General features: G+C 37.7%; 2 protein-coding genes across 3 annotated transcripts; both read right to left on the reverse strand.

The window, feature by feature from the left end:
* Positions 1 to 485: 485 nt before the first annotated feature.
* On the reverse strand, positions 486 to 6,460 carry LOC127126822 (uncharacterized). Its single transcript, XM_051055824.1, has 9 exons — positions 6,192 to 6,460; positions 5,950 to 6,057; positions 5,793 to 5,847; positions 5,641 to 5,685; positions 5,412 to 5,546; positions 1,952 to 2,044; positions 1,740 to 1,871; positions 1,569 to 1,658; positions 486 to 1,495 (listed from the first exon to the last, which is right to left on the reverse strand). The coding sequence occupies exons 1-9, from the start codon at positions 6,230 to 6,232 to the stop codon at positions 578 to 580; spliced, it is 1,617 nt and encodes a 538-aa protein (XP_050911781.1). The 5' UTR covers positions 6,233 to 6,460; the 3' UTR covers positions 486 to 577.
* A 13,761-nt stretch (positions 6,461 to 20,221) lies between these two features.
* LOC127126823 (protein DETOXIFICATION 14) lies at positions 20,222 to 27,715 on the reverse strand. Of its 2 annotated transcripts, none has more exons than XM_051055825.1 (7): positions 27,445 to 27,715; positions 21,895 to 22,439; positions 21,626 to 21,712; positions 21,437 to 21,493; positions 21,093 to 21,331; positions 20,641 to 20,846; positions 20,222 to 20,520 (listed from the first exon to the last, which is right to left on the reverse strand). In XM_051055825.1, exons 1-7 carry the CDS (start codon positions 27,679 to 27,681, stop codon positions 20,479 to 20,481), a joined length of 1,413 nt encoding a protein of 470 aa, XP_050911782.1. In that variant the 5' UTR covers positions 27,682 to 27,715; the 3' UTR covers positions 20,222 to 20,478. The 2 variants fall into 2 exon arrangements, with proteins under 2 accessions (XP_050911782.1, XP_050911783.1); XM_051055826.1 differs by lacking the exon at positions 27,445 to 27,715 and adding an exon at positions 22,623 to 23,184.
* Positions 27,716 to 72,089: the final 44,374 nt, after the last annotated feature.

The following is a 72,089-nucleotide window of genomic DNA, read 5'->3' on the forward strand; positions in this document are numbered from 1 at the left end:
CTTTTTCTACAACTGTTTCATTTCTATTACTGGTTCATTAGAATCCGAAAATACATCTCCGTACGGTACTCATATGTATTTCCATATTAAATTTAATTATAAAATTGAGACGTAACTCAAAAACGAAAGAATTGTGTATGAATGAGGTACGTCCAAAGATATATTTTTGAATTTGATGGATTGTTTTGGTTTTTCTTTAGAGTGGAAAAGCAATGCTTAAAGCACATTAAGCAATCTCCAATATTATTTGTTAGAAAACTAATTTAAGGACCCGTGAAGAAAATAAAAAGCTTGGAAGAACGAAATAAAGAATAAAGCACTAGAAAGGAGAAGAAAGCCATGAAAAACCCAGTTTGAAGTGAGAAAAAATGATTTGAGATTGGTCCTATTTATTGATTGGGTATGAGAAGAACTTATGAAGTACTAATTTTGGTCAGTTTTAACTACTTTGAGGTATGAGCCAAGCCCCCAATAAACGCCAGCAGTAATTAAAGCACCAATCAAGGAAAACTCAAATGAACATTGTATAAAACCTATCCAATCGTGGACTATACAAAATGGAAAATAAATACACCTTTCAAGTACACCAGGGGGAACTAGATTGGTTAATCTCTGACAACAAGTCCTCAAGGTCTTTCTTAGTCGACATTGCTGTCTCATAGTCGGACCGAAGATTCTTTAGAGTTGTTGCCGTCTGATTCACCTCAGTGCGAAGGGCATTAATGTTGTGGACACGCTTCTTCTCCAACTCCATGGAGTCACTGATACCAGTGTAAGCTTCAGCTAGTTCCACCTCAGCCAAGGCTAATTGCTTCTTGAGTATCTCAACTTTCTCTTCAGCCTTGACCTTAACTGCCTCTTGCTGCTTTCTATCAGCTGCAATCTTGTCTTTTTCTTCTCTGAGAGAAAGGAGCTTCTTCACCAAGTCTTCTTTGGTCTTCACCGCTTGCTCGTAAACAGGAAGGATAAATCTTAAGAGAGCATTCTTGGAGGCGTGAAGGGAAAGAAAGTTGTTGATCTGCTCAAGAGTAATTTGGCTTGAGAGAGGTAGTAGTTGCTTGAGAGGGCTGAGTTCTTCAACTAGCCTCCTCATTTGGTTGCATGCAGAGATGTCAACAGAAGCGACATCCAAAGGCTTTGACATCAATCCCTTCAGTTCTTTGAAAAGTTCCATGGCCTTGGAGTCACTAGAATCATGCTCAGCAACAGGGGAGAACATACCAGATGCCATAGAAACTACTCGACTTGGGTTGGTCAGCAAAGAAAGCAAGTCATTTGCAGGGTCAGCGTCATCAGTGTCGCTGTTACAGTCTTTCTCAGCCTGGTGAAGTAGGTCATCCGTTGGATCTTGATGAGGGTCGACTTCGTGGAAAACATGTTTCAAGGTGGCTGTTTCTTTGGAAAAGACTGTATCTTCCTTCATGACTACATCTTCAGATTGAAAATTGTTTGGTTGTGGGTCTGCCCTCACAGTGTCAAAACCTGACGGAACTTTCTGATGGACATAAACAAACTGTTAGAGATGTCGGTAAGTCATGATAAGAAAAGAAGATAACGCAACACATTACCTCACCAATAACTGTTTGAACGTCTTCATCATCACTGGCATAGTTGTCATCATCGCTGGCATAGTTTTCAGGTAAAATCATGGCAATGGGCTATGAACAAAAGAAATGTTGTCAGCACAAATTCACATTAAATCTTTTAAAACTTATAAGGAAAACAAGTAAAAAAATTACCTGGCATGAGTCAAAAGATTGAGTCGGAGTCGCATGTGAACCGGAAGGCTTTGACTGAACCCCTTGGATTTCGGCCGACGACGAAGACTCGTCAGCGGAGGAAGTTGAGGGGAAGGAAGACATTTCCAACATCTAGAAGAAAAAAACAAATTCACAGTTAGCCCCCGTTATGGAATTCAAGTAGTTATATTGGGGGGGAAAGAAAGTTATACCTTTAAGGACCGACCTTGGGTGGAAGTGTCGGCCATTAGTTTTATCTTATTGGTCGTTGATGCAGGACTAAAAACAGTACCATAGTCACCAGGCTGCAGATAACATAGAGGTTATGTAATAATGTTGAGAAGAAAGTGAGTTAAATGAAAGGAATAACAAGAGGCCAACAAATCTAGAAACATCGACATTGAACTAAAGTTGGAGGAGCCCAGTTGGACCACCAACATTGTTGCAAGTCTTTTCTTATTATACTGTCAACCAAGTCATACATGGTATAAAAGAAGTCAACAAGAATGTACTGACTCAAGGCCAACTTTTTGCCATTAGGAAAAAGTGTGGCCATGGAAATAAGAGCTTCAGTGACGGCCACAAATTTATTGCAAAAATTATGGCCCGACAACCAAAGAAGAAAAAAGGCAACATGTTCTCGGTCGTTGACAACACCATATTTTTGGTAGTGAACAACAATGAATGTGGAAAAAGAAGTATTATTATAAATATCCACGTGAGCCTCTTAATGAAAGGATTGATGACGACGCAATCAGAAAGAAGACCAATGAAGATCGACACATCAATGATGGAATTTGTTATAGTATGATTTCAAAATTAAAAAACTCTTACGACCTATGAAGCACGAACACCCCGAACACGAGACCGACACTGACATGGTGACACCGGTAATAATTTGAAATTTAAATAATTTAAACATAATCAAAGGTGTCGGTTTTGGTGTCCGACACGGACACACCTTTTTTCAGAGGTGTTGGTGCTACATAGGTTACGACCAACAATATTCCCACCTGCACATGATTACGAGAAAGTTTAGTGAAACAAAAAATGTCTGTTTCTTTCCATGAACAGCTTGAACGCAATCAAGCCATTCAACATACCGACAAATAAAATTGGATTGAGGCATTCTCACAATACAAGCCTTTATGTTGAAAATGGTTGTGTGATAAGTGGAAAGAGAAGCAAGAAGTTCACCTTGAGCACAAGGGAAGTTGGATTCATATTTAGAAGGAACGCCTTTGAGGGGAAATGAGGCCCTAAGAAGGCAAATTTTGTAGAAAGAGAAGCAGAAGGGATATGATTAATTACCCGACTTCACCATAAAATCTTCACATGTCAGCATAGCATCATCGTAGAGAGCCATGGGTGACAAGGATCCAACTGTATTCGAAGCAAATTTCTTAGAAGCAATTGAAAGGTTGTGAAGACAAAGAAATGCTCGAAGAAGTATAATAATAGAAGAGGCAGGAGAGATTTGAGAATGAGGAAATTTGGACTTCAACTATGAAATATTTAAATGCAAAAAATGATCCGGAAAGTCTAAATTTCCCAAAAGGTAGGCAATGACCGACATTATTTAAGCACATGGTTTAAAGGAGGCGAGAGTTGAATTGAAGTGGCTGTTGACAAGATGGATGACTACCAAGCAACAATCACTATATTTGCACCTTACAATCGACGCGTCGGAAACAAATTTGGTCCTTTCATTGAAACGTAAGACACTCAATCGACAGTAGTTCATAATAGCTTGTTGTATAAATTAAAGAAAAAAATCAAGTAATGACGACAACTGAACAAGTGATAGCCAAATACAACAGAGTAATCACGGGTAAGATTCAAAGGGAAAATAGTTGACATCAAGTAGATGTAACCTACAAGGATCCACAAGCAGATGTAAGCGAATTCGAGAAGAGTGTTAGTCAACCATTAGCGCTTTAACAATGATATACAGCAACATAGTGAATAATTGCCACAACATAGTGAATAATGGGTAGTCATCCAATTTCCTTTCTACACAAATACTAGTTCAAAAAATGTAATCGATGTCTCACACTTACATTCATTCTGAAGCCTACTCATAAATTGAAAACTAACGAAAACTCCCATGATCTAGTTATGCCTTCTCTTAGAATGTGTGGATCGGGTCTAATTCACCCCTACAAAACCAGCTTGTAAGTGAGGATTGTGCCTACTTATAAACACTAACACAGGCCATATCTCTAAACAATATGGGACTAAATCCACCCCTTCAAACCAACACAATAAAGGTGTTAGAGGTTGCAATGAAGACAAGCAAAATGTAAGGCGACTAGGAGTGGACCACAATGAAGGCGGAAATTCCAACACACACTCTCACGCTCGGTACTCGATGAGGCCGAAGAGTGGACGATGTGGGAAACTTAACAAATGATCAAGGATAGGCTCTGAGATACCACCTCTTAGAATGTGTGGGTTGGGCCTAAATCATCCCTACAAAACCGGCATTTAAGGTGAGAATTGCCCCCACTTATAAACACAACACGGCCATATCTCTAAGCAATTTGGGACTAAATCCACCCCTTCAAACCAACACAATGAAGGTATTGGAGGCTTCAATGAAGGCAAGCAAAATGCCACAATTTACGCGACTAGAGGCGGATGGCAATGAAGGCGAAAATTCCAAGTTCTAACACCTTCCGGTGTCTTTAAATTCCTATAATATTCAGCAGTTTATATTTCCATGTCAGACAATTTATCTTCCGGCATTTTAAAACTTTTTACGTTTCATGTCAATTTAAATACAGCCATTTACTTCCTGACACACACCCTTGCACATGTAAGGTCGCCTAGTTACCAATTAACTTGTTCAAAATTACACGATCACACTGATTTAGTCATTCATTTGTGGTTGATTTGACACACCTTACCTTTAACCAAAAAACATTTCTACCATGACTAATGTATCAAAAATATGTAAGCCTTTAAATCCCAACAAAGTGAATCAGCATAACATACACTTCCACCTCTTCATTAATATTTGGCTTACACCAATGCAACACACAATTTGTCATTTCAGATTCTCCAACCCAGACATATATGTCTAGTTGATAATTCTCACAATAAATCCTAGATTTAAATTCTAACACAACACGGACATTTGACATGTTTCCTTCAACCCTCTCTCACAAACATTTTCCATGTATCATTCAACCTTCTTTTTTGCATTTACTTGCGAAAGAGGTTATCGAAGGATTAATAGCTAATGTATGTTTGTGTTGACATTTAAATTCGGATTTTAAAGTAAATGTTATTAATGGCCAACAAGGGCAAAAGAGATGGTTGAAAGATACATTGCAAATGGTGGAGATTGTGCAGTGAAGCACTAGCATAAACCAAAGATTAACAAAGAGGTTAGATCAATAGGACAAGTTATGACAGTATGCTCGATCAATCCAAACATAGTTAGACGGTCCACATAGCAGATAATAACACACATGCATATGGACTGTCTCCATCACTTTATCTCCTCTCTCAAGCTATTTCTTCCTCATCATCCTATCTAAAGAACCAACCCAACCATCAACAAGATGAATTATATATCATCTTCCTCCTCATCATTGAGGTAGACTTTAACTTGTAAGAACATCATTTGTCTTGACTTGTATAAAAAGATAAAATTAAAGTAATTACCAATCTAACATTGTAGGCTCGTATAATCTCCTCATAGTCCTCTTCCTTCTTTTCTGCGTTCGCATTATAGGCACGTTTAATCTTCTCATACTCCTCTCTCATCTTTCCCACCTTGGCAAAGTAAGGAGCCTTCTCCTGAAATACCCATAAACCACAAAACAATATTAAAATCAAACCCAAACTAACATTTTCAAAATTTTCTCCAGTGAAACAGAATCAAATCACTCACCGCATACGACATCGCTTTCCATTCCTCAGAACCAGCTTTACTAACCTGATCAAAATTCACTACAACTCACTTAAAAGATCTCGAAACCGTTTCAAAAAATTTCAAAAAACAATTCATAAAAGATGAAAGTAAAACTAGATCAAACAAGTCACCATAGATACGCCATTGACTCTGTTTGAATTTGAGAACTTCACTCTGAATTCAGACCTGCAACCATATAAAAAAAAACACAGCTACAATGAAGAACTAATCCACAATCACATTCACATTCACAGCAATATTCAAAAAATGTTGAGCAATGAAACATACATGAAAACAAAGAAAGCACTCGGAGGCCTCCTCGGCTTAAGTGGATCCATTGTAGTTTTCTTGGACCGCTTTCTCCCCATTGCAGCGACCTTGACCTTGAAATTCAACCTAACAAACAAAATTAAAACAAAATTAAAACAACGAGTCGAATAAGAATTCGATCTAATAAACGAATAGATGAAAAACAAAACATTGAATTGAATCTAATAATGCGAAATAAATAATTGAAAGAATAAACCGACCGATTATCGGCGGATTTGGGGTCGATACTGGATTTAGGCATGGCGAGAAACGGTGAGAGAGAATAGCGAGGGTTTGGGGAGAATGAGATTGCTTCGTTAGGAAGAAAGAAAAGAGTGGGGGCGTTTTACCACGTCATCAATCCGTGGCTAAAGGGTTCTGCCTCAGTTATTGATTATCGTTTGCATGCATTGAATGTGTGCGTTGCGTTGCCGGAAAGAAGTGAATGAGTAGGAAGCAGGTAATTAAAATCACACCGGTGGCAGATCACAGTATATATCCGTTTTAAGGTTTCCCCCTATATATTCTGCAATGACCGTTTTGACCTTTTGACTATTAAGTAAAAAGATTCAAGTATGTTTCATTTATTTGTGTATTTTATTAACATTTATAAAAATCAGGTTGCATTACAAATTTGTATAACATGATTTAATAAGATATAATCAACTTTTAAATACGACAATGATTAAAAAATATTAGAAATCGTTTCTTATTTTAGAATATAATTATTCATTATTCTAATAATAAATAGTCTTGACAGAATTTATATATATATATATATATATATATATATATATATATATATGAAAAAAAAGAATATGCACTCACAGTATAAAATATTTTTACACTGTCAACCAATCACAGATGTGTATCCCGCCAAATCACACGTTTAATTTTAAAATACTAAAATACTGATATGATATGACAGAATGTTATAATTCTATTGGATGATAGTGTAAAATTAGTTTATCCTGACAGTGCAATATATATATATATATATATATATATATATATATATATATATATATATATATATATATATATATATATATGAGAGAAAAGAATATGCACTCACGGTATAAAATATTTTTACACTGTCAATCAATCACAGACGTGTATCCCGTCAAGTCACACGTTTAATTTTAAAATACTGGTATGACATGACAGAATGTTATAATTCTATTGGATGATAGTGTAAAATTAGTTTACACTGATAGTGCACTATCTTTAATTTCATATATATATATATATATATATATATATATATATATATAATTTTAGAATATATTTTTAAATTGTCGCTCTCTCATTTTTCTTGGATTAGAGTGTTTGTGTTTATTGAAGCACTATATATTTTTATTGGAATATCACTCACTAGTAGAAAAGAGAATGTATTGACCATTTGATTTATTTTTTCACTTCTGTTTTATATGTTGAATTTTGTTTATGGATGTTCAAGATTCATGATCTGCCTGAATCAAATATCATTTATGATTCAATTCAATTTACAATGATCATTTCAATAAAAATACAGTTAGTTATTAAAATGGTTTTTTTGGAAGAAAATAAACTTTTGATTCCTCCAAACTACTATCAGTACAAAGCGATCGTTAGAATCCAATCCGAAAAAAAGATAAACTACCACAAAAAGAAATAACTAAAATATCATCAATCTAACTATATGTTTTCTAAGTTTCCCATTATACCACCATATATATACAATCATATCAATAATTTTCTCCTATAAATTGGTGTTTGCCACACTTTGAAAATGGATGCCCTTAATCCTTTACCTGTATCACAGTCCATAAGCCAATGCATTTCTTCATTCAAAACTTTAGGCACATGTGTAATTTGAATCCAATTAACAAATGATTGATAGTTTCCACATTATCACAAAAACAACATTTGGTGTTATCCACCAAGCCAAACTTTTGAAGCCTATCTTTAGTTGCTAATTTGCCATGACAGGCCAACCACATGGTCATGAGTGCTCTTGGGCGGACAACATTACCATACATCAAATGCTTTAATGCAACACTTTGTGTATCTTCTCGCAGCTTGTCATACATAGCCTTCATCCGAAATTTGGTCCTACCCATCATCTGATCCCACGACTGCTAAACTTGTGGGATAATGTCCCTTTATTGCAGAACCATTTTCATGATCCAAGAACTATTAGTCTTGATCTCAGCTTCCATCACATTAGTGTTTTTGAAATAATAGGTATGGACCCATCTGACCCATAAGCTATCCGATTCGCCACTAAGATTCTAGAGGAGTTTCAACATGGTTATCCTGTTCCAAGTATCAAAATCAATAATATTGAGGCCTCCTTGCTTTCTAGGTCTGTAAATATTTTTCTAAGCAATAGGACTTTTCCTACTGATGTCAGCCTGTCGCAACGGGTGCGAAAAAACAACCGGCGAAGAAAAGAAAACAGAAGAGTCGCCACCGTTCGTTATTTATCCCAAAGGAGGGAAAGGAAACGATCGAAGAAAACCTGAAGAGAAGGAAAAGACAAGGTCTCACAACCAAATATAGAGTTCGGGAGTCGATTATGCGAAGGGAAGGTATTAGCACCCTTACGCATCCGTAGTACTCTACGGGATCCACTCTTGTTATTCTTGTCTAAAGGGTGTATGTTTATCTAATTTACTATCTGCTAAAAGGAAGGTTAAAAGAAAATGACTCGCAAAGATGTCGCATCCACTGTCTACGTATCTCATATGAGTATGAGAATCAGAGTCTTCATAGCTCGGCTACCTATGGGTTAAAGAGAAGTGTGCTCGGTAAGACATCGCGTCTTATGCCTACGTATCTCATCTGGAATGAGAATCAGAGTAAAACGTAGTTCGGCTAACTACGGGAGCAAAGGGTCTCGATTGCAACTAGGGCAAGAGAAAGGGAAGGTCTCGATCGCAACGAGGGCGAGAGAAAAGAATCGCAACAAGGGCGAAAGCAAGCAAGGATTAGTTGTTAGTCGTCAGTCAAACTCGTCAAGACATCGCGTCTCGTGCCTACGTATCTCATCTGAACATGAGAATCATAGTTGTCGTAGTTCGACTAACTAGGGGTTAAGGATTGCCATCTGAACATGGACTTACAAAAGAGGACACCAGCTGTGTCAAAGGAAAGTGGGCAATGTGTTCACGTCCTAGCAGTAGGTGTCGCAACTCGCTGAATCGAGTCTTAGGCAGTTACCTCTTTGCAATAGAACGGACTGACACGCCACAAGATCGGAGACGCACAGAAGGTCTAAAAGTGGGGAAGCTCTGCCCTAGTGTTGTCATGTAATGTGAACCTATGTGTTAGGATTTACAGAGGGAAACCTCTACCTAAAGTTATCATGCAAAGAAATAAGGAAATTCTACCTATGTTATCATACAAAGGGTTCTACTTAATGGGTGCTACCTAAGCGGAACAAAAGTCGACGGATGGAGCAAGGAGAGGAGTCACGGATAAGGGTAGATGGCGATGCATGAAGCAATCGACTTACAGGTAGATGGCGATGCCTGAAGAAATCGACTTACAAGAGAAATGGTGATGCATGAAGCAATTGACTTACAAAAGGATGGATGAATACGTGCTGGTTCTGTTAAGTTTTGAAAATGATTACTCGACGTTGGATCGAGCTTTTGATCTTGTTTTAAAATGGTTACCGGATGTTCGTTTTAATTCTTGTATTAACAGATGAATAAAGAATAAAAGAATAAATATTACACACTTCATGGGAGAGGGGTACATTTGTTATGAATGGGGATTGTTCATGGCAAGTAAACAATAAGAATATATGCCTCATACATCATACAAGTAGGCAACATTTATCAAACAATAGATAAGTAAACAGGTGTGTGATCAAGTCCAAGAGTCAAAGAATGTAGTATTAAACAATGCATGGGAGTATGAACATGTTAAACAATCAAGCAATATAAAGCATGAATGATAGAAACAAATGTAACAAATGATAGGTGAATCAGACAGAAGCAAAGATGCACACAAGAGTTCACTGAATAATTTAATCAGGAAATGAGGTGAGGACAAAATAAAATCAATATGAAAGGCCTCTAGTACATGGCATATGAGATGAACAAGGGAGGATCAAAAGATCGCTTCAATTGCCATAAGCAATCCCTAAGTCAAACATCGATCATAAAGAAGTCAACTGAAAATTCAAGTCAACTTAAAAAATATGAAATAAATAGCAAATTAATCAATAAAATTATGAAAAATTAAAATAAGTAAGGTGGGGCCAGGACATCATCATCCCCCAAAAAGATTTTAAAAATAATGAAAATTAGTGTATGAATTAATTAAAATAAAACAGAGGTCAAAACAAAAGTCAACCAACCAAACTAGGTCAAAAATAAATCCAAAATAAATTGAAAATGGGAAATAAAATTCCAAGAAAAGGTCAGGTTGACCATGGGACATTGGTCAACCTTTATCCAAAAATCAAAAGCTAAAAAGAATTTTAAGTCATGAAAATAAAATCAAGAAGAAAATGTGTGTTAAAATGGACCATTTGGAATAAATAATTAGAATAAAATATTAATATTAAACAAATACGAAAATAAAAATTAAATAAAATTAAATAAGACATTAAGAAATGTGAAAAATATTTTTGGGTATTTTTATGAATAAAGAAAATATTTTAAATAATTAAAATCAAAACAGAAAAATAGATGTGAATTAAAAAAGAAAATAAAAGTGGACATGTGTTAGTGTTAATGGGCCAGGAAAGGGTAGTGTTGGAAGTAAAATGTGTTGGCCCAGTCCATAATTAAATAAGTCAGCATGTGACAAAGATGAAATAACATTTAATTAAAAGAAATCATGTAACCTCATGTCAATTGGACAACTTTCATTAAAATACTACAAGACAAAAAAACAATGGATGGCCAGGATTAAAAGATGAATGATAGATCCAATGGTCCATAAAGCAACACGTAATCATCTTCTTCCATAAAACTTGGAACCCTAATGCCATGCACAAAAACGTGAACCATGCAGTGATTTTTCTCAATCTTCCAATCGATAATACAGCCACTATAAGGCACCAAATGGGATGAAATAAAAACCAAAATTCAAGTAGAAAATGTGTAGATCATCATGGTATCTTGTTTTAGTAAAAATAATGGCTTAATCATGGAGAAAAGTTGACCACAAGAGGTCAACGTGGACACGGCATAATGGAAAAAAATTCAGCATGCATAAATTAATAACAAGAACACAAGCATGTGATTGACATGGTAAACATGATGAGCATGGTAAGCAAGCATAGATATATCAACACATGGCCATGGAAGAGATGATTACCTAGTGGAAAATAGAAGTGGAATGGTGCTTCCTTCTTGGTATTTCAAGGCTTCAACTTGTTGACTTGTGATGCTCTTGCCACGAAATTCCAATGCTCTCTTTAGGTTTAGGGTTTGCATCTCTTAAATAGGGTGAAACAAATGTTCCCATGGGCTTTGAAACAAATGATGTCCATAAGAATAAAAGTGCAAAGTGAGGTATAGAAAGAGTGGACACATGAGGGTTTGTTATTTTGGGCCAAACTTAAGTGAATGGATATACGATGCATGGCCAAAAACGTTGGCTGGTTGTAGCATGGCTTGGCAAGCAAGAAATTCATTCCAAAGTGATGACTTTATGGCCATGTAACTTGATGCTCAAGTCACCAATTGGAGAAATAATGCAAACAGTAGCAAGATATCATAGAGCTTAGCATCTTTCATGTTGAGCACAAGTTGAAATGAGGAATGGAACAAGGTGAAAAATGGCCCTCAAGTTCAGGTTTCACCATTGCAAAACTATTGGGCCAGTTTGGCCTAAAATCTGCCTAGAAAATCAAGTCATGATGCCCACTTTAGGTGAATGTATCTCTCAAACCATAGATCCAAATGAGATGATTCCAAAAGTATGTGAAAGAGGACATGGCAGGATACAATTGTTGTGAAGAAAACATTTTCAAATGATGCCTTGAAATGCAAGAAGACTAGCCAAGAAGTCTTGACAAACTTTGAAGATTTTGAGACTTAGAAATTTTTCCAAGTGTCCTAAAAATATGTCTCACTTTGACTAAGCATAACTTTCTCAATTTTAATCCAAATGGAGAAAAATTTATATCTATAGAAAGCTTGGAACAAGAGGAACAATTTTCATGTTGGAGAAATTTTCAAATGGAGCTTTTATCTGGATGGAAAATGGGCTTAAAGTGAGTGCAACAACCATGAAAACTTGCCCTAAATGGAAAGTCAACCATTTCCAAATTAAGTAACTTTTCCAATTCCTGATTAAATGATGAATCCATGATCCAACCTTGATCAAATTTCACATGTAGGCTCCCCTAGGCATGGATTTTGAGATTCCACTCTCAAAAAGTCAGGAGTTGACTTTTCTGGCCCTACAGTTGACTTTTCCCAAACTGTTTGATTCCCGATTCCATTGATCAATTGAAGCACCTCTGGCTCAAATAAAGAGCTGATTTTTTGTATGTAGACCCTTGTGGACATATGGAAGGCCATGGAAAAGAGTTTCACCCAAAGAATCAGAAATAAACTGATTTTATACCAAACCCTAATTTTAGGGCAAAAATGATCGGGAACTGATTGCACTGATTGCCAATGGATCTTTCTGAGATAATTGTGAGTCTTCCTAGGCCAAGATGCCTCTCTAATCATGACATGGATGAGCTCCTCTACTTCCAACCAAACATTGCCTGTTGCAGGTAGCAATGAAATCCTAATTTCTTGATTAAATCCAGATGAACACTCTGATAGCTCTGAATCCTTCACTGATGAACTAAGGGACAAAATAAGATACCTGGACCCCCCTGAGAACCTTGAGGCTTGTACACTTAGAAGAATGAAGTCCAATTCTCAATCTTGCTTTGTGTGGGCCCTTTCTATTAAGGAGTGATCAATCAAAACCTGATTTCCATGTCACTAATGCAGTATGCAATGAGTATGACCTAGTATGATGTCAATGAAATGTGAAATATAATCCCATGCTTTCAAGAAAAATGAAGGGTAAATTTTGGGGTATTACACAGCCCCACTTGTCCACAAAAAGGATATGCAAATGACATCAATTTTCTTCAGCATAAACTTTGGCAAAGGGAAACATTGCATCCAGTAATTTGCAATGGCAAAGGTTATGCTCTTGATCAATTTCACTCTTCATGCATAACTCAACAGCTTGTTACTCCAATGTTTCACTCTACCAACAATCATGTCAACAAGAATCATGTAATGGTGGCTGAAGAGCTTTTTACAGGTTAAGGGAACTCCCAAGTACTTGAAAGGGACAGTCCCTTCTTCATAAGAGGTTAGGCACTAAATGATCACCTTTGTGTCTTCACCAACACCTCCAAAGTTTTCTAGGATTAACCTTCAAACTAGTGGAAGAGGAAAAGCAATCAAAGACATTAAGCATTAACTTAATAGATCTACAATCACCTCTAGAAAAGAGCCGCAAGTCATCTGCAAAAGTCAAATATGTGATTTGGAGTTTCTCACATTTGGCATGATGATTAAAGTCAGAGATCTTTTGCATTTTGTGGAGGACTGTGTTCAAATACTCCATAGCAAGGACAAATATGAAATGCGAAGTAGGATCCCGTTGCCTAATTCCTCTCCTAGCTTTCATAGCCCTTGAGTATTCACCATTGATGTTGAATCTGTAAGAAACTGTGGTCACAATGAGCATAATCCAAGTGATGAACTGATGAGGCAAACCAAACTCCTGTAGGATATACTCTAGGGCTCTCCAATCAACTAAGTCATAAGGTTTTTTATTCAATTTAAAACCAATTTAGAGTTAGTTTGCATTTATAAACTAGTTTATAATAATTTTGGAATTATAAACCAAATTTATATTATGAAATCTTTTAAAATATTTTTTTTTAAAATTTCATAAAAAAAAAGTTAGAATTTGTTTTTCAAAAAAAGAAAATTCAGAAACAAATAATTTTTTTGTCTGAATAAAAAAATATACTTTTCCAATTTTTCTTTTTTGGAAAAAAATTATTTTTAAAAAAAGAATTAGAAAATTGTTTTTTTTGGAAAAAACATTTTTTTTTAATATTCATAATAAAAAATATTTTTTATTTTCAGAAAAATTATTATTTTGATTTTCAGAATAAAAAATATTTTTAATTTTTAGATTTTTTTTTGGTTTCAGAATCTATTTTTTTTATTTTTGGAATAATTTTTTTTTTCAGAAAAAAACAATTTTTTTTCGAAAAGAAATATTTTATTTTACTTTTCTAAATAAAAATTATTTTTTATTTTTAGAAAAAAAATTCTAAAGAAAGAAATTATTTTTAGAAAAAATGTTTTTTTTAATATATTTTTGAATAAAAAATATTTTTAAAGATTATAAATTTGTTTAAGTATTTAAATTCAAAAAATAATATTAATTTAAAGATAATAATATTTAGATTTAATTAGATCAATTGGATTAAAATCAAAACCTATTTATAAACCATAACTTTAAAAATGTGTTGGTTCACATTAATTGATTACCCATGCTCACCCTACCTACTCCTCTCCCTAAAAATTGATCTTGAGAGTATCCAATAATATTTGAGAGCTTTTAGAAGGTTACACCAATGAACCCCTTTATACAAAAAAAATGAAGTTTCGAGTTTACTTCCAACCAAACAACGAAGAATGGAATGAAGCGTTTAGTCTTCACAACAAACAACGAACATGGCTTCAAGCGGTTAGTCTCTAAGGCAAACCGAGATTTTGCATGAACTTATCTCAAACCAAGACAGAGTTTTGAATTGGTTATGGTTATATGTTGGGCTGACCACGAAGCAAACCGATATTTTTTATCTGGCTGATCTCGAACCGACTAAGCTTTTGTATAAGGTAAAGTTCAAAAATCGATGTGAAGATTTTTCACTGGTTATTCTTCACGAATCCAGAAGGAGAATTTTTTTCTCAAATGGCGAAGCTCACGAACCAAAACTCTTTCCCTCAAAAAGAGCTTTTAACAAGTTTAGCTCAAACCTAAACAATTTCTTCCTAAGGAAAAATAATTCTCTCAAGGGGGAAAATAACTTTTGGTGAATTTACAATAATTCCCTTCGTACGAGTTTACGAGTCTAGGAAGAAAAAATGATAGAATCACGCATACAATCATTTTTTGATAGACTCGGCTAGACTCATACAACCTCGTATAAACTCGCGAGTTTATGGCGAGTTCACGACTCTATATGTTTTTCTGTTTTTTTTTATATAAAAAAACAACTCAAAAAAGGTCAAAATTCCCCCCAAAAAATTATTTAAAAAAAACTAATTCTATTATTTTTATGACGATATATTTAGAATTAGAAACGTCTCTCTCCTAATCTCTTCATTCATCAACAACGAATCAATGATGCCTTGAAAGAGTCATCTCCCTCATCGACATTTCTTCCTCCTTTCATCGACGGTGTGGTCACGTTTGTCTCTTGATGTGTTCGATATCATCTCTCTTCCTTTAGTTTCGCGCTTTATTATCTATTTCTCATGCGTTCTCTTGCTATGTGTTTCACAAAGTTGCATGTTGTTGCTTTGTTCTATTCGTTTCTTGCTATGTGTGTTGTTCATTGTTGCTTATTCTGTTTATTTATGATTATTTGTGTTGTTACTTTGTTTGTTGTGTTCGTTATTGTAAATCAATCTTTCATTGTGTAAGTGTTATCTTGTATGTTTTTTCTCCAACCATATTTTTTGAAACAATGGGTCAAGTTTTCACTTGCAAGGATTTTGATTAAATATGAAAGCGATGCAACCAAATATTTTTTAATAAAAGAGTTGAAATGGTAGGATAATACTCTATTAGTAAACTTTAAATTCTTTTTATGTTGGTGACTTAAGAGGGAAATTTGTGTATTATGATAGAACTAGACAAAATAATTTCTCTTGTAGTTTCAGGAAGGTGATAGTCTTAGCACTCTACTTTCCATTTTTCTACAGAGTGTATGCATTGCAAGTTTGTGGAACTTCAAGTAATTCAACTTTGGTTAATGATGAATAAGGTGTTTTGATCAATCACAATTTTTGTTATAATCATCATCAATTAGACATCAACAATATATGATTTGTTTGTGGTTATGTCTTAATTTTAGTATGTTTTGAGTCAGTTCCAGTTAAGTCAACAGTTGTCGTCATTTGAGTGATTATTAGTAATTTTACGCGTTTTGGGTAGTGTTTCATGTGGTTTACAGGTGTGGAGAAAAAATGGAAAAACAAACAAAATGAAATGCGCATCAGAACCCATGATCAAATGAGAAAAGGAAAATTCTTCCCAAGTCACTTCCATACGCGTATGGCCAGATCTCATACGCATATGGCCCACATGATACCACCCAGGGCAATACGCGTACGTCCAGAGGAAAGGAAAAAATCAAGGTTTTGTCCATACGCATATGAGGCATGTGATACGCGTATGGGATCAACATTGCAGGCAGGCAAACTTTTACGTATATGAAACCAAGCCGATCATATTGGCTACCTGGGGCCATACGCATATGAGATGGGAAAAAATAAAGGCCATACGCGTATGGAAGGTGTTTATATGCATATGGAAGCCCAATTATGCAGAAAGCCCAAATTGAGTTTTTAAGTAGAAAAATATGAATTTGTAAGGGTAAACTGATTTTGGATGGCAAAAAGCACGATTTGAGAGCTGAAAAACGCAATAGATCAAGGTGGAGCATCATCTTCAAAGGATTTTTCACCATTGAATACTCTTCATCTTCCTCTTTCTGTAATGTTTGACAATATTCATATGTTTATTTTTATTATTATGAGTAACTAAACCCCCTAATGCTAAGGGGTGTCCATGTTCTTGAATTTATTGATTATTCTGAATTGAACCTTGTAATGACCTATATTATCTATTGATCTGATCTGATTTACTTTTATCTGAGTTTAATGCTTTCTCTTTTGGTCAAATTGAGACTTGATTTACAATTACTTGTTAGGAAGGACTTTCAACAATAACGCTTGATTCAAATATTTTATAGTAGATATCACATATGACTAGGGATACCCTATAGAAACCGATTTGTTCTTGATAATTAAATGCTTAATTTTATCTGTAATTCACTATGTATATAAGAATTAATTTGAATGATTAAAGATTTACTTACTAAGGACTTAGGAGCAAACATAATTGAGAACCAATAATCAGTATGGATAATTCAGGTTCAAACACCCCTCCTAGCATGATCGCACATATTACTGTCTACTTTATTATATTGCTCTAAATTACATGTTATTTACTCTTTTGAATTAAACACCTAAATGAAACCCCCAATTGCTTTTGTTTAACTGAATTAAAACTCAGACTTTATATCACCACGCATACGTTGAGATCGATACTTTGGGATTTCCCATTATTACTATTTCGGCATATTAGTACACTTTATACATTATTGTCAATCAAACGTAACAACACAAGGTATCAAATTCTTACCTGAAGGTGGAGGATATCACATTAACATTGCCAACAGAAGATATCATAGAATTGAATTCAAAATCAAGAGGTGTGGAAGCCTGATGAGTGTTGTGTTGTGAAGTGGTGTTGAAGAATATTAAGAAGTTGATGATATTGGTCTTTAACATTCCCATTGAAGGAGTTATTAGAACTAGAAACCAATTGATTATCGAAAGATGTCTCGGAAGATGTAGTATTAGTAGAAGGATGTTTGGGTCGTTGCTGGAAATCGGGAGTATAACCATGTTTGGAGAAGCAATGGTCAACTGTGTGATTGGTTCTACCACAATATGTGCAGACACGATGAGAGTCTTAATTGTTACCACAATCTGTGTTATTTTATTGTCGACCGCTGCCTCAGAAATAACACTGGTGAAAACCACGACCACCCTCTTTATAGGATTGATCTTGAGAGAATAATGGTTGATGGTACGTGGTGGATTTTGGAAGGGTAAGTTGTTTTTCTTGGCCAAGAATAAGAGAAAAGGTCTTTTCAAGGGTGGTTAAAGGTTCAAGTATCATGATTTAGAATTGAACATGGAAGTATTTCTCATTTAAGCCCTTTAAGAATTTCAAAACTTTGTCTTGTTTGTGAAATTTACGAAGGTCTGAGACGGTGCAACAAGTGAAAGGAATGATACATGTGCAATCTCAGGTTGGTCGATTGGTATCAATTTGCTCCCACAGAGATGTGAGTTGTGTAAAGTAATTGGATATATCAAGGGTACCTTGCTAAATAGGAAGCAAATAATTTTGAAGATCAGATATACAAAATATGTCACCCTCAGAGAAGAGATTGCAAAGATTTTCCCAAACAGTTCTAGCATTGTCGAACCACAAAATGGATTGAGCAATAGTGTTAGAAACTGATAGTTGGAGCCAGGAAAGAACAAGATTGTTGCAACGAACCCAAGAGTTGTGAAGAGTGCTAGTAGGTTGGGTTTTGGGAAGGTACCATAGACGAATTGCAATTTGTTTTTAGAAATCAGAGCAACATTTATAGACCGGGCCCAAGAAATGTAGTTTTTGCTATTGAGAGAAATAGTGACAAGAATCAAGGTATGATTTTCATTATGATGAATGTAATATGGGTTGTAGGCATTGGTGGAAAAATCAACGAAGGTGGTTTCTGTCATTGATGTTGAAGATTGAAAAGAAGAGAGTTAGGGTTTTCGGAAGGGAATGAAGAAGTGGTGGAAAATTGATGATTTTGGGATATTTTATGTGTAGATGAAGTTTTCTAGGGAGTGGTCTGAGATATGATGAAAATGATGGTTAAGGTTGTTATAAATATGAGTTTGAGGTGAAGTGTATGTGAGTTTTTTTGGGTTGACGATGAATATATTGAAAGGAAATCCGAGTTTGTTGAAGGATAATCTTGAATGAGTATGAAGATTTCTTGATTTGTTGTTGAACAAGGGATACATATGTAGGTTTTTTGGGTTTATGTTTAAATCAAAGGATCAATGTAAAGGGAATTATGGGTTTGCGATGAAGATTGGAAGTGAAATCTGAATTGTTTTGATTTTAAGATACAGAAACACACACAAATAAATAGATAGATAAATAGAGAACGGGGATATCATATTATCTTTCTCTAATACCATGGTAGTATAGAGATACAAATATTATAAAAGACAAAATATTATTTTTTATTATTCAAAGAGGAAAGCAATGCCTCTCTTTACACATGAAATAACAACTTCGCTTATGTATATGTGGAAGGCCTAACTAAAAGTTGTTATGACTAATTAAAACAGCTTAGTTAACTAAAGTAAGTAACAAATGATGGCTAAGTTATTGTGCTATATGTATGATCAATAAAAATATTGAGGAATAAATTCAATTCTAAACAACAAATGATTAGCGGCCTCTCATTCCTTTGTGCTCTCTATTCTTCTTGTCGCCATCACTCTTTTCATACATTAATCATATTAATTAACATGAAAAATAAACCAGTGTTCTAGACAAAATAAAAATAAAAATAAGCTAGTCTTGCATAGTTATATCTATACTGCTCTCTTCTGTCTATGTGTCTAAATATGCATAGTATAATGAAATGTCATTTTTTATAACAAAATGTCAATTTTTCACGTGTCAGTTATCTTTACTTCACTTTAATTAATAAAAATAATTTTATTTTTATTTTTTTATTTTCTTCCTTCAATTTTCTTTTTCTTTTAAATCATGTTGATTAATCCTTAGAGTTAAAATCCGCATAAAAATCTATAAAATAAATTTGTAGATTTTCTTATGGATTTTAATTTTAGGAATTAAAATCAACATAATTTTAACATTATTATTTTTAAGGAAAAAAAAGATTTGGAGACAAAACTAAAAACGTGTCAATTTATAAAAGTAAAAAAATTATTTAAATCAAAATAAAATAAAATGTCCTTATCTATATAGTTTGGAACTATACATGAATGAATGCAGATTTTATGCCTAATATATATTCCACAGTACTACTCTGACATAATGTCATTATAGTGTTGAAAGGGACCAATTATTATTTTTGCAATATTAACAATTGTTTGTTGCATAGTCGAAGATAAGTGGATTGAGATTATAATCTTGCTCTTAAAATGATCTCTCATCTGATGCTTTATCTTAAAATAATCTGTCAACTCTGATTTTCAAGTTTGGATTTTGTGATCCCCAAATTCCATCTTGTGGGGGAAATTACACGAGATCAAGTTATATTTTGATGCAAAATTAGAGGAAATGTTCTAAAGAGAGTAAACCATAAATCACAGAAAGGAAATGACTGAGATCAACTGATTTACAAAATAGAAGTTTCCCCCAATATATAGGCGATGAGATGACACAACAGCTCAACCAACTAATAACCGAAATAACAAAAATCTGAATAACAGTTAACTTAACTACTTCAACACTTAATAATCAGTATTGCAGTTGATGTCTTACTAATTTTCCAATATATGCACAATATAGAAATTGCTCCTATTAACTTTAAGCATCAGTCATGAGTTTTCTTACACATCCACCCTAAGTCGTAGCATCAAGTACTCTCTCCCTTGCCATTTTTGCCTGCAAAAAAACAAAGCAAATATATTGTACTTTTAACACCTAAAAACATATACTGATATAGTTGTAATAGAGAAACATATTTATTGAATACTGGTAGTATCATGTTTATAAATTGTGGACCTGTTTGTTCCAATCTGTACGAGCAGTAATAATGGAAAGGAAAATTGTCTGCACGATGGAACCGCCGACTATTCCTATCCAAAGACCCTTTGCTTTGAAATGTAAAACAAAGCCCAGTATTACGCCTACAGGAATTCCTACTAAATAAAAAGCTCCAAGATTCACATAGGCTCCAACACGTTGCCACCCACTTCCTTTAGCAGCCCCTGATTATTAAAGAAAAGGATTGATCATATGTTCGTTAGTTTGCAGCAGGATAGAAACGAGAGTTTAAGCCTCGTAGTTGACATACAACCAAATGTATATTACTTTAACAACATTCAAATTTACATGTGTTACTTGTGTTAATTACTCAATGATAAATTTGTACACATGCTTCAATAATAGTATAGATAGAACTCTGCAACGTGTAATAAAGTATAGCAAAAGGAGTGTAAAGAAGAGTTGTTGACCTGAAAGAACAGCTTGTAAGCTATCTGTAAATATTGATGCACACAGAAAAGGAATCATAACAGCCACATAATGAATAAGCACATTGTCATGGGTATAGGCATAACCCAAGACATATCTGCAGCCAAACAGGATTATGACAACACTAAGAGCTTCTATCACTGCAAGGATCATAGCCGTACAAACAGAAAAACGACCTGCTTTTGGATTTCCTGCCCCTAATTCATTTGAAACTCGTGTGCTGCCACACAAAACAAATGAGTTACTTTTAATTTTACTATTATTACATGCTAGTATTAGTGTATAGATAAAATTACCATAGAGTTTGGTGAAGAGAGAAACAAACCTAGTAGCAGCCCCGAGTCCAAAAGATATCGTGAAGTGCAGTGTAGAGATGGACAAGCTGATCAGACACCCATGGAAAAGTTAGAGATTAGTGGTTTTATTTTCTTCTAAAATATAATAATGATTGATGTAACCATATAGAAAATAATAAAAACTTGAGTAAGCATATGCTGAAATCAAAATATGTTACCATATAGAGAGAACTGAAGTCTCCAACTCCGGATTAGGAAGAAGTCCAGCTAGCAAAAAAATCACCTCACATGCCCACCATTTGAGACTGAAAGAAGACGGACAAACGGACAATTGTTGAAGACAGATGTGTATATATGTGATAAAACAAGTAACAATCTTGGCTAAATCATGAATGGCTGTGCTGAAAAAATTAAAAGTTTGAGAGTAATATCCATGAGTTGTTTTAATTAATGAGAAAAGAAAAAGAGAGGAATAAGAAATAGTTACCAAACCATAGCAGCAGAAGGAACAGCAAGGGCAAAGAATTCTTTAAATCCAAGGAAAGCTTTCTTGGAAAAAGGCACACGTGTTTTCTCACAAGCAGAAGAATACTTAACAAAGTACAAAAGTATTACGACATTCAACCAGATTCCTAAGCTGAAGGCAATTGCCGTGCCAACAGATCCCAACGCCAATTTAAATACTAAGACCCAAGAGGTTACTCCATGGAAGCACAAACCTATTAAGGAGCTTATAATCATAGGAGAAAGGATGCTCTGGGTCTGGAAAAAACGTGTAAGGGGTTTGAGAATTGCTGAGCCAAATAGTGCTGGTATCAGCCAAAGAGCATATGTACGTGCTTCAATGGAGATCTCAGTGTCTTGGCCAATGAAAATCAAGATTTTATCAAGGAAAATCCATAAAACAGTGATTGGTGCACAAACCATGGCGAGGGACATTACGGCAGTGTATGTGTACATTCCAAGTTTTTCAAATTGTCCTGCTCCAAAAGCTTGACCGCATAAAGTTTCTATTCCACCAGCCATCCCTGACTGCAATAATATTGACATAACTGAAAGAGTCATGCACATGCAAAGAATTTATGTTGATATAATGCAAATTCATATGAGTACAAGTATGACGAAATTGAAATCAATAAAGTATAATGTTGTTATTGAAGTCCACAAAATATATAATGAATCAAAAGGCCGTTTGCTTTGAATTGAAAGCTTAACCTTTTGTCGAACAGTTTAACTACAATGTCATTTTCATGGAATACAAAGTTTCCTTCCTTTATTTCTTCCCTTGTGACCTTACCAACAACAGGAAGAAGAAACAAAGACTCCTTTTGTTTCTCTTCCTCTCCTCCATATGATCTTCCACACTGTCATCCTCCTCCTTCATATACCTTACTCCTTTACACATTGTGTTTGTTCAGATATAGATGAACATTCATTAGATAGATACACCTATTTGACACTCTACCAGTCGTGGTGGTGGCTGGTCGTCATAGGTAACGGCGGCCTGCAGCCTCAGTAAAATTTGTTTAGCCTATTGAAATTTAGAACCAAAAGATTGAAGAATGATAGAGAACTTCTTATGTACTCTTTCATTTACGGTCACAAATTACCAAGATTGTAGTGTAGTGTGTTTGTACATCCTTTCATCCCATACACACTTGCATCACAACAATCTCAATTTTCATATAAAAAAAATTTCAAAATTGAATTCACTTGAATTTTTATCGGTCAACCATTAAATCAATTTTGAGTATGTATTTCATTGAACTCAATTTTCTAGTCAAGTTGGAATTGTTGGTGGACCATCACAACCAAATCCCCAAATTTAATTTGAAATTTCTTATTCTTGAATCTTTTCTACAATTGTTGTCTTTCCCTCAATGGTTTCAAAAAGGTACAAACACACTACAATCCTTAGTATTTTGTGAATGTAAAATGGAAGAATACATACGAAATCTATTACAATACACGGTCGTAAGACACCCCTGCTTTTTAGTAGGTTTCGGAAATGCATTTTTAGAGACTTTTTAAAAAATGCATTTTCAAATTAAATTTATACACAAAATTTGAGTGTGGCTAAAAATAAATGAATTATGTGTGCATAAGATGTGTCCGAAGATATATTTATGAAATTTGAAGAGAATTTTTGAATTTTCAAATTGTACTAAGTAATATATAATATACATAAATAAAATTCCCATACATTTATTTCGTGAGTTGTGGTTGATGGAGCGTGAATACGGAAAAAAAAAACCTTTAAAAAAATATTAAGTTAAGATCTTTTATTGGATTGTACTATTGTGATTGGAGTTCTTAAATTTTAATTTGTAGGGGTATAATTGATTAAGGTCTCGATTGTTTTAACTTTAAAATTTTTTTTTAGTTTTAAAAGAATTTTTTTATAAAAATAATTTTTAAAGTATTAATTTATTTTTAAAATTTATTTTCTATAAATTAAAAGATTAATTAAATATACTTTATTCAAGATTAATATATAATCAAAATTATAATTTTTTTATGAAGACGTAGTTCAAATATAATTTTTATGAAAAACTATTTGAAATAATTTTAAATTTTAGTGATTTTTTAAAATTTTGATATTAAAAAGAATTACAATAAAATGATGAAATACCTAAAATAACATTTTAAGAATAACTATTCAAACCGATTTTTCATTTGAACTTTTTTTTAATTATAATTTTTGTACTTATAAAAAAGTAAAGGTTTGTATGTTACCCTTACAAGGGCAGCAGTACTCAGAGACTTTAATATGTTTATAACAATTTGACGTGTTAGGGTCTTACCCGCGACGACGAGAAGCCATGTATGGCGGGGTTATAGTGATTGTAGAGGTCCTATACTCACGTGAGGTAAGAGACTCTGTATGTTAGCATATTGCTTTTGGTGTTGGGTGTAAGTTATGATCTCCTTCTTTCCCCCGTCAAGAAAGAAGTATTTATAAAGGACAAGACCTAGAATTTAGAAAACTCATGGAGGCGGTAACTGCTCATGACTAGGGAAGACTATTAACTACCTATTTTATAGAGGGTCGTGGCATGACCCACTTACATATGACTAATGTGGGATAACAATATTATACACATCATTTGTCCTAAGGTTGAGCCCCCATGTTCCACGAGGATGTCACTTGGACGACCTCAATCTAGGCGGGAACTCAAAGGTCGCTCCTGTTTAGGACTCTTACAAATATAACACTACATTATCCCTTAAGCACGATGGCTTGTAAATGAAGAAGTTTTTTTAAGGCTTCTTTCGCTCGAGAGATGAGTTCTTCAGATGGGGGTGAGTCCCTCAACTGAAGGCAGTATTTTCAATGTGGGAAAAGTCCATCAGCTTAAGGTGAGTCCCTCAGCTAAAAGTGGTCTTTCCAATGGGGGGCGAGTCTCTCAGCTAGGGGTGAATGCCTCAGTTGAAGGTGGCATTTTCAATGTGGGGCGAGACCCTCCTTTTGTTTTCATAAGCCCCCTAATTGAGGGATGCGTTATCGCCTCTTTCCAAATGTCTCCTGATTAGCCAAAATGTCAATTAGAATGGTCAATCAATATTTCAGACGATCATGCTTACTTCTATTTAACGTAAGTAACGATGCTCTGTTTTTCAAAACCTTAAATGCTAGTGTCACGATTCATAAGTGTGTTGAGCTTTTCAAAATTAGAGAGGATCCTAAAAGGTTACAATTTCAGCTTCGGCGCGCTCACCTGAACTGAACAATTCTTCCATCTCCTTGATTCTTCGTTCACAACTTCTTTTCAGGTATGGATTTTATTTTTTTCTCCCCTAATGTGTAATGAGTAGGGTTTATGCAGAAATGTTAGAAATAGGATTTAGGTTATCGTAGGGTTGTGGGCTTTGAGGGTTATAGTCACCCCTTTAAGGATATCGATGATGGTGGTGATTTCTTTTTGTTCAGTTGTTTTCCCAAGAACAAAAAGACAATGGCCACCCCTTTCTTCGTGCTCAAGGAAGTAGAGGGCATTGGATCTTATTACACCTTTGACAATCAGATCCTCCATTTCCGAACATGGGTGGAGGTTTCCTCCTTAGAAGATGAGGATACTGTTAATCTAGAGGCATGTTCGCCGTCAGATAAGGTGACCACACTTGTCTCCTCTGATCCTCCCTCTCCATACTTTTATTTTGACCTCCCCCCTTTATAAAGGATATAGGGTTTTATTTTCATTGTTCCCCTTTTTCTATTGAGGTTATGAGGGTTCTCAATATCGCGCCCACCCAATTGTTCCGTAACAGTTGGGGCTTTATCAAGGCTTTTGAGATGGTCTGTGAATACCTAGATATTACTCCAGCTCTAGGCATCTTTTTCTTTTTTTTATACCACCAAACTCGCAAAGGGTAGCTAGTTGTCTTTAGGTGGTTTGTCGGTGAAGGCCCCTTTTCATCTCACTTCAATCACTACAAAAATTGGAAGGAGAAGTTCGCCTGTGTGAGGGGGCGAGTGGATTCTCTCTGAGCGTTAGGGGCTGACGGTGACCCCCTCTTCGCCCTATCCTAGACAAATGATCATGTGGAGGTCACAAAATATGACAAGAAGTACCTTACCTCTGAAGAGGTGAGAATTATTCGCCTACTAGGGAAGTTCGAAGTTATGGAAACATGTGTCATAATAAAACTGTGGAGGGCGATAATCATCTCGTCGTCTACTTAGGTAAGTTCTTGAATACCCTATTTTCTTTTATAGGTGTTTTCAAACAACATTAGTGGTCTCTGTGCATTGTTTTTCTGATTAGATGATGAGGATTACTGATGAGGAGAAGAGAAGAAGATGGGAAAAGATCCAGGTTGTTCGTGGGGAGACTAATAGCCTCAAGATGAGTAGGAATTATTGATCGTAACTCTACCGATCATAACTAGGACAATTATTCAACTTAGTAATTAATTAAGAATAAATAATTATAAGTTGTGGCTTTTGAGTTAACGAACTTAGGCTCCCCTGTTTTAACTTTGAATTGACCTAAGGAGTTAGAGAATTATTGTGCAAATTAGTGAGTTATACACCAATGAATTTGGTATAGCGGTCTCGTTAATTTGCCATGAGATTATAGCTTAAATGTAATTCAATTGATACACAATTCATCAACATGTATAATTAGGGGATTCGATAAAAATATTTGATTGACTTTTCGCATTGAACGTTACTCCGTTAATTTTTCGTTCTTGTTTTCGTACCAAATCATAATAGAAAATCCCCTGTTATTTAATTTAAATCGCGTTGTTATTTCTTTGTTTGAATTCATAATCCACACAGAGAAGAATTATTCTATTACTTCGACGATACTAGTACACTGACTATAATTGTCCGTCAGAAACCTATTAGATGCTAACAATCTTTATGTTGGATTAGTCCATATAGAGCCTTGTTCTAGCTTTAAACCCATTAGAGTCCATATAGAGCCTTGCTCTAGCTTTAAACAAAACCCATTAGTGGACGGTGAAATTAGTTTTCTTGAATTAATCGATCGCAAGCCAAATACAAAAATCTTAAAAATAAAAATAACATTTAAATGTGAAAAATAAAGAATTGTTTATGAAACTTTTAGTTCTCCATATTAAGAATATTGGCCATCTATCCCTCTCTTTTTTCTTCATTTTATTCAAAATAAACTCTAAATTTTCTTAAATGTAAAGAATGAAGAATTGATTAAACAAATATTTTTATAAAATCAAATTGAATTTTCTTCATAAAGTTCTGAGTTGTTCCTCAAGAATATTTTGTATTTATGAGAAAAAATAAACTCTCATTTAAATGGAGGGTCATATATCCCTTTTTTTTGAGTTTGATCTAATCACCATTATAAAAACCACTTATTTAAATTGAACTCTAAATATTTATAAGAGTTTGCCTTAACTCATATATTTACAAAATCAGGATATAAGACACTAAAGCAATGTAAATCATATATAATCAAAATGAAAAAGAACAATAATCAATCAAAACTCAAATTAGAAGAGTACAACACAGTCGTTAGATGGAATATTCAAATGATGATAAATAACTCACCAAAATACTAAAGCCAGAAACATTAGCGATAGATGTAGCAATGGAAACACTTGAAAGAGACATCTGATTAAGATGTCCAACCATAACCACCGATACTACTTGCAGAAGGTTTTGCAACATAGACGATGCCACCATTGGTGCAGCTATAGTAACTACTTTCTTCAGTTCCATCATAAATCTTGTTCTTATTTTCTTCCATTCCAACTCTCTAGTCTCTGAACCTTCTTCTATTTCCATAGCTTATTTTGGTAAGCTATTATATACCTTTTTGTCTTAGATTCTACTGAGTTATATATATATATATATATATATATATATATATATATATATATATATATATATATATATATATGTGTGTGTGTGTGAAAACATGTATAGCCCAATGAAAAAGACAATGAAAAATGATTTTACAAATAAAAGTTGTGATGATGTATTATGAGAATGAGATGAAATAGCATAAAAATGAAATAATGAGTGAGAATCAGACGGAGTTAACATAAACATTAAGTTATGTTTGATAATAAAATAAGTGGTGGAATTGGTTATGGAATAGAGATAATGGAGAGTAATGGGGTCACTGGTGGAGTTATTATGAAATAAAGTTATCACTAATTTTTACCAAGTAAAAGTTGTGATGATGTATTGTGAAAATGAGAAACCGATGAGTTAACATGAATATTAAGTTATGTTTGAGAATAAAACAAGTGGTAGAATTGGTTATGGAAGGGAGATAATGGAGAATAATGGGGTGAATGGTGGATTGATTACGAAATGAAGTTATTAATAGGGGTTTTTGTTAGATTGTAATTCAGATTTATTAAATTTGTATTTTGTTTAGTTTTGTATTTGAATTTCATTTAAATTAGATTTGTGTATAAAATCAAAAATTGTAATAGAATTTTATAAAAAAAAGAAAATATTATTTTTCTGTTTTTATCTAAAAGTTAGTTAGAGTTCTTTCTCCATCTTCAATCTTCATTATCTTCGTCATCTTTCTTTTGTGCATTAATAATTGGTATCCAGAACTCCGATTTGGATCCACAGGAAACACCAAGGAAAACATAACTGAACGTGGGGCGTGTGTGATTGATTTTGTTTCTTTAATTCCTGTTGAAATTACAACCGGCATCGTAACATAATCACATTTTTTTGATTCTGAGGGATTGAGAAACACAAGTGTTTGATGAGATCTAAGTGAATTCTTGCACAAGATCGAAGATGAACGATGGAAACAATAGCTTGAATACGAAGCTTCTAGTCTTTGATGGAAAGAATTGGAATCGATGGATGATTCAGATGCGTGTGTTGTTTGACGCTTAACATGTTATTGATCTCGTCAATGATAGTTATGCAGCGATTGCAGCAGATGCAATTGAAGCACAAAGGAAGACATACAGAGAGATGAGGAAGAAGGATCATAAAGCTATGTTCTATATCCATCAATGTGCGGATGAAAATGTGTTTGAGAAGATCATAAATTCGATGACATCGAAGGCTATGTGGGACATACTGGTACGTTGCTATGGAGGTGATGCATCAGTGAAGAAGGTGAAGCTTCAATCCCTATGTAAGCAATATGAGAATCTCAACATAAAGAACAATGAGATGGTACCTGGTTACATCTCCAGAGTGATTGTGATCACAAATGAGATGAAATCTTGTGGAGAGACTCTCTTTGAACAAGTAATCGTTTAAAAGGTTCTGAGATCTCTTACTCCTCATTTTGATTACATTGTTGTAGCAATTAAACATTCTAAGGATTTGAGCGCCATGAGAATTGAAGAGTTGTAGAGCATTTAAAGGCACAAGAGTTGCGTATGACTGAGAGAAAGTCTGAAAGAAAGGTAGAATAGGCTCTGAAAGCATATTTTGGTAAGAAGAATCAGAAGCAATCTTGGTTAGAGGCCAAAAAGAGACATGGTGGTGGTTATCAGAAGTCAAAAGTATCCAACTCTGATGAGAAGAAACATCAGAAGGGAAATGAGAAGTTTGACAAGAAGAAGGTTCAATGTTATTGTTGTAAGAAGTTTGGCCACTTAGCTGCTGATTGTTGGTCAACCAAGGAAAGAGAATCAAAAGAAGCAAACATAGCCAAGGGAAAGTCTGATGATGAACTTGAGCTATTGATGGCTTTTGAATTTGATGGTGGATATTTGGTAGACTGGTGGTATATGGACACTGGCTGCTCAAATCATCTAACTGGAAAAAACCATGGTTGATTAATTTTGACTCTAGAAAGAGGACAAAAATCAGATGTACTGATGATAAGTATCTGAATGTTGAAGGAATGGGAAATGTCAAGGTCAGAGTGAAGAATGGAAAAACTTTTAATCAAGGACCGAGCTAATATTCAAACTACTTCGTAAGGATCAAGCTGTCATATGGAACGAAAATTGTCAAAATGCTTTCGAGAAGATCAAGGAGTACTTGCAAGAGCCTCCAGTTCTGATGCCTACTATGCTTGGCAGACCTTTAATTATGTACCTAACAGTCCTTGAGGGATCTATGAGATATGTCCTCGGCCAACATGACGAAACTAGAAGAAAAGAGCACGCCATATACTACTTAAGCAAGAAGTTTACCGATTGCGAGAGTATGGATTCGATGCTTGAGAAAATCTGTTGTGCAATTTCTTGGGCTGCAAAATGCTTGAGGCAATACATGCTTATGCATACAACACTCCTAATCTCCAAGATGGATCCAGTCAAGTACATCTTCAAGAAGCCTGCTCTAGCAGGTAGAGCTTCCCGTTGGCAAATGGCCCTAATGAGTATGACATTCAACATGTCACCCAGAAAGCGGTCAAAGGAAGTGTCTTATCTGACTATTTTGCTCACCAACCTTGGAGGATTATTAGTCTATGTGCTTTGAATTCCCTAATGAGGGTATCATGTTGATAAGGGATTACAACATCCCCGACTCCGAGGAAGGACCAAAACCTAGGTCTTGATGGACACTTGTTTTTGATGAAGCTTCTAACGCTCAAGGAAATGGCATTAGGGAAATCATCACCTCCCTAACTAGTTTTCACCTACCCTTCACTGCGAGGTTGTGCTTTGAGTGTACCAACAATATGGCGGAGTATGAGGCTTGTATTTTCGATATTGAAGCTGCTATTGATCTTAGGATCAAAATCCTTGAAGTCTATGGAGATTTAGCCTTGGTCATCAGCCAAGTCAAAGGAGAATGGGAAACCCGTGATCACAAGTTTATCCCTTACAAGGAGCATGTCCTAAAGTTGATCCCGTACTTTGACGATATTACATTCCATCACATTCCTCAAGAGGAGAATCAGATGATTCCTTAGCAACTCTTTCATCCATGTTTAAGGTCAAATGGAAAAATGAAGCACCAACTTTCCACCTAGACTACTTGGACGAGCCAGGTTACTGTTTGACAGCCGAAGACGAGTCTGATGGCCATCCTTGGTTTTATGACATTGTGAGGTACTTGGAAAGTCAAGAATATCCTGAGAATACGTTCATCACTGACAAGAAGTACCTTCAAAAGCTTTCTTCCAAACTATTCTTGAGTGGAGGGGTACTATACAAAAGGAATTATGATTCGGTCTTGCTTAGATGTGTAGACAAAAGATAAGCAAACGAGATTATAATGGAAATCCATGAAGGCTGCTTCGGGACACATGCCAGTGGACACACGATGGTCAAGAAAATCTTGAGAGTTGGTTATTATTGGATGACTATGGAGGTTGACTGCTACCGCCACGTCCAAACGTGCCATAAAGGCCAAATCTATTCTAACAAGATCGATGTACCACAAATACCACTCAATGTCTTAACATCACCTTGACCTTTTTCCATGTGGGGCATTGACGTGATTGGACACATTGAGCCAATTGCCTCGAACAAACATCGTTTTATCTTGGTAGCTATAGACTATTTCACTAAATGGATGGAAGCAGTCTCGTATGCAAATGTCACAAGACAAGTGGTGGCTCGCTTCTTGAGAAAAGAAATCATTTGTCGTTATGGGGTCCCAAATAAGATCATTACTGATGATGGTTCTAACCTCAATAATGTAAGACCCTAATTTTGACCCTAAGATCCCTCATGGCATCACACATTGCATTTGCATAGCCTCAAGGATCATAAGCATCTTGGTTCCCTTTGCCTTTGGGTGGGATCCCTTGTGAGTGATTTGAGATCACCAAGCATGCTTGAATTGTATATTATTGCTTTTTTCAAAAGCACAAAAATATGTCACTAACATCTCTTGTTTGTAGCTTGAGCAGTCACAAGGTCAAAAGCTTCTAGGAGATCTTATGTGCAATGATATGGTCAAGAGAAGATGAAAGCAAGCATGGTAATGGTTCCCAAAGCTCTCATCCATCAAATATGTCTCCTAAGAATCTCAATTCATCATTTTTATCAAAGCAAGCAAAGGGTTTGAGGTTTGTTTCCCAAGGAAACTCTAATTCATCTGATCATCAATAATGCCTTACTCATGAAGCAACCTCAACCCACAGTCAAATACAATCAAGTTAAGTTCTTTAATTCATCATTTCATGCATATTTGAACTTATTTGAGTGTCCTCAATCATCAATCCATCAAGATATGAGTTGTGGACTTGAGAAGTTGATCAGTCAATTCATCTGACTATTTTGAAATACACTGAGACCTAACTTTTTATGTGTTGGTAAAATGGAGATGACCCCAAGATAAACAATGTTCTTAAGGACAATATGAACAACTTTCATGTTCATCAAAATTTGATTTGAAGCTTGGAAGGTCATCATCCATTCCAAGACATTATAGGTCATTTTGATTGAAACCCTAATTTTAAGTCAACTTCCCAAGAACATAACTCATTCATTTTTCATGATTTTGGGATGATACTTAATGCATTGGAAATCTTAATTTGTTTAATTCAAATGTTATGTTGATAAAAATTGCAAAATCTCAAAAGAAATACATGTGATAATGCAAAACATTATAGGTTACTTTGGACCAAATGCATTGAAATGTGAAAAAGTCCAACTTCAAGTGCCCATAACTTCTTCATTAAAAATCCAAGTGATGCAAAATTTAAGTCCAAATTGATTGTATTTAAAATACATACAACTTTCATGTTGAAGATTTTATCATTTGGAGCTTGCATCATTGAGACAGAGGGGCTTGAACATTGGCCAAATTTGGAAACTTCACATATGCATGTTTTGCACCCTACACTTCAAGCTCAAATTTCATTAATTTCCAAGGCCCAATTGGAGTTTTGATCAACATAGCATTTGTTCCTTATGCAAAAAGCTTTCTAACCATTACTCATAAGGTTGCATTTGGAGTTTGGAAGCATCATTTTCGAAGACATGAAGAATTAGGTGCATTTTTGAAAACTTGATTCAATTGCCATGCATGAGCTGATTACATCTATTTAGCACGTTCAATTCATTCAATTATGATCTCAGCTTGCCAAGCCATATGGAATTGGGCCCTCCATGCGCCTGTACAGGCCCATGCATGGAGGCCCTTTCCATTCATGAAAAATTGAAGTCACACATTCAGCATTGCTTACAGCTCTCTCCATCTATAAATACCATGCCATAACTTCACAATTCTTCAACCTAATGGCGCCTAAATCTCTGCTGAATTGAATCCACACCCCTACCAAAGGAACAAATCTCATTTTTCTCTAAAAATTTCAGATCTGAAATTCAATTGCATTGATTGATTTTTAAGATCCATAGTTCCTAGACCTCTTCACCTTGATCCATTGAAGCTTCTGTTTGCAAAAGGAATCAAAGATCGTGACTCAATTCTTCACAATCCAAAGGTTTTGCTCAACTGCATTTTGCTTCGAATCTCCTCATACATTGCTCCATTTGCCTTGATTTTGTGTTGTCTGAAGTCCTCTACATAGAGGCATCATCATTGTGTTCTTAATTGTTGAAATCAAGCAAGTTCAGTTTAACACCACCAAAGTTCCATCTCTGATTTCTCTCTTAATAGGGATCTAGAGTGGAATTGAGTGGCATAGGAGTGATGTACATCACTTCACCTTTCGAACGGTACCTAGATCGTGCGTTTTGGTGCACATTTGAATCTCTGTAATTTTTGGCCTTCGCCGGAGCTAGCCGGAAAAGACGGTGGCGCTGGCCACCGTCTGGTCTCCAAATCAGATCAGGACCATCCATTTCCATTCCCAGATCTAATCTCATCTGTCCAAACTTATGACTTTTTTTAATACAGCGTGTGGTTGCATTGACCTTGGAACACGTTGGACGCGCGCTTGTGGATGCTTGGATCTGCCAGCTCAATTAATGAGCTCAGATCCAAGGGCTCACGCTTTTCCATTTTTTTAATTCTGATTTTAATTTCTATTTTATTTTTTAATTCCATTTCATTTTCTAAAATTCATATCTCTTTCATTATTGGTCCAAAAATTATGGGACCAATTGCATTATTTCTCTTTTAATTTCTAGTTTCTAAAAATGATTTTTAATATTTTTTATTTTATCATTTGCTATTTTTAAATAATTTTCTATTTTCTGGTTATTTTTAATTCATTTTAAATAGTTTTTGATATTCAAAAAATACAAAAATATTTTCTCAACCTCTTTGAATGATGATAGATCCATGAAAAATATTCTCATCAATTTATTAATTGATTTGAGATTTATTTGAGATTTTAGTTCAATTATGTTATTTTTATTCATTTTTAATTGATTTAAAATAGTTTCTGACTTTTAAAAATGCTGAATTTTTTTGTCAAACTTTGTTTGACCTTGTTGAACTTGGGATAATTCACTTGGACTTTTCAAAGTTGATTTGAAGTGAATTTGAAGTTTGACCTTCCTTTAATATTTTAATTCAAGTTTTATTTTAAATATTAAAAATGCCAAAAATATTTTGTTTATTTCTTGACTTCCAATCTTCATCTTGTTTCTATTTTCTATTGTTTGACCTTGATATTCCCTATCTTTGGTCAACATTTGTTGATTGGTAATTACATTTTATTTAATGCACTTTAATTCTTCATTTCTATTCTTCTTCTTCTTCTCTTTCTTTTCTTTTGATCAATGAGTTAAAGGTTGATGGTTAGCATCGATTAGGGAGGTTTAATCTTCCTTGATTCAAATCTAATTCATCTTGATCAAATGATCAAGTGAATGGCTTTGCATTAAGGATAGATTGCTTTCTAAATCATGCAAAGGACTTAAACCAATACAAGATCATTTTCTCATCTTCTTTTTGGCATGGCAAGTTGTTGGAGTTTGATTCACTAATCAAGACCTCTAACTTGTGTTGTTGCCTACATTATTATTGACCGACCTCAGATAGTTGTGACTTCTACATAAGTCCAATTACGATTGCTTAACATAGCGCTAAATTTGCCTTATGGCACACTAACTACTAACACTAACCATTAACATTTACTTCTTGCTCTTTACATTTATGCAATTTACTATTCTTGTACATATTATTCATTTGCTTTTGCTCTTTGCTCACTTGAGCACATGTTTATGCTAATGTAATTTGCCTTTTGCTCACTTGAGCACATAATTGTATATATCTTTGTGCTTGTGTTTTGTTTTGATTGTTGTGGACCAAATGCAAAGAAATGGACAAATGGACTTAGTTTCTAGGACTTTCCCTATGCAAATTGGAGTAAAAGGACCTTAATGTTGAAGATGGACTAGAATGACCAAACCTCTAAACTCACTCTTGTCCATTCTTGATTTACTTCATGGAACTTTTGATGTGTGTGCTTTTGTGCTAGGGAATTCTTTGAGAGCTCAAATTGGAGAACCATTGCCATGTTCACCCAAAGTGAAAGATACAAGATACTTTGAGGATCTCCTAAGAGGCTTGTTTGATTGTTGCTTGAGCTTACTATTATCATGCTTGCATATTCCAAAGGATGGGAGCTACTTGGATCATCAATATGATCTCAAGAGAGGAACTCCATTTATGGTCTTGTTTCTTATCCCTTATCTCTTGTATGATTAGGACTTTAGCCATTATTCTTCTTCCCTCCACTCTAACCCAAGCCAAAACTTTTGTGTAAACATTTATCACTTGTTTTCAAACATTAGAAACCTAACCCTTTTGCTTTTGATTTTCAAACTTTCTTTTCATAACACTTATTTTGAATTGAATCTTTAAGTCAACTTTGACCATATTTTATACATACTTTTCATTGGTAAATACCACTCATTCAAATGCTTTTATGGTTTCAATGGCCACTTCATAATCAAAACTTTTTCATAACCTTTAGTTGTTAGGTTTGAGTTATCCTTGAGGTAGATGTAATACTCACCTATATCCTTAGTGGTGGACAATGAGTCTTCCATGTTATTATAGGGTTAACCCCTCACTAGCATGTTGAAGCTATCCTCACATGGTGGATTTGTGGTTTTTGTAATTTCAGGATTAGCCTAAGAGGGGGGGGGGGGGGGGTGAATTAGGCTTTATAAAAAAATTCGGTTATTTTATCGGTGGATGAATTTGTGTCGCCTAAGTGTCTAGGTTATGAAAGCAATAAAGCGGAAAATAAAATGACACCAAGAATTATCCTGGTTCCCTTCACAAACCGAAGGTACATCCAGTCCCCTTACACCTCGTAAGAGATTTTATTATAGTTTTAGATTGTACAACCTATTGCACCATAAACTGGTGAAGCCTACGTTCTAACAACTATACAACAATCAAGTGTGCAAGAACAATCCTCTTGCAACACCAACCCTTGTGTCCAACAATCCTGGATCACAAGTCAAACAAAAATAAATCTTCTTTGATGATTTGAATAAAGTGTAGTACTATCAATCTTCTCTTGATTGATCTTCTCCTTGGATAAATAATTCACTCAAAGGATAATATATAAGTGTTCAACAAGAAATGGAATGAGATGAAACAAGAATGTTAAAAAGTTTCTTCTCAAAAATTGGTTATGAACACTTTTATAAGAAATTGACAAATATGAAAGAGTGATTATCTTGAGTTTTTATGAAAGTTCTTGGAGGTATTTTTTCATTTAAAAAATCCAGAATTTATATTGATCAAAACACCTTTTCAAAGAGGTATAATTTTCTTCATAAAAATTAGTGAAAAGGTATAAGTATTTGAAAACATTTTTCATGAAAAGAGGCCAAGAAATGCTGAAACGAACAGTGTTAACCGGTTAACCAAATGGGTTAACCGGTTAACGCATCTAACATTAACTTCAGAATTTCAAATACAGGGTCGTTAACCGGTTAACCCATATGGTTAACCGGTTAACACTGTTGAAACACAGAAAAATATTTTAAGTAAAATGTGTTTTTTATTTCAACATGTTAAAAAATGGTTAGGTTAAATATGGAAATGCAAAACATGATTGTTGAACACTTGTATACTAATTTAAGAGTGAATTAGATATACCTTAGAAGTGATTCAACAAATTTACAAAAGTGTTGGCTTGATAATGAAGTTTGAACAAAATGTTGCTATGCATATGTGGCTTGATTAACTTGATGCTTTGAATTCTCTTGAAGCTCTTATCTTTTTGCATTGATACATGTTGTCTTCATCAAAATTCTTTGGATTGTGTAAGACCCCAATTTTGTCCCTAAGATCCCTCATGGCATCACATCATAACATTGCATTGCCTCAAGGATCATCGGACACCTTGTTTCCTTCCCTGTGGGTGGGATATCCTTTTTGAGGGTGGTTCTTGATCACCAAGCATTGTTTGCATTTGTGTATCATTGCTTTTCTTTTAATCACTAACCAAAAATGTACAAAAATATGTCATTAACCTTTGTTACTTGCAGCTGAAGTAATTACAGGTCAAGCACATCAAAGGCATCCACTGAGCAATAGATGGTGGTTATTCTTGAGATTTGGATCCCATGATCATTTACAAGAGTTCATATGAATTATAATGTCATTTTGAAGCAAAATCTCAAGTGGTAGAAGCTCAGGTTCATCAGAACACTTTCAAGTCATCTGGAGACCCAAAAAGTCAACTGCAAAGTCAACTGTGGATTTGGAGGTGGGAAGTGATTAGAAATACTTCATTCATGTTCAAACAAGTCTCATTTGACATTTCAAACATCAAGGTTGAAGAATTTGAGGTCAAGTCAAAAGTTTCCAAAAATGGAAAGTGACCTGTAATTTCAAGTTTCCAAAAATGGAAAGTTTTTGGTCCAACTTCAACTCAACTTTCCAACATCAAAGAAGCTTCAAATGAATTTTTGTCCAACATGAAAGTTGAATATCTCTCTCTCCCATTTCCAAAAAGTCCAAGATCATGAGAATCTGATGAATGGTTGAGGAGATATGATCCAATCATTGCCAAGTGTACATGGAACTTCAAAAGGCCATAACTTTTGATTCATAACTCCAAATTTGGTGCCTCTTTTTCTAAAATTCTTCTCATGACATGAACTTTTCAAAACATTCATCACATTACATGAATTTCCATCATATGATCATTTGCTATTCCATGCTTATTTTGGAGGGAAACTTGGAAATTTAAAATTGATGCATCATGGGAACTTTCTACCATTGCCATTGTGTTGGAAAAAGGATTTTAAGTGTATTTAACCATGCAATTGGCACTGTTCACGTATGCATGCTTCATGCACCACTAATTTTCAAGTTTTGTCAAAACACCTCATTTTTGCCAATTACCATTAACCAAGCTTAATTAACATTTTCAGTGTGATTAAAACTTCATTTAAATACCATAATCATAACAGAATTTGGGGATTTTCACCATTTCTAGATCCAAATTCTCTCTCCCTCCATTTTGTTCTCTCAATCATAATTCAAATTTTCTCCAAATAACCTTGCCATATTATTGCATATTCTTGTTCTGTGGTATGGATTTGGCATAGATCGAGCCTTGGATCATCAAGTTTGGACCAGAATTGTGCATAGCAAGCTCAAGAACATAGCAATGGCAGTTGAGATTTAAGCAAGATTGAAGCAGTTTCAAGTCTCAATTTCTTCATCAAACATCATAGCAAGTGTTCTGGAGTATATTAGAAGCTTGCCAAGCCTTGAAACTCCAGATTCCAGAAGTTGGTCTTCAAGAGGTCACATTTTCGATCATCTTAATTCTCTGTTTTATGTGTATATTCATGTAGATCTTTCTATGCTGGTTAATCTGAGCTAAATTTCACATGATTTGGTGCAATATTGAGTGAGATACGTGTGATTAAAGTTTGTGACATCAAAATGTTTTCCATCGATTTTCTCTGTTCATGATGAATTGATGTTAGATAATGCTTGATCTGTAATCTCCATGGAATAACGGTTCGATTGGTATACGTATTGTTGATTTCTGCAAAAATTTGTTTGAACCTCATACTGTTCATCACCGTCTTCGCGAGGAAGACGGTGTTTTCCACCGTGCGTGCCTTCAAGCGCCGCCGTCTGGTTCTTGGACATGTGGCTAGGGCTTGGTCCCACTCAGCTTCCATGTAAGTGCCACGCTAGCGAAACGATAGGCCTCCGTTTGTTTGACTTGCCACGCACTGCATTTGACCATGACTGTACTGCCACGCAATAAATGAAACTCAGCGTTTCATATGTTCCTCAATTCGAATCCTGGCTCCAGCTTTTGTATTTTATTTTCTGTTTCCAAGCGCACACCTGGTTCGATCCCTCCTGGCGCCATTTTTCAAATTGTTCCTCATTTAACATTTCCCTCCATATTTCATGTATATGTCACATTTGATTTCAAATTTTTTGCCAACTTCAAAAATGCATAATAAATAGTAAAATGATCCAAATAATTCCTAGTTTTTTGCTACATGATCATGTGATTGTCTTTTATTTTTTGATGCAAATTTCTGGAATTGTGCATGGTTGGACTTTGAATTATGTTAGAATGATTGAACATGTGTGCTTTTATGACATTGCCTTGTTCTTTCCATTGTGAAATGCTTGATATTGATCCAAATGCCATGAAATTTTGCATGATTGTTCCTAACATGTTGTGGATGTTTGAGGCTTGATTGTGCATTTTTCTCATTTTTCATTTCTGTTTTATACACATGTTTGTATGGTGTGACAATGTGTGTCACACAATTTGATGATCAACTTGTGCATTTTTGTTTCCATATCAAATGACATCTGTTGATTCTGATTTTTTGTATGATGATTGTATTGGATGTGTTGTATGCTCATAAAAATTTCCAGAATTGTTTGATTCATTTCTGTTTTAATATGGAATTTTGATTCACGATGATCATTTGTGAGCTTTGATTTTGCCTTTGCCTTTTCTTGCACATGAAATGGATTTGCCCAATGCTTTTGATTTGGTCCTTTTTAGAACATGTTCATGATTGAATAAACATGCTTTGTGTTGAATATTGGTTGCTGTTTTGAATTTTTTCTTCACTTTTGACCCTAGGCTTTGCCTTAGGGGTTGGAACTCACATTTGAGCTTTGAATTTCAGGTTCAAGTATCCAATTTCCATGATTGAGGTTGCCTCATCATTTGAGTGTTGATATTTGTTATTGATTGCTAACATTTGGTTGTTTTATAGGCTTTGATGATAGCTCACTTGAGTTGTTTGGCTTACATGTTGTATATTGGGATTGTCTGTTTGTTGTTAACTGTTGTCTGTTTGTCTGAACACTATGCTGATTGTTTGGTTGTTTGCACATGTACTTTAATGGCTTTAACTCATTACTTGAGTTACTTTGCTTTGCTTGTGGTTGGCATACCACTTAGGTATTTTCCTTGATCTCCATGTAATCTGGAAGACCTGTCATGTTATTTTGGCAGGCACCTGTCTGAAGCCCTCCTTAAGAGGCCATGTCTTTGATTGTTTATATTTCTACCTAGCAGGTTAAGTCCTCTTAAGAGGCAATTGGCAGGTAGAAGGGATGTGCAATCCATCCCCTGCTATTCAGTTGTGTCTTTCATCTTGCTCACACCATGTGTTGATGCACTTTGAATAAAAACCCAAAATCTTGTACATAGAGTCAGTCATTGTGGAATAGAGTTCCTCATTCTGGACTCCCACACATTCTTTGATTCAAGCTCACCCAGGCCCGGGTTAAGAGCTATGAGGCATAACCCTTATCTCCATTTCATCTGCTCACCCTAACTCTCAATGTTAGAGGTTAAGAGCCTGACTACCCATTCCAGTATTTGGCTTATTTGTCAAGGTTGATATGACCCCTTGACTAAAGCCCAACCTTGCTTGAGCCTACTGATTGTGTATAGTGCGTGATAATTGAATGCTTATTTGCTTATTTGTCCATTTGTGCATAATTGTTTGTGTGTGCCTCTGTACATTGTTTTCATCTTTGAGCATTAATTGTATATCATTTCATGATCATTGTTCATACTTTGTGACATTTTGTTTTGTCCATTGAGGAGTCAATTGTAAGTCCAGCTATTGGCATTTGTTTCCTGTGATCTGGTAGGAGTTGGAACTAAGACCATTGATTGGCATTCTATTTCCTAGGAGTCGAGTGTAAGACCATTTATTGGCAACTTGTTTCCTCTTGCTTATTGCATTTGTTTCTTTGCTTTGTGAGGCTAGTGTAAGTCCATTGATTGGCATCCGGTTTCCATCTTTGTTTTGCGGAGGTGGACATAAGACCATTGATTGGCACTCCATTTCCTATTTTTGTCTTGTGAGGGGTCATATGTAAGATCATTGATTGGCTATCTGTTTCCTGTGATCATTTTGTGGAGTCAGGTATAAGACCATTGATTGGCAATCTGTTTCCTATTTCGTTTCTTTTGTGGAGTTGGACGTAAGACCATCTATTGGCACTCCGTTTCCCAGTTGTTTTCGGAGTTGGATGTAAGACCATTTATTGGCATTCCATTTCCAGTTTTGTTCTCTTTGAACCTGCTTACTTGCTTATTGTTCTGTTGCCTATTCCAAAGGAACCACTTGGATCATCTACTATGATCTTAAGAGGTGAACTCCTAAGAAGTTTTACTCCTCATCCCCACCTTCTTGTTCTTTAAACCTCCATTTGCATTTGTAACTCAAACCAGAAAACTTTGTGCAAGCATTTTCACTTGTTTTCAAAACTAGAAACTTAGGCCTTAAGCCTCTGATTTTCAAACTTCATTTTCACAATACTTATTCTGAATTGAATCTAATATCAACTTTGACCATCTTTTGTGAATACTTATAAATGGTTAATTTCACTCACTCAATTGCTTTTGTGGCCCTTGTCCACTTCTTGATAAGTTTCATACATTAGCCATAGATCTCAATTATCTTAGTGGTTGATGTGAATCTCACCTTTTATCCTTAGTGATTGAATTATAAGACTTCCTTGCTTATTATAGGGCATGGTCCCTCACTAGCAAGTTGAAGCTTTTCTCACATGGTGGACTTGTGGTTGTATAGGTTGAGTTTTCTCCCGTGGATAATGAAAGACCTTAGGGCTTTTGTTTAAAATCAATTCACTCACTTTTTTGGAAATCTTTTAGCCGAACTACGAGGTTTTGATCCTGTAAAGGTACGTAGGCAATGGATCCTTCCATCCAAACACAAAAATGTAAATAAATTTGTACATTCTTCTCTCATCCCTTCAATCAATGTTTGCACAAAAAAATTTCATAAACAAATAATTGACACAACAAGTTGTGAAAAGAGGTTCCCTTAGAGTACTAAGGATGCATTGGGTGCCTAACACCTTCCCTTTGCATAATTACCCCCTTACCCAGATCTCTGACCTTTCATTAGTTTTCTTCGTGTAAAACTTCTTAGGCTTTTGTTCGCTTTCTAGCCATTCCTTTGGATAAATAGAAGTGCGGTGGCGACTCTATCTTTGTATGCTTTGCTTTTGATTTAATCAATAAATCATAAAGTGACGAATACACCGCTACAGAAAAGTGGCGACTCTGCTGGGGACAATCTTCCTAGTGGGTTTGCCTACTTTTCACACTTGTTGTGTTATATTGTTTATGACATATTTTTGTACAATTTGGGATTACTGTATTGTTTGTAATGCTTGAATTGCTTGATATATCAATTGCTTGCTTGTTTGGTGATCTCTGTGAGATGAGTTCTATACCCGAACTCGAGTGCACCTTATGATAGGAGAATGGCATAGTCTCGTCGACTTGTGTGGAGTTATTCCTTAGCAAGTTGACTTGCGAGTCCATTCACTTGGTGGAGGTCATGTTGGATTAATAATGTCACACAAGTTATTTGTGGTTAGGCATTATTCTTCCAATCTGTGCCTTAGAAGCCAAGGACCTTAGTTTACCAAGCCCATCTTGGCCTATTTTTAGGATGTAGTGCGGAGGTCGTTCAAATGTCAGATTTGATACGATTGTTACGCGATACTACACTCATAAGAGTCTCTCTTGAGAATATTTTTGGAATACGAGTATTCGTTCCTCCGATAATATTCGAAAGATGGGATGATGACTATGGGAACCTCTTGTAGAACATGTTCGGCAGGTTTAAACCATAGTACACTCCTTTTGGGTGGTTCTTAACCGAGACTCCATGCTCGTGACTCACAACGAACCCGTGATTCATGGTTGATCCGTTCGCACCTCCTCAATATCAATGGAACTTGGGTGTTGATAAGGTGTAAACCATAATCCACCAAAATGGATGATTGATATTAAGGATGGTTGAACCGTTCGTATATCGTTAATATCAATAGAACTTGGGTGTCGATAAGGTGAAAACCATAATCCACCAAAATGGATGATTGATATTAAGGATAATACGAGCTATTGAAATTCTAGTTATCAGACTTTGGATGTCACACTGGTTGTTATGACATCCAATTCTGCACAGACAGGGATTATGCAGAACTTAACAGTAAGTGCAGTAAATAACACAAGTAATTGTTCACCCAGTTCAGTCCAACATGACCTACATCTGTGGGCTACCAAGCCAGGGAGGAAATCCACTATTAGTAGTATCAATTCAAAGCTAAACTCACCCGTTTACAACTTATCACTTAATCCCTACCCAATGCAATTTCAATCTTAACCTAAGATCAGAGTTCCTACTCACTCCCCCTCAATCACCTCAGTGATATTAAAGACACTTTGAAGTCACACTTCAAAAACAACTCTTGATTATGCTTCACAACTTAAATCAAGATACACAGCACTCACGCTTAAAAGCTTTGAGTGACACAACACTTACAACTCAATGAACACCCTATGCCAAAGCAATCATCTACTTGATAATGGCTTGGCTTACAAGATACGTCTAATACAAGACTCACAAAATACAGCAGTGAAGTATGATGGACACACTAAATCTTCACGCCTCAAAATCCCCGAAACTGAATGAAGGAATGCCTTCCTTTTTATATTGCAGCACCTGGGCTTTTGCACCTGTATTTTCCTGAATTTTAGGTCACACAAGTTCCCTCAAATTCAACATTTAGGTTGCTAACAAATAGGCTATTTGTTAGGTTCATTGAATGTAGCTTGGTTGTTGATTTCCTGGATTTTCTCTCAGCTGTTGAATCCCTAAAGAATAGCCTGAGAAAAAGCTGAAACAGAAAACTGAACAACCTACAATTTAGCATATGCTGTCAGGCACGAATGTCACGACATTCAGCTTGACATCAAGGTCCATATGCTGAGTCTGTTTTTCCAGAAAACAGACTGTACAATTTTGCTGACCTGTACATGATCAAAATGACCGTACTACAGTAACAGCTTACATTAATAAATGTCAAAGTGTCCAACTTAACATTTATACATTTGGCCTTAAGTTAGTTCTGTTATTCTCTTGAAGAACAAACTAAGTTTTATGCTGAAGTATAGCAGAACACCACTCTGCCTAATCTTCAGTAGCTGCTGTCAATGATGAATGTCACAACATCCAGTTTGACATTCAGTCAGTAGGCCTTATGCCAGGTCTGGTTCTTCCTTGATAACCAGACTGCAAATGAATACTAAGTTCTAACAGAACTTCTGTTCCTTAGTATCTGTTGACAGGTATGAATGTCACAGCATTCAATAATCCTGTGTTAGCTAGTCCTGCAGTAACTACAATGTAGTCACATATACATGTCATGACATCAGTCAAGACATTAGTGTTTTACCATATAATGCAACCAATCAAACACCTACAAACTCCCCCTTTAGCAAATTTTTGGCTAAAACACTTTGATCCCCATAACAGAGTTCATAGCAGCGGAATAATACTAGCTAATACACTCAGAGTGGCAGCACACTCACACACATGGAAGTTAAATAAAAACTTCACATAGCAGCACACATATTAGAAGTTGCACCTAAACTTCAACATCAGCTGCAGGGGGGAATCTTCAGATCTGTCATGAGAGTCTGTTGTAGAGACCCACTCTGTTTGTCAGGGGTATTGGTGGTTATTACTCCCCCTTTTTGTCAAAAATGTTGCCAAAGCCAGCAACATAGCCAGAGCACACTGACAGAGTTCCAGACTTGGTTTTACTTCACAGTTTCAACCAAGTTCACATCCACTTGATCTTGCTTCACAGCTTCGATCAAGTAATCACCCACTTTTGCTTTACAGTAGGTACCACCATATCAGATGCCATGATTTTATTTCTGACATCCAGAACCACTCCTGCATGAACAGCATCCTTGAACTCCTGCAGGTACAGTGGCCTTCTCTCTGTAGGGTGTCTCCTTACCCTCTTGTATCCACACTTGTTGTAAGCAGCATAGCTATGATCTGTTGACCCATCATAACCTAGTACAAATTTTTTAATAGGCAGAGATATTAAACAATTTATCCCAAACATCAGTGGTTGCTATAAGGTCTCAGAGAGACATATTCCCAGTTTGCTCCTTAAGTTTTCAAACTGAGTAGCATCCAGAGCCTTTGTAAATATGTCAGCCAGTTGAAGATCTGTGGCTACATGTTCCAAAGTGATCACCTTGTCTTCCACCAGATCTCTGATGAAGTGGTGCTTAATGTCAATATGTTTGGTCCTGCTGTGTTGGATGGGATTCTTGGAGATATTGATGGCACTGAGATTATCACAGAACAATGTCATGACATTTTGAGAGACATTGTACTCAGTGAGCATCTGTTTCATCCAGACCAGTTGGGAGCAACTGCTTCCTGCAGCTATGTATTCAGCCTCTGCAGTGGACAGAGAGACACAATTCTGCTTCTTGCTGAACCACGATATGAGGTTTTCTCCTAAGAAGAAACATCCACCTGATGTGCTTTTTCTGTCATCAGCACTTCCAGCCCAATCAACATCACAGTACCCAGATAGGACAGGCTCAGACCCATGTGAATACAGCATCCCATAGTCACACGTCCCATTGATGTACTTGAGAATCCTTTTGACTTGATTCAAGTGGCTCACCTTGGGCTCTGCTTGGTATCTGGCACACACTCCAACTGCATAAGAAATGTCAGGTCTACTTGCAGTTAGATACAGCAGACTACCTATCATGCTTCTGTACAGGCATTGATCGACACTAGATCCTCCATCATCTTTGGTTAACTTCAGATGAGTAGGAGCAGGAGTCCTCTTGTGCCTGGCATTATCCATACCAAACTTCTTAACTATGTTCTTGGCATACTTGCTTTGGGAGAGAAACATAGAGTCCTCCATTTGGTTTACTTGCATTCCAAGAAAATAGGTCAGTTCTCCCACTAGACTCATTTCAAACTCAGACTGCATCTGGTGAACAAATTTGTTAACCATTTGTTCTGACATTCCACCAAAGACTATATCATCAACATAGATTTGAGCTATCATGATTTTGCCTTCTTCATCCTTCACAAACAAGGTTTTGTCTATGCCACCCTTTCTGTATCCATTTGTGGTCAGAAATTCGGTTAACCTTTCATACCAAGCTCTGGGTGCTTGCTTCAACCCATACAAGGCTTTCTTCAACTTGTATACATGCTCAGGTTGGTTAGGATCACAGAACCCTTTGGGTTGTTCCACATAAACTTCTTCATTCAGGTAGCCATTCAAGAATGCACTCTTCACATCCATTTGGAATAGCTTAAACTTCAGGATGCATGCTACCCCCAACAACAATCTGATGGACTCAAGTCTAGCCACAGGAGCAAATGTCTCATCAAAGTCTACCCCTTCTACTTGAGTGTATCCTTGAGCTACTAGTCTTGCTTTATTTCTAGTAATTACTCCTTTCTCATCAGATTTGTTTTTGTAAATCCACTTGGTACCAATGATGTTGGACCCTTCAGGTCTTGGAACTAGCTCCCATACTTCATGCCTTGTGAACTGCTCGAGTTCCTCTTGCATGGCAATGATCCAGTATTCATCAGTCAGGGCTTCTTTCACATTCTTTGGTTCAACCTTGGAAACAAAGCAGGAATTTGAGTTTATTCCTCTTGACCTGGTAGTTACACCACTGGTGGGATCCCCTATGATAAGATCCTTAGGGTGGTCTTTCTAAATCCTGATAGATGGCACTTTGGAGGGTGCCTCTACTTCACATTCAGGAGGAGGTTCCTGTACTTCTTCAGACTTGACTGGACTGTCAGTTGGACTGTCAAGGAATGTTTCAACATCCTCCATGACATCGGTTCCTTCCTCTTTATCATCCACAATGACATTTATGGATTCCATCAGTACATTGGTCCTGTAGTTGAACACTCTGTAGGCTCTGCTGTTAGTGGAGTATCCCAGAAATATGCCTTCATCACTTTTGGGATCTAGCTTCCTTCTCTGTTCACGATCTGTGAGAATGTAGCATTTACTTCCAAAAATATGAAAGTACTTCACAGTGGGTTTTCTGCCCTTCCATATTTCATACAGAGTGGAGGAGGTTCCTTTTCACAAGGTGACTCTGTTGTGAACATAGCACGCGGTATTCATTGCTTCAGCCCAAAAGTGCATAGGGAGCTTCTTTGCATGAATCATTGCTCTGGCAGATTCTTGGATAGTTCTATTTTTTCTTTCAACTATTCCATTCTGCTGAGGAGTTATAGGAGAGGAGAACTCATGGCTTATTCCTTCAGACGAGCAAAACTCATCAAACTTGGAATTCTTGAATTCAGTACCATGATCACTTCTAATCCGGACCACACAACTGTCCTTTTCCCTTTGAAGTCTTATGCACAGATCTTTGAAGACATCAAATGTATCTGACTTCTCTCTGATGAAGCTTATCCACGTGTATCTGGAATGGTCATCAACCACCACGTAAGCATACTTCTTCCCACCAAGACTTTCAACCTGCATAGGTCCCATTAGGTCCATGTGCAACAGTTCCAGAACTCTGGAGGTTGTGGAATGTCCCAGCTTCGGGTGTGACATCTTGGTTTGCTTGCCCACCTGGCATTCTCCACAGACTCTTCCTTCATCAATCAGAAGCTTTGGAATTCCTCTGACTGCTTCCTTGGATATGATCTTCTTCATTCCCCGTAAATGGAGATGTCCAAGTCTTCTATGCCACAGCTTCACCTCCTGTTCTTCCTTGGCTGAGGAGCATGTTGTGGAAAAGTTAGAGAGTTCAGGTTCCCACAGGTAGCAGTTGTCTTTGGACCTGGTTCCTCTCATAACTTCCTGATTGTCACCATTTGTCACAATGCACAACTCCTTAGTAAACTGAACATGAAAACCTTGATCACACAGCTGACTTATGCTGATGAGGTTTGCAGTTAGCCCTCTTACTAACAACACATTATTCAGTTTTGGCACTCCAGAACAGTCCAGTTTGCCCACACCTCTTATTTTTCCTTTGGCACCATCACCAAAAGTCACATAGCTGGTAGTGTGAGGTTGAATATCTACCAGTAGATTTTCCATACCAGTCATATGTCTTGAGCATCCACTGTCAAAGTACCAGTCTTCTCTGGAAGAAGCCCTTAGGGCAGTGTGTGCTATCCTAGCATACCATTGTTGCTTCTTAATGGGAACACATCGCTTACGTGTTTTATGCTTAGGTCTGACATGTGAGGCTCTGTTAGGGAAACCATGAATCCAGTAGCAGAAGGCTTTTATATGTCCAAGCCTACCACAGTGATGACACCTCCAATCCTGGTATTTCCTCTTCTGATGATCATTCATCCTAGTTCCTCGATGTTGAGACATTGGCTTTGACATCCGCTTGAACTTCTGAACTCTAGCCTTTGGGCGTTTGTGTTCAGCTCTTTTTCCAAATCCTAGCCCAGATTTGGTTCCAGACTGCTGTCCCACCTTTAGAATCTCTTCCAAGGTGTCAGTTCCCTTATTCATCATTCTGATGGATTTGGTCATCTGGTTCAGCTTGGAGGTCAGCAGGGCTATCTCACCATTTAGCCCCTCTATGGCAGACAGTTGCTTCTGTCTCTCATCTTCCAGTTCCTTGATGAGTTTCTTCTGCTTTTCTCCTTGTGCACGCACTTCTGCACTGGTGGTACACAGCTTCTTATATGCTGCAGCAAGTTCATCAAATGTCAGCTCATCTGCACTTGTGTCATCTTCAGAGACACAAACACTGGTTAGTGCAGTGACATGTTTGGCAGATTCTCCTTCAGATTCACTTTCAGAATCTCCTTCAGACCATGTGATAGCTAGCCCCTTATTTTGCAATTTGAGGTAAGTAGGACATTCAACTCTGACGTGTCCATACCCTTCACAACCATGACACTGGATTCCCTTCCCATGGTTGAACTTCTCCTCAGAAGTTGATCTTTTCTTAATGTCAGACGGGATGTTCTTGACATTAGGTCTACCTCTTTGATCAATCTTCTTCATGAACTTGTTGAATTGCCTCCAAAGCATGGCTAAGGCTTCTGATATACTTTCATCACCTCCAGTATATCCTTCTTCTGACTCCTCTTCAGCATTAGATATAAAGGCTATGCTTTTCTTCTTCTCAGCATACTCACCTAAGCCCATTTCAAAGGTTTGGAGAGAACCAATGAGCTCATCTACCTTCATATTGCTGATGTCCTGAGCCTCCTTTATGGCTGTGACCTTCATAGCAAACCTCTTAGGCAAGGACCTGAGAATCTTTCTTACAAGTTTCTCTTCAGTCATTTTCTCACCTAGTCCACCAGAGGTGTTTGCAATTTCAAGAATATTCATGTGAAAGTCATGAATAGTCTCATCCTCTTTCATCCTCAGATTTTCAAACTTGGTTGTCAACATCTGAAGTTTGGACATCTTCACCTTGGAAGTACCTTCATGAGTTACCTTGAGGGTATCCCAGACTTCCTTAGCTAGTTCACAATGGTGCACCAGCCTGAAGATGTTCTTAGTGATTCCATTGAACAGTGCATTCAAGGCTTTGGAATTTCCAAGAGCTAATGCCTCTTGTTCCTTGTCCCAATCTTCTTCAGGAATCTGCACACTGACTCCATCTTCATCTGTCCTCGTTGGATGTTCCCATCCCTTGTTGACAGCTCTCCAGACTTTGCTGTCTAGAGACTTTAAGAAGACTATCATACGAGGCTTCCAGTCATCATAATTAGATCCATCCAACATGGGTGGTCTGTTTGAGTGTCCTAAATCCTTGTCCATGGTACTAGAAAGTAACTTCCCTAGATCTCACCCAGAACTTCACAGGCAGGGTGCCTGCTCTGATGCCAATTGAAATTCTAGTTATCAGACTTTGGATGTCACACTGGTTGTTATGACATCCAATTCTGCACAGACAGGGATTATGCAGAACTTAACAGTAAGTGCAGTAAATAACACAAGTAATTGTTCACCCAGTTCAGTCCAACATGACCTACATCTGGGGGCTACCAAGCCAGGGAGGAAATCCACTATTAGTAGTATCAATTCAAAGCTAAACTCACCCGTTTACAACTTATCACTTAATCCCTACCCAATGCAATTTCAATCTTAACCTAAGATCAGAGTTCCTACTCACTCCCCCTCAATCACCTCAGTGATATTAAAGACACTTTGAAGTCACACTTCAAAAACAACTCTTGATTATGCTTCACAGCTTAAATCAAGATACACAGCACTCACGCTTAAAAGCTTTGAGTGACACAACACTTACAACTCAATGAACACCCTATGCCAAAGCAATCATCTACTTGATAATGGCTTGGCTTACAAGATACGTCTAATACAAGACTCACAAAATATAGCAGTGAAGTATGATAGACACACTAAATCTTCACGCCTCAAAATCCCCGAAACTGAATGAAGGAATGCCTTCCTTTTTATATTGCAGCACCTGGGCTTTTGCACCTGTATTTTCCTGAATTTTAGGTCACACAAGTTCCCTCAAATTCAACATTTAGGTTGCTAACAAATAGGCTATTTGTTAGGTTCATTGAATGTAGCTTGGTTGTTGATTTCCTGGATTTTCTCTCAGCTGTTGAATCCCTAAAGAATAGCCTGAGAAAAAGCTGAAACAGAAAACTGAACAACCTACAATTTAGCATATGCTGTCAGGCACGAATGTCACGACATTCAGCTTGACATCAAGGTCCATATGCTGAGTCTGTTTTTCCAGAAAACAGACTGTACAATTTTGCTGACCTGTACATGATCAAAATGACCGTACTACAGTAACAGCTTACATTAATAAATGTCAAAGTGTCCAACTTAACATTTATACATTTGGCCTTAAGTTAGTTCTGTTATTCTCTTGAAGAACAAACTAAGTTTTATGCTGAAGTATAGCAGAACACCACTCTGCCTAATCTTCAGTAGCTGCTGTCAATGATGAATGTCACAACATCCAGTTTGACATTCAGTCAGTAGGCCTTATGCCAGGTCTGGTTCTTCCTTGATAACCAGACTGCAAATGAATACTAAGTTCTAACAGAACTTCTGTTCCTTAGTATCTGTTGACAGGTATGAATGTCACAGCATTCAATAATCCTGTGTTAGCTAGTCCTGCAGTAACTACAATGTAGTCACATATACATGTCATGACATCAGTCAAGACATTAGTGTTTTACCATATAATGCAGCCAATCAAACACCTACAGCTATCCCATGACCTTTGTCTGGTGTGCTTTGCTTGATCCTTGAGTGTGATTGTTGTATTCATGCATTCATGCATTCATCTGTATCCATATCATCAGAAAAAAGAAAATTTTCAAGGAACATAAGGGGTTTATTTGCAAAAATTTTCAGATATGGAAAGACAAAAAAGGCATACAAAGAAGTACAGCTTTAGACAACCTGATCTGAAAGAGTTAAGGAATCTGACATCTAATGTATTAGATCCCTTGGGTTTCAAAGCTCGTTATGGGAAGCTCCTGCCTCTTCTAACTACTCAGGTTGACGAAGGGTTGATGAGTACTTTGGCGCAGTTCTATGATCCTCTGTATCATTGCTTCGCTTTTCCAGACTTTCAGCTATTGCCTACCCTTGAGGAGTATGCTCATCTTGTGGGTATTCCGATTCTGGATCAGGTGCCGTTCAGTGGCTTGGAGAGTGTTCCTCCTTCTCGAGAGATCGCAGATTTGTTGCACATAGATGAATCCTTGGTTAAAGCTCATATGACTACCAAAGGTGGAATTCAAGGTCTTCCTTCTGAGTTCCTCATCGCTCAAGCTACCGTTTATGGGAAGGCCATGAGTGAGGATGCCTTTGAAGCCATATTTGTGCTTCTCATCTATGGATTGGTATTGTTCCCCAACATCGACAAATTTATGGATATGAACGCTATTAGGATCTTCTCTGCTCTTAATCCCGTTCCGACTCTGTTGGGTGATGCCTATGTCTCTTTGCACCTGAGGAATGCAAAGGGTGGTGGCGTTATTGTGTGATGTTTGCCTCTGTTGTATAAGTGGTTTATTTCTCACTTACCTCAGACGGTCGCCTTCAAGGAGAACAAGGGATGTCTACGGTGGTCTATGAGACTCATGTCTCTCACTAATGATGATATCTCTTGGTATGATCGAGTATATGACACTGTGCAGATTATCGATTCTTGTGGTGAATTCTCCAATGTGCCTCTTCTTGGTACATGTGGTGGGATTAGCTACAACCCTATCTTAGCACGTCGTCAGCTTGGGTTCCCCCTAAAGGATAAACCTAATAACATTCTGTTAGAAGGTGTGTTCTTTCAGGAGGGTAAAAATCCCCAAGGCTTGAAAGCAAGGAAGGTCCGCGCTTGGCGCAAGATTCACAAGAAGGGTAGAAGTGAGTTGGGTCTGAAGAACTGCATTACTTTGGAGCCGTATACGACTTGGGTAAGGAAGAGAGCATCTGAGTATCTTATGCCTTATGATTATCCGAGACCTACACCTTTGGTTGTGGCTGGGCCTTCAACCCTCCCTAACCAAGGTGTAGAGGAGTTGAGAGAAGAAGACCTTTCACGTGCCTGGATCCGTCAAAAAGAAGAGTTGCTTCAACAGCTTAAGGAGAAGGACGCTCTGATCGAGTTCCTCGAGCATCAGGTTATTGATGATCCTAATGATACTTGGACTTCTCTACTTCCTCAGTCTTCCAAGTTCTGGAAAAGGAGGTATGACAGACTCGCCAAAGAGAAGGCGGATATGGAAGCAGCATATGAGAGAGAGATCAAGAGGCTTCGTGCAGCTTATCTTCCGGTATCCCGAGCTTCTAGGGATCCATAGGATGTTTATTTCCTTTTCTCTTGTAATAATTGACAATGTTGTACTTCTTTGTTCAAATATATTTGATGAGATATTTTCCATATGCGATCAAATGTTTAAAATACTCAGAATTTGCAAATAATACCCTAAAGTTCCTTGAAAATAAAAACAAATCATTTGCACGAGCATTGCATGCATCATTCGCATAAGCAGGTGTTTGTTCCAGTCTTCTTGTCTGTGGCCTAACTCTGTGCTCTTCATTTATTTTGAAGACAAGCTGACTCATCGGTACTACACCAGAGCCAACTCTTCTAGATTGATGGATCATCTTGAGCAAGAGAATCGTGAGCTGAAGGATGAAGTTGCCAGACTCACTGCTTTGATGGAGCAATTCTTAGCTGCTCAGAACCAGCCGTCTCCGCCACCTGCAACTCCTCCTCAGAGGACTGTTATATCCGAGATTGTTTCTTCAACAGTGCCAGCTGCCAGTGCCCATGCCGCCCGGGTTTCCGTGGGGGATGCCTCCTGGTTATATGCCTGATATTCCAGCACCAACATTTGCTTCCATGCCGGCATCTAGCCCGGTCATTGTTGTGCCTCCTCCTGTCGTGCATACCATTCCTAGGGTAGACGACACCATTTATCATTCTGAGCCATCTGAGGGCCCAGATGTTCATGAGAAGATGGATGCTATGAATGACCAATTTCTTGAACTCCGCAAGGAATTGAAGACCCTTCGATGAAAGGATTTGTTCGGCAAGTCTGCAGCCGAGCTCTGTTTGGTTCCCGGTGTGAAAATACCTGTCAAATTCAAAGTCCCAGACTTTGAGAAGTACAAGGGGAACACCTTCCCTCTTAGCCATCTGGTTATGTATGCCAGGAAAATGTCTACTCAAACGGATAATGATCAACTGCTGATTCATTATTTCTAGGATAGTCTGTCCGGTGCTGCACTACGATGGTATATGAGTTTGGACAGTGCAAATATTCGTTCCTTCAATGATCTTGGCGAAGCTTTCGTCAAGCAATACAAATATAACGTGGATATGGCTCCCGATCGGGATCAACTTAGAGCCATGTCCCAGAAGGACAAAGAGACATTTAAAGACTACGCCCAGAGGTGGCGAGAGCTTGCAGCTCAGATTACTCCTCCGCTGGAAGAGAAGGAAATGACCAAAATCTTTCTGAAGACTTTGAGTTCATTTTATTATGAGCGGATGATCGCTAGTGCTCCCTCTAATTTCACTGAAATGGTGAATATGGGGATGCGATTGGAGGAAGGAGTCCGTGAAGGACGGTTATCCAAGGATGAAGGCTCTTCTAGCAAGCGATGTGGGGCGTTTGCGAAGAAGAAAGATGGGGAGGCACATGCTGTGCAATCCCATGTCAAACCCAGAAGACCCTCTGCCAAGAGGAAGCCTGTGCGTCATGCCAGTAATCAGCACCAGGTGGCTCATATAGCACCTGTCTTCCGTGATAATCAGCAATATCAGCATCAGCAGCACAATAATCAACAACAATCTCAGCAGTATCATCAGCAACAGCATCACCCTCAACAACAGGCTTACCAGCCTCGCAACAGTAATCCAGCTGGTTCGAGTTATGAAAGGAAGAAGATCACCTTCGATCCGATTCCCGTATCATATGCAGAGTTGTATCCCTCTTTGATAGAACGGAAATTGATTACTCCTAGGGACCCACCGGCTGTACCTTCTAACCCTTAGTGGTGGTACAAGCCTGATCAACATTGTGTTTACCACTCCGGTGCTCCGGGTCATAATGTGGAAAACTGTTTTCCGTTGAAGACTAAGGTTCAAGACCTTATGAGATGCGACATTCTGAGCTTTGAGGACTCAGGCCCCAATGTTACGAAGAACCCATTGCCCGAGCATGGGAAGTCTGTTAACATGGTCCAGGGTTGCCCTGGCAAATACAAGGTCAAATATGTAAGCCATATTCGACAGTCATTGGTTGAGTTGCATCGTCTACTGTGTGATTACAGTCATCTGGAGCACGACCATGACAAATGCCGTATCTGTTCTGTCAATCGCCTGGGCTGTCGCCAAGTGCGAAAGGATCTGCAAGAATTGCTAGATGATGGGACTATTGAGATTCTTCAGAACAGGAACGTTGATGAAGACGAACCAGAGGTGAATGTGATTTCTCCTGTGTTCAAGATCCCTAAGCCTGTTGTCATCCGTTATGATGGTAGCAAGCAGAAGGTTTCTCCTTCGCTGATTATCAAGCCTGCTGGCCCAATGCCTTATTCTTCCGATAAAGCAGTTCCCTTCCGCTATAATCCCGTTGCTGTGGAAGATGGGAAAGAAGTGCCTTTGCCTTCATCCTCTGTTGTGAATATCGCTGATGTCAGTGGGTTGACCCGTAGCGGTCGTGTGTTTTCTGCACCCTCAAAGCATCAGGCTGTTACTGACTCTGTTGAGCGTCCGGTTGGGAATGCTTTGAATCCTCCGAACCCGGCACCTGTTACTAAACCCTCCTCTGTACAAAAGACTCCTACTTCTTCTGTTGGCCCTAGTGGCACAGTGAATGAAGACTGTGATGAGATGCTGAGGCTCATCAAGAAGAGTGAGTACAACGTTATAGACCAGCTTCTACAAACGCCGTCCAAAATCTCCGTGTTATCTTTGCTTCTGAATTCAGAACCCCATAGGGAGGCTCTGCAGAAAGTTTTGGACTTGGCTTATGTTGATCATGATGTCACAATTGAACAGTTTGACAGTATTGTTGCAAACATCACTGCTTGCAACACTTTGAGTTTCTGTGACACTGATCTCCCTGAGGAGGGAAGAGACCACAACATGGATTTACATATATCCATGAATTGCAAGAGCGACGCCGTGTCCAATGTGCTGGTGGACACTGGGTCATCCTTGAATGTATTGCCAAAATCCACTCTCTCCAGATTGTCATTTCAAGGGCCTCCCATGAGGCAGAGTGGAGTTGTTGTGAAAGCTTTTGATGGGTCGCGTAAGACCGTGATTGGGGAAGTTGATCTCCCAATCAAGATTGGACCAAGTGATTTCCAAGTTACCTTTCAGGTTATGGATATCCACCCATCTTATAGCTGTCTCCTTGGTAGACCATGGATTCACGAGGCTGGCGCCGTGACATCCACCCTACACTAGAAGCTGAAATTCGTTAAGAATAAGAAACTGGTTGTGGTAGGGGGAGAAAAGGCTCTCCTGGTTAGCCACTTGTCTTCTTTCTCATACATTGATGCTGAGGATGAAGTTAGAACGCCTTTCCAAGCTTTATCTATAGCTGAGCCGATTGAGAAGAAGTCTCCTTCATTTGCTTCCTATCGAGATGCGAAACTGGCCATTGAATGTGGTGCAGTTGCTAGTCTAGGAAAGATGATCGAGCTTGAAGATAACAAATCCCGGGCTGGCATTGGCTATTCTTCTGGGGTCTTCAACGACAAAGGTCTGTTCAAGAGTGGAGGTTTCATCCACGCCGATCAAGCTGAAGAAGCTGCTGCTATTCTGGAAGAGGATGCAGAGGATACTGGCAATTTTGTCATCCCTGGCGAGATCTGCCACAATTGGGCCGCTGTAGATGTTCCTACGGTCATTCATAGATCAGAGTAATGGTTCACTTTGTTTAAAAACCTTTCTCCCATGCCAAAAGGAGAAGTGATGACATTGTTGGCATCATATATACAATGATATTTCATTCAATAAATTCATGTAAAACATTTGTTTTTCCATTTGTTTTCACTTTTTGCTTTTTTGCATGAAATTGGTGATCACCAAAAAACCCTAAAAACAAGAATAAAAACAATCTTTTCATCTGCATAATGATTTGTTTGTTTAAATTCTAAAGCTTTTCATTATCCAAAATCATTATGCAAGTTGATTCTAAAACCCATTGAACATAATGATCCAACGCGATCTCCCAATTTTGAATTCCCTATATTTGAAGCAGAGGAAGATGATGTTGAAGGGATTCCTGATGAGATTACCCGTCTTCTTGAGCACGAAGAGAAGATCATTCAGTCGCACCTAGAGAATCTGGAAACAGTCAACTTGGGGTCTGAAGATTGTGTTCGGATGGTAAAGATTGGGGCACTCCTTGAAGAGTCTGTCAAGAAGGGGTTGATCAGTTTGCTGCGAGAATATTCTGATATCTTCGCTTGGTCGTATGAAGATATGCCCGGTCTAGATACAGATATTGTGCAACATTTCCTGCCTTTGAAGCCTGAGTGCGTGCCAGTGAAGCAGAAGCTCAGAAGAACTCATCCAGATATGGCAGTGAAGATCAAATAGGAAGTTCATAAGCAAATTGATGCGGGGTTTCTGGTGACTTCCACATATCCTCAATGGGTGGCCAATATTGTGCCCGTGCCTAAGAAAGATGGAAAAGTCCGTATGTGTGTTGATTACAGAGATTTGAATAAAGTTAGTCCGAAAGATGATTTTCCTCTGCCACACATTGATATGTTGGTAGACAATACAGCTAAATTCAAAGTCTTCTCGTTTATGGATGGATTTTCCGGTTATAACCAAATCAAGATGGCACCCGAGGATATGGAGAAGACAACATTCATCACACCTTAGGGAACATTCTGTTATCGAGTGATGCCCTTCGGTTTGAAGAACGCCGGAGCCACATATCAACGTGCTATGACTACCTTGTTTCATGATATGATGCACAAGGAGATATAGGTCTATGTTGATGATATAATTGCTAAGTCACGAACGGAAGTTGAGCATATTGAGCATTTGAAGCAGCTTTTTCAGCGTCTGAGGAAGTTCAGGCTTCGTCTGAATCCGAACAAGTGTACATTTGGAGTCCGTTCCGGCAAGTTATTGGGCTTTATAGTCAGCGAGAGAGGTATTGAGGTTGATCCTGCAAAGGTCAAAGCAATACAAGAGATGCCTGCGCCCAAAACTGAGAAGCAAGTCCGAGGTTTTCTTGGCCACTTGAACTATATTTCCAGATTTATATCCCACATGACTGCCACATGTGCGCCGATATTCAAGCTCCTCCTGAAAGATCAGTCTCATGATTGGACCGAGGATTGCCAGAAAGATTTCGACAGTATCAAAGAGTATCTGTCTGAACCTCCGATCTTGTCTCCGCCTGTAGAAGGAAGACCTCTGATCATGTATTTGACTGTTCTTGACGACTCGATGGGTTGTGTACTCGGTCAGCAAGACGAATCGGGAAAGAAAGAATCAGCTATATACTACCTCAGTAAGAAGTTTACTGATTGTGAGTCTCGGTACTCCATGCTTGAGAAGACGTGTTGTGCTTTAGCTTGGGCTGCTAAGCGTTTGCGCCAGTACATGATAAATCATACGACTTGGTTGATATCCAGAATGGATCCGATCAAGTATATCTTCGAGAAGCCTGCTTTAACCGGGAGGATTGCCCGTTGGCAGATGTTGTTATCTGAGTATGATATTGAGTATCGAGCTCAGAAAGCTATCAAAGGTAGTATCTTGGCTGACCACTTGGCACACCAGCCGATTGAAGATCATCAGTCTGTTCAGTACGACTTCCCAGACGAGGAAATTCTGTATTTGAAAATGAAAGATTGTGATGAGCCTACACTTGATGAAGGTCCGGAACCTGGTTCCAGATGGACGATGGTGTTTGATGGCGCTGTCAATCAATATGGAAATGGTATTGGGGCAGTAATCATTACTCCTCAGGGTACACATATTCCGTTTACAACAAGGCTAACTTTCAAATACACGAATAATATGGCTGAGTACGAAGCCTGCATTATGGGATTGGAGGAGTGCATTGATCTAAGGATCAAGCATCTTGATGTTTATGGTGATTCGGCCCTGGTTGTCAATCAGATCAAGGGTGAATGGGAGACGAATCAGCCTGGTCTCATTCCGTATAGAGATTATGCGAGGACGATTTCAACGTTCTTTACTAAAGTTGACTTTCATCATATTTCTCGAGAAGATAATCGGATGGCAGATGCGCTTGCTACGTTTGCTTCCATGATTGTGGTGAAGTATTGGAATGAAGTTCCCAATATCACCGTGATGCGCTTGGATAGACCAGCTCACGTGTTTGCAGTTGAAGAAGTGAATGATGACAAGCCTTGGTATTATGATATCAAATGTTTCCTCCAGAACCAGGTCTACCCGCCTGGGGCATCTGTGAAAGATAGGAAAACTCTGAGAAGGTTGTCAGGCAGTTTCTACCTCAGTGGTGAAGTGTTGTACAAGAGAAATTTTGACATGGTTTTGCTCAGGTGCGTGGATAAACACGAAGCAAACCTGTTGATGACTGAGGTCCATGAGGGTTCATTTGGTACTCATTCCAATGGACATGCCATGGCTAGAAAAATGTTGAGAGCAAGATACTATTGGCTGACAATGGAGTCTGACTGCTGCAAATATGTGAAGAAATGCCACAAGTGTCAGATTTACGCGGATAAGATTCATATTCCTCCGACACTTCTGAATGTGATTTCATCACCATGGCCTTTCTCTATGTGGGGAATCGACATGATCGGTATGATTGAACCGAAAGCGTCTAACGGACACAGGTTTATTCTCGTAGCTATTGACTACTTCACCAAATGGATCGAAGCGGCATCATATGCGAATGTGACCAGGCAGGTGGTCATGAAGTTTGTCAAGAATCAACTGATATGCCGTTATGGTGTGCCTGATAAGATCATTACTGATAATGGATCTAATTTGAACAACAAAATGATGGAAGAGTTGTGCGCTGAGTTCAAGATTGCACACCATAATTCCTCTCCTTACAGACCCAAGATGAATGGGGTTGTTGAAGCTGCTAACTAGAATATCAAGAAGATTATCCAGAAGATGACAGTCACGTACAAATATTGGCATGAGATGCTGCCATTTGCTTTGCATGGATATCGTACATCTGTCCGCACTTCAACAGGGGCAACCCCTTTCTCTCTTGTTTACGGCATGGAGGCTGTTCTCCCAGTAGAGGTGGAGATCCCATCAATGAGAGTCTTGATGGAAGCCAAGTTGACTGATGCTGAATGGATTCAGAGTCGTTATGACCAGTTGAATTTGATTGAAGAGAAGCGATTGACTGCCATGTGCCATGGTCAGTTATATCAACAGAGAATGAAGAAAGCATTCGATAAGAAGGTCAAGCCTCGTGTGTTCCGAGAAGGTGACCTCGTGCTCAAGAAAGTTTTGTCTTTCGCGCCCGATTCCAGGGGCAAGTGGACTCCAAACTATGAAGGTCCATATGTTGTCAATAGAGCCTTTTCAGGCGGTGCTTTGATGCTTACAACAATGGATGGGGAGGACTTCACTCGTCCTGTGAATTCAGATGCAATCAAGAAATACTTCGCCTAAAAAGAAAAACAGAATAGCTCGCTAAGTTGAAAACCCGAAAGGGCGGCTTAGGCAAAAATGAGCGTCTCGGTGGATAACCCGAAAGGGCGATCCAGGCAAAAATTAGAGACATGAAAAAATGAATTTGCATCCCGCTAGATTGAGTACCTCACCCTGGGGCAATCTAGGCAAAGATTAGGGATTTGGCAAGTAACTGCATCCTGACAAGACTTTCTGTTTCACAACTGTCTTTTCGTCAGAGATTCTTGCTCAGTCATTGTCAACTGAAGCCTCAAATACATCGGGTTCAAATTGGTAGAGAAAGGATCATTATGTTCAATGTAGCCCTCTTCCAATATATATCACCGATTTCAAATTTGTACAGATCTATGGAGTCTTGCCATTTGCAGGCTACCATTCCATCAAATAAATTTGAGCTTTTATCCAATTATTTGCACTCTTATTTGTTTCAATTCAACAAATGTTTTGCATGTTTTAATTGATAAAATGTCATTGTTTTAAACAAATAAATTTTTCAAATTTGTTTTTAAACAAAGTGAACATTCACAATGATAAAAGGATACTTAAGAATTTCTCAGTGCTCTCCCAAGGGTGGCATGATTTTCCAACAGGGTAAGACATTTGTTCATATTCCTGGCTTGGCTGTATCCTCTTTCTCCAGATTGTTGTTGGGGTTTCTCCCCAAGCAGAGCTTCTGTTGAGATTTTTATTCTCAGAGCAGGGTATTTGTTGGGATTTCTCCCGAACGGATTTTTTGTTGAGCAGAGCCTTTATTATGACTCCTCCTCACTCAGAGTGCTTGTTGAAGACTTCATTTTCCTCTCCAGCAATATTCTCTCCCCAGCATGGGTGCTTTCCTTTTGGAAGATTCGGTAGTTGGTGGGTTGACACCCCAGTACTTCGTCGTTTCCTCGGATAGATCCCCGACGGAGTTGTTGGCATGATGTACTTCATCTATGTTATCTCTCCCCATCAGAGTGCTTATTGAGGTTTTCACCTCTCCTCCCTTCAGCAGAGCAGTGATTCTTTCCTCCTCAGCAGTTGTGGTTCCTTTTGAAGGTTTGGTATTTGGTGGTTGATCCCCAGTTCTCCTTCTCTGCCTTAGATAAATCCCCAGTAGATTTGTGGCATGGTGGATGTTGTCTGTAATGATTTTCTCCCCTGCAGAGATTTGGTGATTTCCTGATGCTTTTGATCCCCAGTAGAGTGGCTTGTGTGGCAGAATCTACTTGTGTGATCTGTCTCTCCCTCAGTGGGTTTTTCCCCAATGGAGTTGTATGGAGTTGCTGACAGTATCCCCAGTAGAGTTGCTTGTGCGGCCAGATTCTACTTGTGTGGTCTGTTTTCGTAGAAGTTTTTGCCTGTGCAGTGAGCTTCTGTTTCCTAACTGAGACTGATGATCCATCCTTGCAGAGATCTTGTTGTTTCCTGATCCTGTCAGAATTGTTTATTCTCCGGTGATCCTGGCTTTCTCTCCTGTGGTGTAGTACCGGGTCGTTGATTCCTGGACCTGTTTGTGTTAGAAATGTCTGTTTTGTCAGCATTCATCAAACATAAATCACGCATATTCATGCATACTTTCAACATTCAGATATTCATGTTGCATTTTTTCCATATATCTTTTGTTTGTTGTCTCCTGCTATTGGTGATATAGATCTCTCCAATAGATCTCCCCAAGCAGATGTCGGATGTTTAATCTCTCAATATAGAGTCAGCCCCTTAAGCAGAAAGTGTCTGTCATTCCTTCTGCATTTCCCCACTGAGATATATCCTCGTGGATGACGGTTGTTCCCGTTTCCTCCCAACACATATATTGGGATGGGTTTCCCTTTTGAGTTATTTCCTCATTAGGACGAGTCTTGATTCAGTTTGCCTTTTTGGTTTGATCCTGAATTGGCCTTTTTTCAACTGTCTCTCGTTCTTCCCTGTGGAATAAATGAATAAATTGCCCAGTAACCGGCAATAGTTCATCTTATCCCCAGCTGATTTTGGGCCTCTACCCAGTAACCGGTAGTTGTAAGTCCTATTTCTTTGTGGTTTTCTACCCAGTAACCGGTAGTTGTAAATCCTACATACCTTTTTCCCTCTTTGTGGAATCTGTGGTTGTTTACCCAGAGATTGGTATTTGTGAACATTTTGTTCCTCAGCAAGAGTCGTTGGTCTTCTACCCAGTATTCGGTAGTTGTAAATCCTATATTTTCTTGCTCTCCAACAGAGTTTGTGGTTTTCTACCCAGTAACTGGTAGTTGTAAACCCTATTTGTTTTCCCCGTTCGGAGTTGTGATCCTTTCGCTCCCCACGCAGAGGTTGTGGTTTCTACCCAGTACTCGGTAGTTGTAAATCCTATGTTGTTGTTGTCTCCCTATCGGAGTTTGTGCTTTCTTGTGGATAATTGCCGTATGCTAGCAATTTTATCCTCAACTGAGTCTTTGGTCTTCTACCCAGTATTCGGTAGTTGTAAATCCTTTGTTCTCCCCTTTGCGGAGTTAACCTTGTTGTTCATCCTAACCGATGATGGTTACTCGTCTGTGGTTTTCTACCCAGTATTCGGTAGATGTAATCCCCTCTTTGTGGTTATCTTCATCCAGTATTCGATGTTGATATTCCCTCTCTCTTCTGGGTAATTGCTCTGAGTAAGCAATCGTATCCCCAACATGTCTTTTCTTGTGGATAATTGCCGTATGCTAGCAATTTTATCCTCAGCGGGTCCTTTCACCGTATGCCAGTGATTTGTTCCCCGGATCATTGATTGTTTATCAATGCATCCCCAGTGAGTCCTCTTTCATCTAACCTTTTGTTGGTAATGATTGTTGCTCCCTTTGATCGGTCATCTTTATATACCTAGTTTTGGTATCCCGATGCCTTTCTTTTCGGATGATTTATCCTTTATTAACCCAGTAACCGGTTGTGGATAATCTTCCATGCGAGTGTACTATCCACGTTCTGACGGTAATGGATAATATATCTCATGCACTCTTCAGTCGAAGCCTGTTGTGTTTCCCCAGTCGAGTAAGATTCGTGTTCCCTTTGCGGAATCGAATATTTGTTTCTACCCCTTTTTGAGCGTATCTCCCAGTAACCGGTGATATGTCTCATGGATAATTGCCGTATGCTTGCAATTTATCCCCAGCGAGTTATCTTTCGTTTACCCTGTTGTTGTTGGTAACGATTGTTTCTCTTTTCAGTCGGTCACCTATTATATGCCCAGTAACCGGTATCCCTGGTGTTCCTTCCATGCGAGTATACTATCCACGTTCTGACGGTAATGGATAATATATCTCATGCACTCTTTGGTTGACACCTTTTGTCCTTCCCCATTTGAGTAAGATTCTTTTTCCCGTTGCGATTTGCTTTTTCAAGCCCTCCATTTGAGTAAGATTCTGACGGTAAGTCGATTTGCTTTTTCAAGCCCTCCTTTTGGATGATGAGTGTTTTGGCAGTAAAAACCAATTCACGTTTTGGTTGGTCACCTATTATATACCCAGTAACCGGTATCCCTGGTGTTCCTTCTTTTCTGCTCCCTATTATGACCTTGGTCCCCTGTGGAGTCAGATTTTCCTGAGTTGATATACCTTTTTCAGGTCTTCCTCAGATGTTTGGTTGATTGATATCTCTCACCCTTATACCGGTCTTAGATATTCATTCTTCCCGAGCTTGTTGTTCTTTCACCCAGTAACCGGTGTTCAGATCACATGTCTCTTTGAGTTTGCTACCCAGTAGCCGGTAACATCTCATCCTTTTGCTTCCTCTGGAGAGTCTTTGTTAGACGTTCCCCAGCGGAGTTTCTGTTGTGATTTTCCCTCTTGCTGTATTGGCGTTTTCCCCAATATATGCAATTTTTCCCCAGCAGGGAGGTTCTGTGTGAATCTTTCCCCGGCCTAAGTCCGGATTTTTATTCGAAGTATCCTTTATGGATAGTTTTGCTGTATTGGCGTTTTCTCCAATACATGCATTTTTGAGTCAGCTTGAGTCGTTTCATCGGATTTGTCTTCCTTTGGAACTCTTTTCCCCAGTTGGAGTCCTTTACTCCCCAGTGAGGTCTCCAGTCGAGTTGTGTCCTGCTCACGCAGTGTCAAGTTCTTTTTTCCCTAATTCAGAGTCGTGTCCTGCTCACGCATCCTTTTCTTCTTCTTATCCCCATAAGAGTCCTGTTAGAGTCTCTGTTCCTGGTGAGTGTATTACTCCGATGGATCGTCTTTCTTTCTTTGTGGACCCATATATCCCCACAAAGTTTGTTTCTTTTGCATTCATACATTTGCATCATGAGGTCTCTTAGGGACCAAAATTTGTCTCATTTCTGTTATTTAAGCCCATTCTACCGCGTCGAGACGAAGATTTTAACCTTCACTTCTCCGGCTAGAATGACCTTAAATAGGGGCATCTGTAAGACCCCAATTTTGTCCCTAAGATCCCTCATGGCATCACATCATAACATTGCATTGCCTCAAGGATCATCGGACACCTTGTTTCCTTCACTGTGGGTGGGATATCCTTTTTGAGGGTGGTTCTTGATCACCAAGCATTGTTTGCATTTGTGTATCATTGCTTTTCTTTTTATCACTAACCAAAAATGTACAAAAATATGTCATTAACCTTTGTTACTTGCAACTGAAGTAATTACAGGTCAAGCACATCAAAGGCATCCACTGAGCAATAGATGGTGGTTATTCTTGAGATTTGGACCCCATGATCATTTACAAGAGTTAATATGAATTATAATGTCATTTTGAAGCAAAATCCCAAGTGGTAGAAGCTCAAGTTCATCAGAACACTTTCAGGTCATCTGGAGACCCAGAAATTCAACTGCAAAGTCAACTATGGATTTGGAGGTGGGAAGTGATTAGAAATACTTCATTCATGTTCAAACAAGTCTTATTTGACATTTCAAACATCAATGTTGAAGAATTTGAGGTCAAGTCAAAAGTTTCCAAAAATGGAAAGTGACCTGTAATTTCAAGTTTCCAAAAATGGAAGTTTTTGGTCCAACTTCAACTCAACTTTCCAACATCAAAGAAGCTTCAAATGAATTTTTGTCCAACATGAAAGTTGAATATCTCTCTCTCCCATTTCCAAAAAGTCCAAGATCATGAGCATCTGATGAATGGTTGAGGAGATATGATCCAATCATTGCCAAGTGTACATGGAACTTCAAAAGGCCATAACTTTTGATTCATAACTCCAAATTTGGTGCCTCTTTTTCTAAAATGCTTCTCATGACATGAACTTTTCAAAACATTCATCACATTTCATGAATTTCCATCATATGATCATTTGTTATTCCATGCTTATTTTGGAGGGAAACTTGGAAATTTAAAATTGATGCATCATGGGAACTTTCTACCATTGCCATTGTGTTGGAAAAAGGATTTTAAGTGTATTTAACCATGCAATTGGCACTGTTCACGTATGCATGCTTCATGCACCACTAATTTTCAAGTTTTGTCAAAACACCTCATTTTTGCCAATTACCATTAACAAGGCTTAATTAACATTTTCAGTGTGATTAAGACTTCATATAAATACCATAATCATAACAGAATTTGGGGATTTTCACCATTTCTAGATCCAAATTCTCTCTCCCTCCATTTTGTTCTCTCAATCATAATTCAAATTTTCTCCAAATAACCTTGCCATATTATTGCATATTCTTGTTCTGTGGTATGGATTTGGCATAGATCGAGCCTTGGATCATCAAGTTTGGACCAGAATTGTGCATAGCAAGCTCAAGAACATAGCAATGGCAGTTGAGATTTAAGCAAGATTGAAGCAGTTTCAAGTCTCAATTTCTTCATCAAACATCATAGCAAGTGTTCTGGAGTAGATTAGAAGCTTGCCAAGCCTTGAAACTCCAGATTCCAGAAGTTGATCTTCAAGAGGTCACATTTTCGATCATCTTAATTCTCTATTTTATGTGTATATTCATGTAGATCTTTCTATGCTGGTTAATCTGAGCTAAATTTCACATGATTTGGTGCATTATTGAGTGAGATACGTGTGATTAAAGTTTGTGACATCAAAATGTTTTCCATCGATTTTCTCTGTTCATGATGAATTGATGTTAGATAATGCTTGATCTGTAATCTCCATGGAATAACGGTTCGATTGGTATACGTATTGTTGATTTCTGCAAAAATTTGTTTGAACCTCATACTGTTCATCACCGTCTTCGCGAGGAAGACGGTGTTTTCCACCGTGCGTGCCTTCAAGCGTCGTCGTCTGGTTCTTGCACATGTGGCTAGGGCTTGGTCCCACTCAGCTTCCATGTAAGTGCCACGCTAGCGAAACGATAGGCCTCCGTTTGTTTGACTTGCCACGCACTGCATTTGACCATGACTGTACTGCCACGCAATAAATGAAACTCAGCGTTTCATATGTTCCTCAATTCGAATCCTGGCTCCAGCTTTTGTATTTTATTTTCTGCTTCCAAGCGCACACCTGGTTCGATCCCTCCTGGCGCCATTTTTCAAATTGTTCCTCATTTAACATTTCCCTTCATATTTCATGTATATGTCACATTTGATTTCAAATTTTTTGCCAACTTCAAAAATGCATAATAAATAGTAAAATGATCCAAATAATTCCTGGTTTTTTGCTACATGATCATGTGATTGTCTTTTATTTTTTGATGCAAATTTCTGGAATTGTGCATGGCTGGATTTTGAATTGTGTTAGAATGATTGAACATGTGTGCTTTTGAGATATTGCCTTGTTCTTTCCATTGTGAAATGCTTGATATTGATCCAAATGTCATGAAATTTTGCATGATTGTTCTTAACATGTTGATGGATGTTTGAGGCTTGATTGTGCATTTTTCTCATTTTTCATTTCTGTTTTATACACATGTTTGTATGGTGTGACAATGTGTGTCACACAATTTGATGATCAACTTGTGCATTTTTGTTTCCATATCAAATGACCTCTGTTGATTCTGATTTTTTGTATGATGATTGTATTGGATGTGTTGTATGCTCATAAAAATTTCCAGAATTGTTTGAGTCATTTCTGTTTTAATATGGAATTTTGATTCACGATGATCATTTGTGAGCTTTGATTTTGCCTTTGCCTTTTCTTGCACATGAAATGGATTTTCCCAATGCTTTTGATTTGGTCCTTTTTAGAACATGTTCATGATTGAATAAACATGCTTTGTGTTGAATATTGGTTGCTGTTTTGAATTTTTTCTTCACTTTTGACCCTAGGCTTTGCCTTAGGGGTTGGAACTCACATTTGAGCTTTGAATTTCAGGTTCAAGTATCCAATTTCCATGATTGAGGTTGCCTCATCATTTGAGTGTTGATATTTGTTATTGATTGCTAACATTTGGTTGTTTTATAGGCTTTGATGATAGCTCACTTGAGTTGTTTGGCTTACATGTTGTATATTGGGATTGTCTGTTTGTTGTTAACTTTTGTCTGTTTGTCTGAACACTATGCTGATTGTTTGGTTGTTTACACAGGTACTTTAGTGGCTTTAACTCATTACTTGAGTTGCTTTGCTTTGCTTGTGGTTGGCATACCACTTAGGTATTTTCCTTGATCTCCATGTAGTCTGGAAGACCTGTCATGTTATTTTGGCAGACACCTGTCTGAAGCCCTCCTTAAGAGGCCATGTCTTTGATTGTTTATATTTGTACCAAGCAGGTTAAGTCCTCTTAAGAGGCAATTGGCAGATAGAAGGGATGTGCAATCCATCCCCTGCTATTCAGTTGTGTCTTTCATCTTGCTCACACCGTGTGTTGATGCACTTTGAATAAAAACCCAAAATCTTGTACATAGAGTCAGTCATTGTGGAATAGAGTTCCTCATTCTGGACTCCTACACATTCTTTGATTCAAGCTCACCCAGGCCCGGGTTAAGAGCTATGAGGCATAACCCTCATCTCCATTTCATCTGCTCACCCTAACTCTCAATGTTAGAGGTTAAGAGCCTGACTACCCATTCCAGTATTTGGCTTGTTTGTCAAGGTTGATATGACCCCTTGACTAAAGCCCAACCTTGCTTGAGCCTACTGATTGTGTATAGTGTGTGATAATTGACTGCTTATTTGCTTATTTGTCCATTTGTGCATAATTGTTTGTGTGTGCCTCTGTACATTGTTTTCATCTTTGAGCATTAATTGTATATCATTTCATGATCATTGTTCATACTTTGTGACATTTTGTTTTGTCCATTGAGGAGTCAATTGTAAGTCCAGCTATTGGCATTTGTTTCCTGTGATCTGGTAGGAGTTGGAACTAAGACCATTGATTGGCATTCTATTTCCTAGGAGTCGAGTGTAAGACCATTTATTGGCAACTTGTTTCCTCTTGTTTATTGCATTTGTTTCTTTGCTTTGTGAGGCTAGTGTAAGTCCATTGATTGGCATCCGGTTTCCATCTTTGTTTTGCGGAGGTGGACATAAGACCATTGATTGGCACTCCATTTCCTATTTTTGTCTTGTGAGGGGTCAGATGTAAGACCATTGATTGGCTATCTGTTTCCTGTGATAATTTTGTGGAGTTAGGTATAAGACCATTGATTGGCAATCTGTTTCCTATTTCGTTTCTTTTGTGGAGTTGGACGTAAGACCATCTATTGGCACCCCGTTTCCCAGTTGTTTTCGGAGTTGGATGTAAGACCATTTATTGGCATTCCATTTCCAGTTTTGTTCTCTTTGAACCTGCTTACTTGCTTATTGTTCTGTTGCCTATTCCAAAGGAACCACTTGGATCATCTACATATGATCTCAAGAGGTGAACTCCTAAGAAGTTTTACTCCTCATCCCCACCTTCTTGTTCTTTAAACCTCCATTTGCATTTGTAACTCAAACCAGAAAACTTTGTGCAAGCATTTTCACTTGTTTTCAAAACTAGAAACTTAGGCCTTAAGCCTCTGATTTTCAAACTTCATTTTCACAATACTTATTCTGAATTGAATCTAATATCAACTTTGACCATCTTTTGTGAATACTTCTAAATGGTTAATTTCACTCACTCAATTGCTTTTGTGGCCCTTGTCCACTTCTTGATAAGTTTCATACATTAGCCATAGATCTCAATTATCTTAGTGGTTGATGTGAATCTCACCTTGTGTCCTTAGTGATTGAATTATAAGACTTCCTTGCTTATTATAGGGCATGGTCCCTCACTAGCAAGTTGAAGCTTTTCTCACATGGTGGACTTGTGGTTGTATAGGTTGAGTTTTCTCCCGTGGATAATGAAAGACCTTAGGGCTTTTGTTTAAAATCAATTCACTCACTTTTTTGGAAATCTTTTAGCCGAACTACGAGGTTTTGATCCTGTAAAGGTACGTAGGCAATGGATCCTTCCATCCAAACACAAAAATGTAAATAAATTTGTACATTCTTCTCTCATCCCTTCAATCAATGTTTGGACAAAAAAATTTCATAAACAAATAATTGATACAACAAGTTGTGAAAAGAGGTTCCCTTAGAGTACTAAGGATGCATTGGGTGCCTAACACCTTCCCTTTGCATAATTACCCCCTTACCCAGATCTCTGACCTTTCATTAGTTTTCTTCGTGTAAAACTTCTTAGGCTTTTGTTCGCTTTCTAGCCATTCCTTTGGATAAATAGAAGTGCGGTGGCGACTCTATCTTTGTATGCTTTGCTTTTGATTTAATCAATAAATCATAAAGTGACGAATACACCGCTACAGAAAAGTGGCGACTCTGCTGGGGACAATCTTCCTAGTGGGTTTGCCTACTTTTCACACTTGTTGTGTTATATTGTTTATGACATATTTTTGTACAATTTGGGATTACTGTATTATTTGTAATGCTTGAATTGCTTGATATATCAATTGCTTGCTTGTTTGGTGATCTCTGTGAGATGAGTTCTATACCCGAACTCGAGTGCACCTTATGATAGGAGAATGGCATAGTCTCGTCGACTTGTGTGGAGTTATTCCTTAGCAAGTTGACTTGCGAGTCCATTCACTTGGTGGAGGTCATGTTGGATTAATAATGTCACACAAGTTATTTGTGGTTAAGCATTATTCTTCCAATATGTGCCTTAGAAGCCAAGGACTTTAGTTTACCAAGCCCATCTTGGCCTATTTTTAGGATGTAGTGCGGAGGTCGTTCAAATGTCAGATTTGATACGATTGTTACGCGATACTACACTCATAAGAGTCTCTCTTGAGAATATTTTTGGAATACGAGTATTCGTTCCCCCGATAATATTCGAAAGATGGGATGATGACTATGGAAATCTCTTGTAGAACATGTTCGGCAGGTTTAAACCATAGTACACTCCCTTTGGGTGGTTCTTAACCGAGACTCCATGCTCGTGACTCACAACGAACCCGTGATTCATGGTTGATCCGTTCGCACCTCCTCAACATCAAGAAGTTGTTGCTTAAGCCATAAAATCTGTGCAAAACAACTGCCTGCTGCAATGTACTCCGCTTCGGCCGTGCTAAGTGCGACACATGCTTGCTTCTTGCATGCCCACGACACTAGTGCATTCCCGAGAATGTGACAAGTACCACTTGTGCTTTTCCTATCGGTCTTACATCCTGCATAATCAGCGTCAGAATAACCAATCAAGGAACATATACTACCTTTTGGATACCATAGTCCGACGTTCTTGTTCCTTTGAGATACTTCATAATCCTCTTCACGGTGGTGAGATGTGATTCCTTCGGACTTGCTTGAAAGCGCGCACACAAACATACACTAAACATAATGTCAGGATGGCTTGCCGTCAAATATAGTAATGAACTAATCATACCTCGATATTTTGTGATATCTATTGAAACTCCGGATTCATCTTGATCAACGTACGTTCCGGATCCCATAGGAGTGGACATCACTTTGCAACTATCCATATCGAATCTTTTCAACAATTCCTTGCAATACTTGGATTGGTTGATGAAGATGCCATCCTTTGTTTGCTTGATTTGTAGTCCAAGAAAATAGTTCAATTTTCCCATCATGGACATCTCGAATTCTCCTTGCATCATAAGTGAAAACTCTTCGCAAAGATCTTTGTTCGTTAAACCGAAGATGATGTCGTCGACATAGACTTGAACCAATAAGGTGTTACCCTTGATCTACTTTATGAACAAAGTCTTGTCAACCTTTCCTTTTACAAATCCCTTTTCACATAGAAAGTTGCTGAGGCGGTCATACCACGCTCTTGGTGCTTGCTTTAAGCCATATAGTGATTTCTTCAACTTGTAAACATGTGAAGGATTCTTGAAGTCTTCAAAACCCGGAGGCTGTTTGACATAGACTTCTTCATTGATGTAGCCATTCAGGAAAGCGCTTTTGACATCCATCTGAAACAATTGAAAATTCATAGAACAAGCATAAGCAAGTAATAATCGAATTGCTTCTAACCTTGCTACTGGAGCGAACGTCTCATCAAAATCAATTCCTTCCTCTTGGTTGTATCCTTGTGCGACCAATCTTGCTTTGTTACAAACTATGATCCCATTCTCATCAAGTTTGTTCTTGAACACCCATCTTGTTCCTATGATGTGCTTGTTGTCCAGTCTTGGTACAAGACTCCAAACTTGATTCCTTTCGAATTGGTTGAGTTCTTCTTGCATTGCTACTATCCATTGATCATCGCCTAAGGCTTCATCGACTTTGGTTGGTTCTATTTGAGATACAAAAGCCATGTTGAGACAAGCATCCTTGAGATTTAGTCGTGTTGCAACGCCTTGGCTAATATCACCAATAACTTTATCGATCGGGTGATCTCTATGAGTTCTCCATTCTTTCGGTAGATCATGATGTTCTTCAATGATTGGTGAGTCATCTCCTTGTGGTATTGGTTGATCATTTGGAACTTCCTTTTGTTGTTGTGACATATCTATTATATCATCATCATCATCAACAATAATGTTATCCTCTTTCGAGGGGTTAGTTTCATCAAAAGATACATGCATTGATTCTT

This window comes from Lathyrus oleraceus, chromosome 3 (genome assembly GCF_024323335.1).
Source record: "Lathyrus oleraceus cultivar Zhongwan6 chromosome 3, CAAS_Psat_ZW6_1.0, whole genome shotgun sequence".
Classification (NCBI taxonomy): domain Eukaryota; kingdom Viridiplantae; phylum Streptophyta; class Magnoliopsida; order Fabales; family Fabaceae; genus Lathyrus; species Lathyrus oleraceus.

What these genes read in the sequence shown, in the direction of transcription:
- LOC127126822 (XM_051055824.1), bottom strand. Translation starts at nt 6,232, where the DNA reads ATGCCTAAATCCAGTATCGACCCCAAATCCGCCGATAATCG. An exon ending in CCCAAATCCGCCGATAATCG is followed by an intron (nt 6,058 to 6,191) that starts GTCGGTTTATTC and finishes TTTGTTTGTTAG; the next exon opens with GTTGAATTTCAAGGTCAAGG. An exon ending in GAGTCAATGGCGTATCTATG is followed by an intron (nt 5,686 to 5,792) that starts GTGACTTGTTTG and finishes AATTTTGATCAG; the next exon opens with GTTAGTAAAGCTGGTTCTGA.
- LOC127126823 (XM_051055825.1), bottom strand. Translation starts at nt 27,681, where the DNA reads ATGGAAATAGAAGAAGGTTCAGAGACTAGAGAGTTGGAATGGAAGAAA. An exon ending in CCTTCTGCTGCTATGGTTTG is followed by an intron (nt 21,713 to 21,894) that starts GTAACTATTTCT and finishes GTCTTCTTTCAG; the next exon opens with TCTCAAATGGTGGGCATGTG. An exon ending in CTTACAAGCTGTTCTTTCAG is followed by an intron (nt 20,847 to 21,092) that starts GTCAACAACTCT and finishes TTTAATAATCAG; the next exon opens with GGGCTGCTAAAGGAAGTGGG.